General features: G+C 40.9%; 1 long non-coding RNA gene and 1 pseudogene across 1 annotated transcript, besides 2 other annotated features; one reads left to right on the top strand and one right to left on the bottom strand.

Moving 5' to 3' along the window:
* The first annotated feature begins 487 nt into the window (after nucleotides 1-487).
* LOC101927468 (uncharacterized) lies at nucleotides 488-39,466 on the top strand. The gene is made up of 5 exons (NR_120331.1): nucleotides 488-930; nucleotides 19,490-19,571; nucleotides 20,938-21,065; nucleotides 30,429-30,622; nucleotides 38,905-39,466. It is a non-coding gene; the product is annotated as an uncharacterized LOC101927468 (long non-coding RNA).
* Nucleotides 9,107-9,608: an enhancer, noted in NCBI's record as "NANOG hESC enhancer chr1:147710223-147710724 (GRCh37/hg19 assembly coordinates)". NCBI's record gives its function as "activates a minimal SCP1, AML or CMV promoter by ChIP-STARR-seq in naive H9 embryonic stem cells {active_cell/tissue: H9 hESC(naive)}" and the evidence as "EXISTENCE:reporter gene assay evidence [ECO:0000049][PMID:30033119]".
* Nucleotides 27,920-28,421: an enhancer, noted in NCBI's record as "NANOG hESC enhancer chr1:147691416-147691917 (GRCh37/hg19 assembly coordinates)". NCBI's record gives its function as "activates a minimal SCP1, AML or CMV promoter by ChIP-STARR-seq in primed H9 embryonic stem cells {active_cell/tissue: H9 hESC(primed)}" and the evidence as "EXISTENCE:reporter gene assay evidence [ECO:0000049][PMID:30033119]".
* On the bottom strand, nucleotides 53,721-53,843 carry RNA5SP57 (RNA, 5S ribosomal pseudogene 57; annotated as a pseudogene).

The following is a 56,413-nucleotide window of genomic DNA, read 5'->3' as shown; positions in this document are numbered from 1 at the left end:
GCCACTGTGCTCCAGCCTGAGAGACAGAATGAGACCCTGTCATAAAAACTAAAAATAAAAATTAAAAAGCCTGTAATGTAGCAGTGGCACCTCTAGTTCTCTACACTATAGAAATATCAGTGGTCAAAGATATATGTACAAGAATGATGGTTTCAAGATTCTTTGTAGTCCTAAAATCATGAAGCCAATCTCTTCAAACACATTTTGAAAAGGGTTAAGTAAATCATGTACCAACTGAGGGGGGAAATGCTGTTTTCAAAAATGATGGAGAGGATTATTATGATGATCAATGATTCCACTGGTCGCATTATTGATTGAGCAATCACTAAATCCAGGCCCATCCTGGGGATAGGACACCTCTCTAGGCCTCCTATTAAAAATGAAAAAAATGGAAGCTGGTCTATAATCCATCCAAGCCTATAAGGGGCAGGCATGAGGATTTTATCGCACCAGAAGTGACTTGTTTGGTCTCTGATTCTTGCACTCAGGCACAAGACAACCTGACATTTCAGGAGATGGTCTGTCAGAATTGGATCTCTGAGTGGGGTGGCTCTTGATAGGGATCCCTGTTAACTGTGACTAGAATCCTGAGAAGAGAAAAACCTTCCTGAAATGGGCATATCCCTGGCTGGCCTGGAACCAACCTTTCGGACTTAGGACTATGGGAAGAATAGGGGGAGATTCTCTAGTGATGATAATACATGAATGCTTTAAAAGCTAGAACAGGCGTCCCTGGGTGGTCTTGAACTACTCACCGTTCGGTTAATAGCCGAACGCTCTGACCGATTGCGCCACAGAGACAGGTACTAGCGATTCCACTGGGCGCTATAGGCAGGGCGCACTCACCGAACTCCCCAATCCCTTCCAGCCTCAGAGCCCGCCTGGCAGGACTACTGAGCAAGGCCTTGGAAAATCGGAGCGATTAGAGCGGTGAGTCGCGCTGGTCACACTGCACACCTGCGGGTTGGGAGATTCTGGAGCCAGAAGGAGAGCCGAATGGCCTTCGCCCGCCCTGCCCCTCGTCCGCTTCAGAAATCCCCGGAAACGCCCCGGTCCGCGATCCGGGCCCGAGCAGCCAGGGGGCCCAAGGGAAGCTGAACGCCGGGTGAGCTACCCGGATGGCTCTTCCGGTTCTTTGTGCGGCCTTCACCCAGTGAGGGAGCCTGTGCCCCCTGCCCAGTCGCTTTCGGGGCGCTGAGGAGCTTCCGCTGCCATCTTCGGATGCTGTGTCCCGCACGGAGGGTCCACCAGGGCAGGGATAGTGGTGAGGGTCGCTCGTGGATCCCCTCGCGGGGAGCAGGGTCTGGCACACACCAGGGCGCAGGATTAGGACTTGTTGAATGAATCCATCGTGGCCTTTATCTTTTAGTCCTCTGAAGAGCGTTGAGAATGGAAATCATAAGATATTTTTTCCATTAGGAAGTTCTTTTTACAAGGCGTTTATTCAGGTTGACTTCTCGGCACCCCGCGGGGCGGGCAACGGGCAGGGCCTCCAGTGCACCTTCTGCGCAGTGGAGCCGCGGGGGCCCAGCTGGGCGGTGGTCGGGTCGTGAGGCGGGAGGGCGGGAGCGGGGGAAGGGAAAAGCAAAAGCGGGGAAAGAAGCCGGGGAGCGGTGGACCAGACATTCAGACCTCCTGAAAGGCTCGTGCGGAGGCAGAGGCGGGATCTTCCGGAGGTGAGAATTGTTTTGTTATTGTAGCAGAATGGGGAGGAATTGAGGGGAAAATGGAGATAGAACCTGAAAGAGCCCCAAACGCGAGAACGTGTAGCTCCCCAAGTGTAAGATCTCACAGAAGAACTAGACTGAAAACTAGGCGTCTGGGAAGCCTGAAATCCTTGGAGGAGTGGCATCATCATGACCCTCTGTGTTCTCACTTATAAGTGGGAGCTGAATGATGAGAATACATGGACAGATAGAGTGGGGGTGGGGACAACACACACTCGAGCCTGCCAGAGGGTAGGGCTGGGAAGAGGGAGAGCATCAGAAAGAGGAGCTAATGGATGCTGGGATTAGTACCTGGGTGGTGGGATGATCTGTGCAGCAAACCACCATGGCACAGGTTTATCTATGGAACAAACCTGCACATCCTGCACGTGTACCCCTGAAATTAAAGTAAAAATTGGAAATAAAACATTTAAAAAGAAAAGAAAACAAACAACAACAACAAAAAAGAGTGGTGCAAATCTGTACCAGGCTTATTGTAAACAAAAGAATGAGAATGAAAACATGGATATCAGACAAAGGGAAATGGCAAAAGAACGCTTTACATTAGCTAGAGGAGTAATATCCTAGCATCTAACTAGAATAGAATGGAATCGAATGGAATTGTTTTTCCCTGAACTGGCCTCCTTGGGTGGCCGACGAGGGCGAGGTGAAGGGAAGACATCTTGGAGTGAAATGTCCGTTTCTTCGCTCTTGTTTTGGTCTCTGTAAGGCATAAGAAGTTAAAAGCAAGATCTGATCCCTGGCATTTTCCAGGAATTTGAAATAGGTACATGAGGAGAGAAGCTCAATTATTACCCAGGTCTCTGGGACTATCCCAGGCACAATCCCAAGAGTCCAGCTTTCCAAACCAGGGTCCCTGGGTTCTGAAGGCCTTTTTGGGGAAAGTACTGATGTTCGTGTCAAGGTTGGGAGGAAGGGTTTGGAAGGCCCCAGGCGATGGGAAGGCAAAGAGAAGGTATCAAGAAGCAAGGCAAGAACTTTCCACAGGTTCACGTTGGATACAGCACCGGAGACAAGAAACTGAGTGAATTTCTGGTGTTTTCTTACAGAGGTTTGTTATCCAGTTGTACAGAGTCTATTTCAGAATAAGTCTTTTTCAAATCAGCTCTTTTAATGTGAAGCCATAACTTTCTGGTGTTGCCTGATGCAAATCTCTAATGTGAGCCTTTGCCCTGGGTGTCCTTTTTGTTAATTACATGTTCCAAAGAGAACACGGTAAAAATCTTGACTCCTCTTCCCATCTCCCGATCTTACCTTTTTCCATGTAAAGGCCGCAGTTTTTGCTAGCAGGAGGCGTCAGTGGTTTTAGTGGTGGAATTCCTGCCTCCCATGCACGAGATCCGTGTTCAACTCCTGGTTGGTGCAGCGTGCAGTTTCCGCACAATGCGGTTTTTACATTTATTTACCATAACTGTGTATACTCAGGCAGGTCACAGCCGCAATAATAAACAGAAGGAAAAGGGAACTACTGTATAGCTTTCCAGTTCCTTCTGGAGTGGAATTTCTCTAAGCAAGGACTTCGCAGAGACTGTCTTTGAAGCAGCTAGTGTGTCTGGTTGGTCTCTGCGTTTGCATATTTGGCCCTAAAACCGACGGGACGTTTATTGTCTCTTCTGGCGGATCCCTGAAATACACAGTCACCTGGACACTGATTTCACTGACTGGACCTTGGACAGACCACGTATCGCGGTGGAGTGAGGCTCAAGAAAGGAGAGAAGCTGTGGGGTCGGACAGACACACGCAGTGGGGAAGGGGCAGTGGGTACGGGGGCCCAGGGACAGGGGAGGCGTGTGGGAAGGAACCCGCACGCAGATGAGGGGAGCTGCAGAGAGGGACCTCGGATCTTCCTGTCGAGGAAGGCCCAGTCTTTGGTGGTATCGGCAAAATGAAGGATGGGCCCCAAGTGGAGAGCAGCACGTCCCCAAAACTCATTTCGATTACCCCTGTTTTATACTCCACCAAGCAAATCTTCTATCTAGGGGATTCTTTGTAATACGTCTCTTTAAGCATCGTGCTGGAGAGGCCATGACAATCATTACCTCTGGAGATTTGCGGAGGAAAGCTGGAAAAGGAAAGCCCCGGGATCATCTGGTTTGTCCTCCCCTGTTTTCATCTACTCTTTTCCTCAGGGAAGCTTATATTGTGTCCAGGAGTCGCATCGCAGCTGCGTCACTGGTGGATTAAGATCCGCTGATGGCGGGGCGTGGTGGATCACCCCTGTAATCCCAGCACTTTGGGAGGCCGAGGCGGGCGGATCGCAAGGTCAGGAGATCCAGACCATCCTGGTCAACATGGTGAAACCCCATCCCTACCAAAAATACAAAAAATTAGCTGGGCGTGGTGGTGCGCGCCTGTAGTCCCAGCTACTCGGGAGGCTGAGGAAGGAGAATCGCTGGAACCCGGGAGGCGGAGGTTGCAGTGAGCCGAGATCGCACCACTGCACTCCAGCCTGGCCACAGAGCGACACTCCGTCTCAAAAAATAAACAGCCGCTGACAAATCTCTTTCGTGAAGGGGTAAGAGCCGCAGTTGGCCCATAGCAAGGGAGTCAGAAGCAAGAGCAGAACCGAAAATACTTTTCTCTATGTCGTTCTCTCTCTCCTACCTGTGAACATCAACCTTCCACACACACCGGTTCAAAACCGCCTTGGTCTCTAAGGGAGATTTACCATTTTTCACAGGTCCCGTAAGCCATGTTTCCTTCTTGCTTCTACAGTTTTTCCAGGGCTGAGTTTCAGGAGCTGGTCAGCAGTGCAGGCTACTTCAATATCCTGGTTCAAAACCATTTGTCTGGTTTTGCTAGTAAAGTGCCTCCTAGACCAGAGATAAGACGTGTTCCTTCGGCTTCCATTTTCTAGAGATAATTGGTATCATTTCTTCATTAAATGTTTGGTAGTAAAACCATCTAGACCTGGTGCTTTGTTCTGGAAGGTTGTTAATCATTGATTCAATTTCATTAATAAATAGAGATCTATTTAGGTTATATATTTCTCCTTGTGTGAGTTTTGGTAGACTGTGTCTTTCAAGAACTTGGTCCAATTCATCAAGTTATCAAATATGTGAGCGGAGAATTGTTGATAATCTTCATCTGTTATCCTTTTAATATCCATGAGATCAGTAGTGAGGACCTTCTTTTCTTTTTGTTATTTGTAATTTGTATCTTCTCTCATTGTTTCTTGGTTCACCAGCTGGATGTTTATCAGTTTTATTGATTATTTTAAAGAACTACATTTTCTTTTTGTTGATTTTTCTCTATTGATTTCTGGTTTTCAATTTCCTTGATTTCTCCTCTAATTTTTATTGTCTCTTGCTTTCCACTTACTTTGGATTTAATTTTTTCTTGTTTTTTGAGTTTCCTAAAGTGTAAGTTCAGATTATTGATTGTAGATCCTTTTTCTTTGCTACCATATGCATTGAATACTATGAATTTCTTTCTAAGCACCAATTTTCCTGCACCCAGAAATTTTTTATAAGTTGTATGTTTATTTTCATTTAGCTCAAAATATGTAATTTGCCCTGAGACTTTTTCTTGACCCATGTGTTACTGGAAATGTATTGTCTGATCTCCAGTTTTGGGATTTTGCAGCTATCTGTTGTTGATTTCTACTTCAGTTCCATAATTTGAATGGAGGGCATATTTGGTATGATTTCTATCCCATTAAATATGTTGAAGTGTGTTTTATGGGCCAGAATGTGGTGGATCTTGGTGAACACTCCATGTGACCCTAAAAAGAATATGTATTCTGCTCTTGTTGGATGAAGTAATCTAAAAAGTCGGTTGGATCCAGGTGACTGATGGTGGTGTCCAGTTTCACTACATCTTTATTGATTTCCTGCCTTCTGATCTGTCAGTTACTGATCCTGAAGCCTCCCACTGTAATAGTGAATCTGTCTATTTGTCCTTGAAGTTCTATCAGCTTTTGCCCCTGATATTTAGATGCTTTAGGTGCATATCATTTAAGGATTGTCATATCTTCTTGGAGAAGTGACCTCTTTATATTATATAAAGACTCTCTTTATCCCCATGATTTTCCTCCCTCTGAAGTCAGCTCTGTCTCAAATTAATGTGGCTACTGTAGTTTTTTTGTTTTTTTGTTGGTTTGTTTGCTTTTGTTTTTGTTTTGTTTTTTGTTTTGACTGAGTTTCGCTCTTGTTGCCCAGGCTGGAGTACAATGGCGCAATCTCAGCTCACTGCAACATCCGTCTCCCAGGTTCAAGCGATTCTCCTGCCTCAGCCTCCCAAGTAGCTGGCATTAAAGGCATGCGCCACCATGACCGGCTAATTTTGTATTTTTAGAAGAGATGGAGTTTCACCATGTTGGTCAGGCTGGTCTTGAACTTCTGACCTCAAGTGATCCACCTGCCTCGGCTTCCCAAAGTGCTGGGATTACAAGTGTGAGCCACAGTGCCCAGCTGCTACTCCAATTTTCTTTTGATTACGATGGGTATGATATATCTTTCTCCATCTCTTCACTTCTAATATCTCTGTGTCTTCTTATTTAAAGTAGGTTCGTTGTAGATGACATATAATTGGACCTCATTTTCCATTCTGCCAGTCTCTGTCTTTTAGTTGGTGTACTTGGACCATTCACATTTAAAGTGACTATTGATATCATTGGATTAATATGTACCATATGTGTAACTGTTTCTATTTTTTGACTTTCTTCATTGTTTCCTTTTGTGTCTTTTACTCTTTTTCTACCTTCTCTGGCTATAATTGAACATGTTATATGATCCCATTTTTTTCTTCTCTCTTACAATACAAATTCCATTTCTTAAAAGAAAAATTGTGTTTTTGTTTTCACCCTATTGCTTGCCATATATACTTACAAATAATCTAAGTCAACTTAAAGTAATGTTATGATGCTTCATGGGTCATGCAGGTACCTTAAAAACAAAATTCCTAATTCCTTTCTTACCACCTTTTAAAACATTACTCTCATTCATTTGATGTATTAATAACATATAATCATCCAATCAATTATTGCTGTTTTTCTTATTTTGACAGACGGTTATATGAATTAAGAATAAACATAATAAAATATTTTATTTTTAACTTCATTTATTCCTCCTCTAACTTGCTTCCTTCATGTAGATATGTCTTTAAACTTTGTGGTTTTTTTCTTCTTTCTGAAGAACTTCTTTTAACCTTTCATGGAAGACAAAATTACTGGTGACAAATTCCCTCAATTTTTGTTTGTCAAGAAAGTCTTTTATTTCTCCTTCACGTTTGAAGGGTAATTCTAAAGAATTCTAGGTTAACAGAGTTCTTTTTCCTCCAATACTAAATATGTCAGCTGCATGCTGTTCTTGCTTGCATGGTTTATGAAGAGAAGTCTAATGTAGTACTCATCCTTGTTCTTCTAAGGTAAGGTGTTTTCTTTCTCCAGCTTCTCTCAAGATGTTCTTTTGTCTTTGATTTTCTACACTTTCAATATTATATGTTGGATGCTTAATTGCATGTGTAAATTTGGCTGGGCCATGGTGCCCAGATATTTGGTCAAATATTATTCTGACGTTTCTGTGAAAGTGTTTTTTGATGAAATGAGACATTGAAATCAGCCGACTTTGAGTAAAGCAGATGACACTCCATAGTGTGAGTTGGCCTCATCTAGTCAGGTGAAGGCCTTAATAGTATAAAACCTGACCTCCCCCTAACAAGGAGGAATTCTGCCAGCAGATTCCCTTTAGACTTGAACTGCAACTCTCTCCCGAGTCTCCAGCCTACTCGCCTACCTCATCAGATTTGGTCTCACCAAGCTTCCACAATTATATGAGCCAATTCCTTAAAATCAGTCTCAATCTCTCTCTCTCTCTCTGTCTCTCTTCTCTCTCTCTCTCTCCTCTCCATCTTCATCTCTATCTTCTATTATGAGAAGTGGCAGGTAAAGAAGATAGGAAAAAGAAAACAAATCATGTAATTGTCATATGGAAATATTTGATGTTGAAAATTATAATTTAGGCCAGGGGCGATGGCTCACGCCTGTAATCCAGCACTTTGGGAGGCCGTGGCAGGCAGATCACGAGGTCAGGAGATCCAGACCATGGTGAAACCCCGTCTCTACTAAAAATACAAAAAATTAGCCGTGTGCGGTGGCTGGCGCCTGTAGTCACAGCTACTCTGGAGGCTTAGGCAGAATGGCGTGAACCTGGGAGGCGGAGCTTGCAGTGAGCCGAGATCACACCACTGCACTCCAGCCTGGGCCACAGAGCGAGACTCCATCTCAAAAAAAAAAGAAAAAGAAAAAAGAAAATTATAATTTAAAACGTATAAACCAAATATTAGAAGTGTGTCCAGTTCAAAGGGGAAAAAACTATCAAGAACATTTTAGTGCAATATTAAACTTGACCTATACAACCCTTCCTAAATGCCAAAGGCATACACAGACAAACACACACACTATCAGAGAATACAAATAACTAGAACAAAGAAATGTAGTAAATACAATCTACAACATATGGTAAACATAGCCTACAATGTGGAAGTGTTTAGAAAATAAACTCGGAAATAAAAATGTTTTTATTAATTCGTATCATTACCTGCCAAAACCAATCAACATAATAAAAGATTATAACACTGAATGTAAAAAAACAATTCACCAGTCCAAAGTGATAGACAAAAAATTTTAGTTGTATGGATTAAAGTTAACTGTGGACAAAAATTAAAACCCAGGCAGGAAATTTTTTTTTCAACAACAGAAACTAGCAAAAACAAGGATATAGTAAAAACTGAAATAGAAAATTTCCAGTGTAGAGATATGAATATAATAATAGACACAGGCAGGGATGATTAATAAATGATAAAATGTTTAGAGGATGATCATTAGAATACAGGACATTTATACTCTTGAAAACCACTTTCCCAAATACTTCATTATAAGTAAGGTGTCTCTAAAAGGGACAGGTCTTCTAGATTCCTCCTTAACCAAGTGACAGTCCTAGTATCACGATAATGGTGATGGACAAACTGGACCTTCTCTGCCTGCAGATGGGCTGAGGTAGGAAACTCTCAGTAGTGACTCTGCAGTGTTCCTGGCAAAACGTTTAGGCTGAATTTAATCATGAGGACATTTTCAGACAACTTCAGAATGTAGAACATTGAGCCAGACAGCTGACCTGTCCTCTACAAACAAGTCCATGTCACCACCATCCATGACAACAACAAAAAGATGAGGAGATACTTTCGGTTCAAAATAACTAAAGAAATGTAGCTACATTATGTTTTTACTTTTTTTGAACCCAAAATGTCTCTTCTCCTTTTTGTTGTGTGATTCATGGTGACATGGACTGTGTGAAGGAGACAGGTCAGTTGTCCTGCTCAGTGTTCTACATTCTGCAGTTGTCTGGTGATTACCTCCTATGAAACTCAGGCTAAGCATTTTTAGCAAGAACATGGCATTGTTCATATTCTGCACCGGCAAATTCCCTGTTGTCTACAGGATGGAAGTGAGAGGAGCAGGGCTAAAGCCTCTCAATGCTGTTTGTCCATCTGGCTTTGGTCTTCCTAAGTGTTGATATCAAGTGGAGGCTGAAGGACTGTGGCTTCTCTAACCAAAATTGTGGGTTAACAATTGTCAAGAGCAGTCAGTGGTTCTGAAATACAATCCTCAGCCATGGATCCCTCCTGTGTTGTGTTGAGCTTTCAATTGCTTTGCTCTTTTAGTTTTTTTCATCAAACGAAAATGCTTTTTGTGATATCCTTTCTTTCTTTTCATTGTTCCAGCAGCATTTAGTATCTGTAGGAGACAGAGAAGGAAAGATCAAATGGGCATCTTTGTCAGGTCCTGCTGATGGCTGAGTCTAGAGGGACTGCTAAGTGGTGATAGCCCAGGGGCAAACTGAGCTCCTGCTAGGAGGATGAGCTGAAGGCTGAGCCGAAGGCTGAGTGAAGAGGCAAGTGCCATCCACAAGTGAAAAGTAAATGCCCCTGAACTTCCAGTCAGCTGAGGTGAAGGATATAGGGACCCTAGCTCTGCCCAACCAGCAGCCAGTGACATCAGCCCCTTTCCTCCTGATTCCTTCTGTCTGGAGCAGAGTGATGGCTTTTCACACCCCTCAGTGAGGATGTTCTCAGCATCAACCATGAAAGCTCAGAAACAGAGGGCTGCAGAAGGAAAGGACCTTTTACAGAGAAACCCACTCCCTTACAGCTCCATGTCCCCGTCTCTTAGGGAAGGGTGTGCAGGGCCATGGGAAGAACCCTGGAGGTGAGATACAGGAAGGACCTCAGACCACATCCACATCCAGTTCTGCCTTTTACAACAGAGGAGCAGTGATGCCACAGGGCTGACTTAACTAAAGCCACGTGACTTGCTATTGACAACCCTGAAACTAGAACCCACGCACGAAGTCCCTTTCAATAAGTTGGAGAGAAGAGAGAGTCAATTCTCCAATCTGGAGTTCTTGACAGTCACTAGAGGTTGCTGGGTCACCTTGGCTAGGATAGGAATGAGCTTTTACAAAGAAATATGATGTCACTGCTACTTGTTTTGTCGGTAAAATTAAAAATGAGAAAAGACAAAAGAAATATTATGTGTTCTTCCAAAAAGGATCAGAAAAAAAGGAAAAGGAAAGAGTCAAATGGAATTACAAAGGAAGGGTGGTGATTGTAACCATGGCCCAACTTATTATCCCTAATTCCCTGAAGTTGATTCCATACCTGGTTACACCTTAAGGCATTTCTAGAAATATTCTCAATATCTGATCGACAAAACTCTGAAGTAGAAAGTGAAAAGGATTAGTTTGTGTTTTATTACATTCTCCTCTCCCTGTTATATTTTTCCCAAAGTGGTTTGTTGGGAAAGATTTCTTTTTAGTATTTTATGCCAGCGTCAAGGGTAGCATAAAAAAGTATTCATATATCATCTCTTCCTGAGTTTCAGTTTTATTATTATTATTATTATTATTTCTTTTTTTTTTTAGATAGAGTCTTGCTCTGTCACCCAGGCTGGAGTGTAGTGGTGCGATCTCAGCTCACTGTAACCTCTGTCTTCCAGGCTCAAGCGATTCTCCTGCCTCAGCTTCCCAAGTAGCTGGGATTACAGGCACGTGCCATCACGCCCGGCTAATTTTTGTATTTTTAGTGGAGACAGGGTTTCGCCATGTTGGTCAGACTGGTCTCGAACTCCTGACCTCAGATGATCCACCCTCCTTGGCCTCCCAAAGTGTTGGAATTAAGAGGCATGAGCCACCATGCCCGGCCGAGTTTCAGTTTTTACTTATTATTATATTCTCTCTAGTTGAGTGAGAACTACGAGTTCTCTTTGAGGATTTGGCTGAATGAAAAGAATTGAGCAAAGCAGAATTTTTACACTGCAGTGCTGAACCCATTCATGGGCTCTGGAATCAGTGTGTGGAAATGTAAACTGCAGGATTTATTTTAAAATTGAAAAGAAAGCTGGGCATGACGGCTCATGCCTAAATCCCAGATCTTTGGGAAGCCAAGGTGGATGGATCACTTGAGGCCAGGAGTTTGAAATCAGCCTTCCCAACATGGTGAAACCATGCCTCTACTAAAAAAATACAAAAATTAGCCAAGTGTGGTGGCATGCACCTGTAATCCCAGCTACTCAGGAGGCTGAGGCATGAGAATTGTTGAAGCAGCGAGACGGAGGTTGCAGTGAGCCGAGACTGCGCCACTGCACTCCAGCCTGGGTGACAGAGAGAGACTCTGTCTTAAAAATAAAATAAAATAAAACAAAACATAAAATACAATAAAATAAAATTGAACAGAAAATGCTAAATTTGAATATGTGTAATATACGAGGTATTGTTTTCTGTATACTGGGTTTCAATATAATGACTATTTCTTATTTTACTTGTATTTAAAATTAAGCAAGTGTGCTTTAAGTAGAGAGACTATAGGTCTAATCCACCTATTTTCTTGTTTTTCTTTTTTATTTTTTTCTACATTCTACAAATACTACTGTTGAGAGGTGAATACAGATCCCATCAATGTCTGATGGATGCTCAGCCTTTTGTGTGGAGTAGCCACACAAGTGGTCATCTCCATGTTGAAAACCTGAGGTCAGAGTAGACCAGTGGTCCTTGTCATCTTCGGTTGTATATTAGAATATCATGGAAGTTTTTTAAAGGTACTGATGCTCACATCACACCCCAGACCATTTAAGTGAGAATCTCAAGATGTCAGTTCAAGGCATTCATGTTTATTGAAATCTCACCAGGTGCTTATTACATGGTAGCAGGATTTAGAGACAATGAATGAACCAACCTGATTTCCCATCATTTTCTTTCCTATCCTCATTTCTCTCATGATTGCCTTCATTCTCTGTGGCTCTATGGATTTTAGTCTTTCTTCTGACAATTTCGGTTAAATCTCTCACTTGGGCTGGTCTGAGGCAAAGTCTGTCCTGTAGATAGGTTCTTGTCTATCATCTTATGTAGACATAAAGCTGACCCCTGGACTCACTTTTCTCAAAGTTAATTCATTAAATGCTCTCGTATTTCTCTGTCCTCAAGATTCACCTGAGTTGTGTTTTAGATTCTAACTGAGCTTGTAGAAGTAGATATGTGAATAAAAAGGAGAGAGGTGAGAATGTACCTCGTGGTCTATGCAGGTTCAAAGTCCTGCCCTGCCCTCTGCATCTACCTTCGGCTGAGGTTCCTTTGGAATGTCATAAATGTTCTCCAGTTAATGTCAGCTAAGTGACTCCATGAGGAGCAGGCACAGTCCCTGGAAACTTCATCCACGTTGGCATAAGGTTGCCCATCTGGAGCTGAAGACACACCTGACTCCAGGCTAGTAGGGAACTCTCTTCTGTGACCCAGGTTCTAATTTAGTTTTTGATTTGGGGTTCTTAGTGCTCATTTTTAACACTTCTCATTCCCATGTACAAGGTGAGGGTTAAAGTTTGACTTAGTTGGGTTGCTCAAAAGCTGTCCCAAGAGAAAAATCTGTGTATAAATGACGTATTAAAGCAATGCTCCCAGCAGAAAGGGGCAATGGAGTTTGGGATGCAGGAAGGAAAGGCAAATTACTCAAGCCGTGCAATTCCAGGCAAAGAACTCTGTGTTTAGCAGCTCACACCATGCACTTGGAGGGAGACAAGGAGGCTGGGCTCTCCTGCAGCTGTGAGAAGGACTCTCAGGACAGCAGCAGTGGGAACAGAGCAGAGTTCAGAGAGCAAACAGGTGATGAGGACCAGAAGGGCCTGGCAGGGTGGCAGCCCATGGGACACAGAGGTTAGACCAGACAGACATGACAGCAGCTGCTGGAGAGAACAAATACAGAAGAAAAAAGCAGTGGGAGAAGGAGCTGTCATCACAGACAGAGAGAAATAAGGAGTGAGTGCAGCTAAGAGCCATAGATGTGATTACCTTCGTACTCTAAGCTTGCAGGCCAGGGAATCTGCAGGCCAGTCTCCACTTGCTGAATGGGAGCTTTCTTTTGGTCATCTTCGGTTTTAGGACACTTGAGGCATGAATGTGGCCAGTGACTTGATGCCCATGTGTGTTGTCAGCTGAGCCTTCAATAGCATCACCTTCCAGCTGGTGAGGGTTCTTCATTCCAAGGGAAGTCTCTAAACCCAGCTCTGAAAATGAAACCACACCCAACAGCATTCACTGTCATCCATGATCTTACTGTGACTTTCTCTTCCACCCAAGAGGATCATCAGAGAAGGAAAGCGGCCTTGAACAAGAAAATCCAAGGGGTAAAGGGAAGCCAAGAAAGACATTTGGGTACTTTCTGTATTGTTGATTTTTCATGCATCACCCAGTAATGACAAGATTGCCAGGAGGAAAAGGTGATCCCAACTGGCAAACATATTCAAAAAATTTAGGATTAATAAACCCAAATAGCTTCCAAGTAGATAAGGCAAAGGCAAGGAAATCACACTGGATACAGGCTGTGTTTTGGGAGGGAGGAGATTCTAAAAATCAAGCAAAATCAACGTTAAATGAACATATGAGAGAAAAGAATTGGGAAGACTAAACATGGGATATTGATGAAATGATCATACAGATAGGTACATTGCATATATCTACATTTTATTAAAAATACATGCAAATATGCATAACGTATATAACAGTGACATAAATGCATATATTTATATATAAAAATCTATTGGAAGAAATTATTACATAGGGATGTGGAAGGTGTTGAATTAACATTATAATCACTAACATTACAATCTAGCCCATTGAAATTGGAAAAAATTTTGGAAAAATAAGACTATTGAGAGAGAGAAGACATGGTGAGAAACAAATGCCCTAGTAGACAGCAGGGAGAAGTCACTAGAGAATGAAACAAAAGGCATTCATTCTTTCCTCCTGCCTGGAGCCTGGTTAGTGCTCTGGACTCCTGGGAAAGCCAGCAGGTGAGAGCGTTGGAGCCAGGTGGGTGAGTCCTGACTGGGGATGTGGGAATCCATGGAGAAGCAAAAGAGACATCAGTGGGAAGAAATCAGTTTAAATACTCGAAGTTATCAGGGCACGTGTCAGGGACTACGCATCCCCCGACACTCACTGAGCGTCTTCCATGTGTCCTCTCCACGGACCCAGAAAGTGCTCGTTACCTCAAGTGACCCTCCTTCCTCCTGAGGACATGGGTCCCTTATTCCTCAGCTGGGGGCATCGCCTGACAGATAAGCACCTGGCAGCCCCAGGGGCTCCAGGAGGAGATATTGAGTGGGACAGAGAGTAAGAATGAACACGACCCAGTAGAGATGGGGTTTCACCATGTTGGCCAGGTTGGTCTTGAACACCTGACCTCAAGTGATCTGCCTGCCTTGGCCTCCCACTGTGCCCAGCTGCAGCTAATTTTTTGTATTTTTAGTAGAGACAGGGTTTCCCTGTGTTGGCCATGATGGTCTTGAACTCCTGGCCTCAAGTGATCTGCTCACCTGGGCCTCCCAGAGTGCTGGGATTACAGGCGTGAGCCACCACACCTGGCCAAGAAACAACCATCTTATTTTGTGCTTTTGTTTGGTCCACCAGATCTATGTTTCTTTTTCTCACCTTTCTTGCCTTTCTTTTGAAATGATTATTTTTTCTTACCATCTATTTTTTTCCTTTTCTGTTGATATGAAAATAATGTACTCTTTTTCTATTCTTTGAGCAGTGGCTCTCTGGCTCTAGAAATCACACAATAGTCACCCTTTCCTTAGCAAAGTCTTTTTTTTCTTTTTAATTTAAAGACAGGGTCTCACTTTGTGGCCCAGACTGGGGTGCAGTGATGCAGTCACAGCTCACTACATCCTCAACTTCCCCAGCTTAAACGATCCTCCTACCTCAGCCTCCCCAGTAGCTGCGACTACAGGCACATACCACCACACCTGGCTAGTTTTGTTTGTTTATTTTTTGTAGCAACGAGGTCTCGCTATATTGCCCAGGCTGGTCTCAGACTTCTAGGCTCAAGCAATCCTCCTGAACCCTGGCCTCCCAAAGTGCTGGGTTTACAGGTGTGAGCTACCATGCCTGGCCTAAAGTCTAATGTTAATCAGTACATTTACTGTCCTTCTGGAATGAGTATAAGGACCTTAGAATAATTTTTTTTTTTTTTTTTTTTTTTTTGTGATGGAGATTTGCTCTTATCCCCCAGGCTGGAGTGCAATGGTGCTATCTCGGCTCATGGCAACCTCCACCTACTAGGTTCAAGCGATTCTCCTGCCTCAGCTTCCCGAGTAGCTGGGATTACAGGTGTGCACCACCACACCCAGCTAATTTTTGTATTTTTAGTAGAGATGGGGGTGAGGTGGGTGGATTACCTGAAGTCAAGAGGTCAGGACCTTAGAATAATTTAACAAAACTTCCCTTTCTCCCTAGTTTCTAGCTGGCAACATGGAGTTGCTATACATTTTAATTCTGTATATTTTAACACTCTGTAAGACATGCATATTACAGCTTTTAAGGTCAATATTTATGTTTACCCATATATTTACCATTTTTAAAATTCTTAATCCTTTCTGTGTCTCTGACCCTTTAGCCTAAGTCAGTTGGTTGTGAATTCTCTCAATTCTTGTTTGTCTGAAAATGCCTGTATTTTACTTTCATGGTTGAAGAATATTTTGCTGGCTATAAAGTTCTATAATAGTTTTTATTTTCTATAAGAACATGGAGAATATATTCCCATTTTTCCTTTGGTTTTTATTTTTGTGCTTTAGAAACTTAAATTAAAATTTTTTTTTCTGGACGCTATAAAGATTTTTTCACTTTTTCTTTTGTTTTCTGCAATATCTCAGGGTGAATCTTGGTGTAGATTTCTTTTTTCTTTATCCTGCATGGAATTCTTAAGTTCTATGAGTCAGTCCTCCAAAATTCTCAGTCATTTAACCATAAAAATTTAAATATTGCCTTTGCTCCATTTCTCTCTCTTGTAAAACTGCAATTAAATATATGTTAGACTTTTTCAAGATGTCCTCCCTCTCTCTTATCCTCTCTGCTATATTTTCTGTTTTTGTCTCTTTGTGCTGTAATATGGAAAGTTTATTCTGACTTATTTTTCTGTTCAATAATTCTTTCTTCAGCTATGTCTAATATGCCCTTAAACTCACTCAATTAATTCATAATTTGTCATTATATTTCCCCTTTTCAAAATTATGTCACTTTTCCCCCTCAGTGTCTTTCTGAAATTTTGAAGCTTTTCTTTTCTTTCTTTCTTTTCCTTTTTTTTTTTCTTTTTTAAGGCTTGGTAGGCATAGTTGTTTTATAGTTGGTATCTAATAATCCCAATATATGACAAACAGTCTTTGTTGGTCTGTTTCTACTATCTTCTTGTTTTAACTGGTTCTTGCTCATGGTACCTTGTTTCCTATGCATTTTGTTTTCTTTGTGTGCTATTCAATGTATTTTAGGAATACTTTGAGACATAAGATGATAGTGCCTCTTACAAGAGAGTATTTTAATTTGTTTCTGCCATGATTCTAGAGATGCTACTAATGCAGGACTATCTTAATCTAAGTTCGAGGCTTCAGGTTCCCTAAAAGAGCCAAATGATGAGAAGCTAGGCTGCAAGTCTTTTGAAGGACTGGTTTAATTCTGGTTTACCCTTACCCTGAAGTGATAACCTTGCTAGGTTCTACCTTACAGTGGCAGGTGGTTTATCTGAGTCTTAAGCTAAGGTGGACCCTGAGCTTTAAGTCTTGTTTCCTCTGCCCTGAAAGACCCCCACCTGCCCTAAGCAAATGCAGTTTCACAGTTATTTCTTCGAGATAAGCAAATCTCATTAGGGCCAAACAGATTTTAATATAGGGGCTTCATTTTTTCTAGCTTTTGACTGGGCAGTTTCTTATTCGATTAACTATTTGGTGCTTTTGGAAGGTGTGGGTTTTCAAAAAATATATTTCCCAATTTCATTTTACTTTTTCTCAGCAGAGGGGTTACTCTGAGATAACTAGTCTACCACTATAGGAAATAATATATATCTATTTTTGTATTTCAGTCTTTAGCACAGTTTTGGTCATTCAATCTTTGTTAAAGAATGATGATATGTGTGGCCATGGGCATTGGAATCAAGTTGTAGAAGCTATGGTTTCTTTCTTCAAGGAACTTATCATTTAATAAGTGAAGAAAAAAATCACAAATAAAACTTAAATAATGACTATATTTTCTTTGTAGAAGTGTAAATTAATATACCTTTTTGGAGAAAAATTTGGCATTGCTTATCAAAATTAAATATACTCTTTGGCTAAATTCCACATCTAATAATTTATCTGATGTATACTCCACACATACTTGGACAGGTGCTTAAAGATGTGTATATGAGTACTTTTTATTGATAACAGCATGTTTGTAATACAAAAGACAAAAAGGTCTAAATATCTATTGAGATGGGACTGATGAAATAAATTGTAATATAATGTAATGAAATAATGTGCGGCCATTAAAAAGAATGAGAGAAGATTAACATGTATTGATAAGGAATAATTTGCATGATATATTCAAGTGAAAACAAAGAAATAAACAAGAAGCTTGATAGGACAGTTGACCCTTGAACAATTGGTCGTTAGGGGCACCTACCCCCTCAACACAGTTGCAAATTTGCATATGACTTTTGACTCCCTCAGAACTTAAAAATCAATAGCCTACTGTGGATTGGAAGCCTTACTGATAACATACACGGTCAATTAACACATACATATTTTGTGTGTTATATGTGTTATATACAATATTCTTAAAGTAAGTTAACATGTTATTAAGAAACCATAACGAAGAGAAAATACATTTACTATTCATTAAGTGGAAGTGGATCATCATAAAGGTTTTCATCCTCATCATCTTTACATTGAATAGGCTGAGGAGGAGGAGGAAGAGGAGGGGTTGGTCTTGTTGTCTTGTGGGTGGCAGAGGTGGAAAAGAATCCATGTATAGGTGGACCCACATAGTTCAAACCCATGTTGTTCAAGGGTCAACTGTATATATAATATGCTGCACACATGCATGCACACATATATACACTTGCTTAGAAGTTCATAGAGCATCTCTGAAAGACTATCAGAGGAACTGCTGACAGTAGTTATAGGCTGGGCACAGTGGCTCACAGGTATAATCCCAGCACTTCGGGAGGCCGAAGTGGGTAGATCACTTGAGCCCAGGAGTTCAAGACCAGCCTGGGCAACATGGTGAAATCCTGTCTCTACAAAAATATACAAAAAATTAGCTGGGCATAGTGGTGCACACCTGTACTCCCAACTATGCAGGAGGCTGACCTGGGAGGATCGCTTGAGTCCAGGAAGTTGAGGCTGCAGTGAGCCACGATCACACCACTGCACTCCAGCCTAGGCAACAGAGTGAAACTCGTCTCAAAAACCAAAACCAAAACAAAACAAAAAGCACAGTGGTCATATCTGAGGAGCACAGTGGTCATATCTGAGGAGAGTAACTGGGACTTGGAGTACAAGAATAGGAAGTAAACTCTTCTCTGGGAGCTTTTGTGTTCTATATTATAGTTTATATTTATTTTTCCCATGTGCATTTTAAAACCATTACGTTAAAATACAAAAAGTGCGAGGACAGTAGTGTATTAGAAGGCATACTATACTGATGGTCAGTTGACCTGAGCTGTAGTTTGTTTTTGTTACGAAGTCCCGTGATCTTTCCAGAACTCAGTGTCCTCTTCTATGAAATGTGGACACTGACCTAGCTGGTCTCAAAGGCCTCTTTCAATTTTAACATTCCCCCATTCCATTGACTAACACAGAGATACTTTTATTGCAGAAGTGCTTCGGTCAGGCAGTATCTTTGAAAATAATTTGGCCAATGAAAGCCCTGGCATTGGATGAAAGTGCTAGCTGCTGGGAATGCTACCCCTCCTTTTGGTTCTCTTTCAAGTCCTTCAGGTATTACACTGTGCTTTCCCTGAGACAATAAACTGAAACAACTGATTTCTTTAGCTTCACAGTTTGAAACTGTGGCTTTTAATATAACCTCACATTTGAAATATTTTAGGCCTGTTTTTCTTTAGGATCGGGTAGGTTTAAATCTCTGACAGATTGACCGAATCTCATTACCCCCTATTATACTATACAATGAAAGCTTATTTCCTAAGTGTTTCCACATTTTATGCTCACATTCACATAGATCTAAGTGGCCGAAACATTTAACTAAATGGACTATTCATACAATCTTATTTCCGGGCTGGTCATCTATGTCAATGATAACAGTAGCATTCATCGCATGGCTATGAATCTGAATCTTTAAAAAAAAAAAGAGAGAGAAAGAATAATTATTTAAATCTAAACTATGCTCAGACTAGTGATTTAAAAGCTTTTTTAATTAAAAAGTAATTTAAGTTCATTTTCAAAGGTTCAAACAATACAGAAGTGTATAAAGTAAGAATTGAAAGTCTCTTCGCTGCTCTAATCTCACTCCTCAGAGGTGATCACTGGTAAGTATGGTATATATCTTTTCAGGTACACATACACACACACACACACACACAAACTTCACTTTTATAATAATGAGATTCTACTGAACATGCTGTTTTACAATTTGTTTTTGTACTCAGCAATATGTTGTTCTTGGGGTACACAGAGCTGTACCTCACTCTTTTTTTTTTTTTTTTTTTTGAGACGGAGTCTCACTTTGTCACCCAGGCTGGAGTGCAGTGGCACAATCTTGGCTCACTGCAAGCTCTGCCTCCCAGGTTCACGCCATTCTCCTGCCTCACCTCAGCCTCACAAGTAGCTGGGACTACAGACGCCCTCCACCACACCCGGCTAATTTTTTCTATTTTTTAGTAGAGACAGGGTTTCACCGTGTTAGCCAGGATGGTCTCAATCTCCTGACCTCATGATCCGCCCGCCTCGGCCTCACAAAGTGTTGGGATTACAGGCGTGAGCCACCGCGCCCAGCCTACCTCATTCTTTAAAGGGCTATAAACTATTCAATCACGCTGATGAACTAGCATTTATTTGCATATTTTCTCAGTGTTGGACCTCTAGAGTTAGTTTCCATTTATATGTTGTGAGAAACCATGTTGTATTGAACTTAGACATTTGGCTAGAAGTTTTATAGAATGTTTTCCTTGAATTAGGGTTCTAGGCACTTCCTATATGCTAGGCACCAGTGTAAACACTTTACAAATATCAACTTTTAAAATTCCCATGACAACCCCATGAGTTATAGATACTATTATTATCTCAGTTTTGCAGATGATAAACTTAGGCTCAGAGAGGTTAAGCAACTTGTTTGAGATCTCATGGTTCTAATTGGTAGAGCCAGGATTGGAATCCAGGATCTCTGAATCCAGAGTCTGTCCTTAACTCATATGCATTCTGCTTCCTCATAGGATAGGTATATTTGGAATCTTGATAGATACTGCCAAGTTGTCCCTGAAAAAGGTTCTATCAATTTATATTTCCACAAACTGTATTTGAGTGTTCACCCATTTTCCTATTTCATTACCAAACCCTATGTTCTCACTTTTAAATTTTTTTGCCAATTTGTGGTTGGAAAAATAGTATCAAATTATTGTTTTAACTTACAATTAATGCACCATTAACATTTATAATACTTAGCTTTTATTAGACCTGTACTACAATAAAATACATAAAAGAATTCTTCATCATTTCCAGATTATCATCCCAGAGCCCTCCCTGAAGCCCACACACAGCTTCTTCAGGAAATGCTGACAGCATGGTATACACATGGCTTCCATGTTTGTCATGGTTCCAAAGTTTGCTTTTGAAAGAGTTTAATTTCTTTCTTTCTTTCTTTCTTTCTTTCCTTTATTGGCTAAACTCCCCCCACAGGACCTGAGTGAGCAGAAGGCTTTTCAGAATTACAGCCTGAACTATTTCTTGAGCAATTTGGGAACTCATTTCTAAAGCAGTCCTCAGATTCACACAACGTAGTTTGTGACGGAGTATGCCCAGAGCAGGTAGGAAAGGCAAAACAGCATTTTGACACTGAGGGATTTAGCAGAAAGATCTGACCCAACAAGTAAAAACTCTTTTAAAGGTTCAGTCAAATTTATTCTCATCACACTCCTCTGGAATGCCCAACAGGCACATGTTTTGTCAATGAAAATTGTTTTCAATCTCATTGATGTTTTGTTTGGCAAGAACCATTTCTTTCAACAATTTCTTATTAATCATCTATAATTTTTCACTTCTGACAGTGTTATCACCAGTGCTTTCAGTAACTGCATACTTATAAAACAGCCAAACTTCAACCTGTGTTCAGTTTTTATCTGTTTCTTGGGAATGTAATTTGGACAAAAAAGTTACCAATGTATTTACAACCAAATTTCAGATCTTCAACATTACAGAGGGTAAGAAATGTGAACACAATGGAATTCTTCTATCATCCTTATTTTGTGAGATCTAATTAGTGTATACTCACCTTCCCAGTAATGTCATGTTAGCTTTCTCCCTGTCTTTGTGGCTTGTAGATTTCTGTCTCCAGGGGCATGGTTTGCATTGTGGTGATCCAGATATGGATAAGGCAACATCCAGTGTCTTAATAGGGTCCTGCCTTCCAAACAAATAATTCACTGTGGCTCTAAGATTGTGTCTTTCTGCATATGCCAACTGAAGCTGTTTTAGCCAAACTACCTTCTACATAGGCCTAGTGAAAATACCTTCAGGGCTAGATGAAGGTGTTTGGCATGCTTTTTCTTCCATGGTGGGGGCAACATTGGGCAGTGCTGCCTTCCTGGCTGTGAGCAGCTTGTGGGTCCCCAGGGACCATTTCACTGGACTTCAGCTTAAACATTGTTTATACATGGCCATCGATTTCCTTTACCAAGAGCTGCCAATCCAATGGCATTAGCCACACCTGCCATGCACTTCCACCCCTCCTCAACCAGGTGGTAAGCACAGGAGACGAACTGGTGTTAGGAGAAAAAGCCATACCGATGGTCCAGTGCAGTGGGATAGCCAGGAAACTTGTTAGAAATTCAATTCCCTGGCCCCACCCTACATCTCTGGGTGATTTGGATATAGGCCATAACATTTGAGAACTGCTGCTCTGGCTTAATACATCAGAATCTTCCACTTTATTATTTTATTTCCATATTTGTATATTCCTCTCTTCCCCTTTGACATTTTCTGTCATGGTTTTGCTTTCTAAATGTCTTTAAGCTGTCTTGTTGATGGGGGTGCACCCTGACGAATGGTGTGCTGGCAAAGATTTAACAAAAGGCTCCAGAGGAGGGCAGACTTGAAGTGGAGCCTTCAGTGGGCAGTGTGAAGGGTGCTGATTTCAAACAACTCATCTGGTATGACTGAACATGAAGTTGGGAAGAGATGTGCATAATTGAAGTGGGTGAGAGCCAGTCCAGCACCCTGCAGAGAGGTAACAATAATTTTGTAGGTACTTCCTCAAATTTAACTCAATGGAGGTTTAGATTGGGTTTAGATTGAGTCATTAGTTGCAGGTCATTTGTTGAATCATTGAATACTTTTGGTTGTTAAGGTGACTGAAATACTCAGTTGATGTCCTTTAAGATCACTGAAAATATTTAAAATCAGCTTACATATGGTATTTTGGAAATGCCACATACGTAATGGATTAAAACCCACAACTATATTTGCTGCCTTTCCTATGCATGTCCTGTCAAAATTATTTTTTGGTGGACTATAAGCCCTAAAACAACATGGACCTTGTTTTCCTCTCCATTATATTCTCATTACTTATACTCAGCATTGTTTAAAAAAAAGTTTGTTGATGTAATAAATGTGCAGTTGATATAATAATGTAATAAATGTATACTGCCATAACAAACTACGACAGACTAGGTGGCTTAAACAACATTTATTTCCTCACAACTTTGGAGGCTAGAAGTCCAAGATCAAGGTGTCTGCAGGTTTGGTTTCCTCTGGGGCATTTCCCCTTGGCTTGTGGATGGCCATCTTCCACCTGGGTCTTCACAGTCTTCCCTTTGTACATGTTTGTGTCCAAATTTCCTCTTCTTATAAGGACATCAGTTGTATTAGTCTGTTCTCACACTGCTAATAACGACATACCTGAGACTGGGTAATTTATAAAGGAAAGAGGTTCAATGGACTCACAGTTCCACATGGCTGGGGAGGCCTCAAATCATGTCAGAGCGCAAGGAAGAGCAAAGTCATGTCTTACATGGATGGCAGCAGGCAAGAGAAGATAATGAGAGCCAAGCAAAAGGGGTTTCCCCTTATAAAACTATCAAATCCTGTGAGACTTATTCACTACCACAAGAACAGTATGAGGGCCAGGCATGGTGGTTCATGCCTATAATCCCAACATTTTGGGAGGTAGAGACGTGTGGATCACTTGAGGTCAGGAGTTCAAGACCAGCCTGGCCAACATAGTGGAACTCCATCTCTACAAAAACACAAAAATTACCTGGGTGTGGTGGCACGTGCATGTAATCCCTGCTACTTGGGAGGCTGAGGCAGGAGAATTGCTTGAACCCGGGAGGTGGAGGTTGCAGCCAGCTAAGATTGCACCACTGCAGTCCAGCCTGGGAGGCAGAGTGAGACTCCATCTCAAAAAAACAAAACAAAACAAAAAAGAATGGTATGAGGTAAACCACCTCCATAATTCAATTATCTCTCACCAGGTCCCTCCCACAACATGTGGGAATTATGGGAGCTACAATTCAAGATGAGATTTGGGTGGATATACAGCCAAACCATATCACCAGTCATATTGGATTAGGGCCCACCTGAATAACCTCCTCTTAATTTATTACTTCTTTAAAGACTTTATCTCCTCATACAGTTATATTCTCAGGCACTGGGCGTTAGGACTTCAACATATGAATCTAGGGGAGAGGGGAGATATAATTCAGCCCATTACAGTAATGATCAAAACTTCTATATTTTAAGGTTCTAATTGCATAAGGAAAAAACAAAACATCAATTGTGAATTACAAGTATATTACACATATACATTTATGTTTACCTCGATATTATAACTTGTATTGATACAGCCTTATCTAAGAAGTGACAAACTAATATTTTATAAATTGCAAAAGTATCTCTCCCACCTCTCCCCTCATCTCATACTGCCTTATTTTTGTTGCATGAGGTTTTTTTCCTGCCAAATGAGTTAGAAGAGTGGAAGAGATGGAAATGTAGTTTGCATATACAGAAAAATTAGGTATTGAAACGTATGTACACATACTATATATATAACATATACGTATCTTGTGCTGTAAGAATAAAGTGTGGGCAATTTATCCTAGCACATACTTTCACTGTAAGGAAAATATCATTGGGGAGATTCAACTGCAAAAGTCTGATCTCACATTTCTGAGATTATTTTTTGATCTGATGACTATGAGAACAACACAAAAGTTCAAAGTGTGGAAAGTTTATAGAGCCTTTGGGGTGTCATTTTCTTGGGAAGGAGTAGGCTCCAAAGAAGCTAGAACTTTCTGGGTTGAGACATAACTCCTCTGTAGTCTTCACGCTGACCAACTATGAAGAGGGCATCACGACACCTGACTTCTGGCCAGCTTCTTGTTTTTTCCTTATTAACACTCTGTCATCTTAAATCCTGTGGTGACGTAAGTGAATCATTACACAACACTTTGATTTTGATTTTACACTACAGGTTTTTTGTTTGTTTGTTTTTAGGGTAGGTGTAATTTTTTTGTTTCTTGTTGGGATTACTATCAGATTTTTAAAAATTATTTATTTTATAGCTTTTTAAGTTGGGGTTCTCTTTTGATCAGTCAGCTTTCCTTTAGAGATCCCCAGAATAATTTCAACATGCCTTGAGGGCATATGTTCTTATAATATAATAGCATGACTAAGTGGTTATTGGCCACCAACCTAGCACAGTGAGGCATGCTGTTATTACACAATTACACACATCCTGGTGTGTGTCTTATTATGTAATTGTAATTCAAAGATGCTGCTGAAAGCAATTACATAAGTCCTGTTCATTTCACAGAGAATCGAAAGGGCAGAAGTAAAGCAGAGTCAAGCTCCTAGGCATTGAGGGCAGTCATTCTTTCTTTACTTATTTTTGAGACAGGGTCTCACTCTGTCACCCAGGCTAAAGTGCAATGGTGCAATCTCAGGTCACTGCAACCTCCACCCTTGGGGCTCAGGTGATCCTCCCACCTCAGCCTCCCAAGTAGCTGGGGCCACAGGCACGCACCACCATGCCCAGCTTTTTTTTTTTTTTTGTATTGTTGGTAAAGATGGGGTTTTACCATGTTGCCCAGTCTGGTCTTGAACTCCTGAGTTCAAGGAATCTGCCTGCCTCAGCCTTCCAAAGTCCTGGGATTACAGATGTGACCAACTGCACCTGGCTGGGCAGCCGTTCTTTAGATGGTATGTCACATCTCTTGATAGAAGATTAGGTGACCATTCTCAGGGCATTGAATTGGCACATTTTGACCTTCTTATCCAACATTTCTTTTTTTCCCAGACAGCAAGCAACAATAGCAGCACCGTAATTTGTCGTTTTATATTTACTTTTAAGGTTTTCAATAAAGTAAAATGGAGTGATACAGTGATGATATTCTCTGCCTCTCTAGTCGGACTTTGAATTTTTATTCTGTGTGTCCAGGGGTATGACACATCTTGAATTCCAGGAGGACTTTGAATTTTTATTCTGTGTGTCCAGGGGTGTGACATATCTTGAGCAAATAAAATAAAGCTTACCTACTCCAAGTATAATAGAAACCTAGAAGACAGGGCAAGGAGAGTTGCTTCTATTACTCAGTGTAGCTCTCGGAGTCAGATAGCAAGGACCACTGGTTATACACATTGGGATTCCCTACTGTCAGACTATCCCTTAAGGTTCTCTTCTGATGAAGGTTTTTGCATAGGTGTGCACTTCTGCAGAGGGGCTGGAAACTCCGCCAGGTAGAGTAGGAATTTTTCAACCTGCTCTATGGTTGTCCAGTTGAGGATGTGTTTGTGTGGTTTCTAAAACACATCGAGGAGCCATATAACAGGAGCCAATACTCATTTTTTTTTTGAATGAATGACTTGAGAAAGCAAGCTGCTTCCTCTTTTCTCTTTTTCCAATTTCTCCTCAAATCCCAAAGGATCTTTGAATATCACTGAGTTACTTGACAGGTTAGTGTCCAGTGAATTTACAAGAATTTGGTTTGGAAAGAGCAGGCTGTCTTCCTATGTGATAAGGAGTCCCTAGATAGCAGTGCCTTCTCTTGAGAATGCAGCTAAGCACACTCACAATTGTGCCTCTGTGCAGGGGATATCCCAAGTGGCCAAAAAGAGAAAGCAAAGCATGGAACCAGCTATTGAGTCTGTAATTTTATTGTGAAAACTTGGTACCAGTGTGATGGTAGATCATAAGTTTCTTGAGGACAAGGAGTGTGTCATTAATTTTGTGTCTCCAAGGCCAAGCCCAGGATTTGATGTATAGGAGATCTTTAAAACATGGTCCCTGCAATGGTTAATTTTATGTGCGACTTGGCTAGGCCCTGGTACCCAGATATTTGGTCAAAGATGTCTGGATATTGCTGCAAAGGTATTTTTTAGAAGAGATTAACATTTAAATCATAGACTGAGTAAAGCAGCTTAGCCTCTGTGATGGTTAATTTTATGTGCCATAATGTGAATGGACCTCATCCAATCAGTTGAAGGTCATAAGGAAAAGGCTGATCTCCACTGAGGAAGAGGAAATTCTGCCAGCAGACTGCCTTTGGACTCAAACTGCAACATCAGCTCTTCCCTGAGTCTCCAGCCTGCCCACCTAACCTGCAGATTTTGGACTTACCAGCCTCCATGATTGCATGAGCCAATTCTTTATGAATGAATGAATGAATGAATGTCTTCAACATCTTTGCTTTACTCTGATGCTCTCCCCTACCCCCACAATTCCAGTGAAGTGAGGAAAACTATTTTGCCAAGCCAAAACTTTGGATCTTTGCCCTAAAATCCCAGAGTCTTCCCTTTAAATAGAGAGTGAAAGCCCTGATACTGACAAGGATAAGACAGGGGAAAGATAATTTGGTGGGGGGGTGTTGAGGGAGGAGAAGAATTCACCAACTCCCCTCAAAATCTCTGATTTCATATTTACTGTTAATATCCAATGTAAAAACAGTTGGCTTGATTTAAATGTCTTTGTTGGTTTCCCAAGCCCCATCACCACCACCACCACCGGCTCACCCTGCCAAGGCCTGAGATGCTGAAGACCACTTTTCAGCCTGATGTAATTTCTAACAGCTGAGATACTAAACACTGAAAAATGGGGTTTATAATGGAAATGCTGACAGACTATTAACTATAGCAGCACTGCTCTAATAAGTGGAATGGCCTATCTTAATCTCTAGTTCATAAATATGCAAATACAAGACTGGAGATTTGCTCCAAAAAATGTCTCTATAATTTTAACTGACCTTTACTGATACCAAATGAGCCTGTTGCTTCAGTTTTTGTACGCTGGATATAAAGTACAGGAGATCCAGACGCCTGTCGGCCTAAAGTATATAAAGTTTAAACTGCCAGCTACTAAACTCTGGGCTCAGATTCCATTTCTCTTCACATTCACAGTCTTTATTGACATTTTCATTTTTTTTTCCCCAGGGGGTGTAAGCCGAGTCGGGGCGGGGCGGGGGGAACAAACCTTGTTCATCCCCCTTCCCCCACGACATTACTTCCACATTCACAGCGCCTGCCCAGCCAAAATTCATGGATCGCCTCAAGGACAAACAGGCCATCTACACTGAATTATAAATTTGAGTTTTATCCAGTTTTCTGCCTTTGGACCAAATGGGCAGCAAATCCAGTGACTTCATATTTAATAACCTAGATGTCATTTGTACTGTGTCTTTCAGCACAGAGTAAAGAATTGGATGGCTAGCAGTTTTGCAGATTTTTCCCCCTAATTATTTGAAGCTGTTCAGCCTGGTATTCGAACTATTGATGCAGAGCCAAATTGCCAGCAGGGGAGAGATCTGTCCAACCCAGGAGCTAAATGAGTCACTGAGAGTCAATCTGTTTTTCCCTTGCTGCTGGGGTTTCCTCTGGCCCTGGCCTCTCTGTCTCTCTGCTCCAGTCAGACACAGAGCTGCGGGCTCAGCCCTCATTGGCTCCTATCGCCTCCCATTCCCCTCCTCAGCCCTGCTTGCTGCAGCTGTTGATGGGGTCTGACTGGCTGGCTGCGGAGATTCAGGGCCTCAATGACACCATAGTTGAGGCCTTGCTTTGACAGAAAATGAAGACATCTTTGCCTTGTTGCATTTGCTTCTCCAGTAATACATCAGGTATCTGGAGAGTAAGGCCCACAAGCAGAGTGTGTTGTTGGGGTGCGATGCCAGTTCATCAATTCCCGACGTCCAGTTTTCAGAGTGCTCTTCTACTTTTCCTAAGTCCAAATGGAGTCCTTGGTGCCAGAATCCTGCATGTGGTCATAAAATAACAAAAATAAAGGTCTGTGGATGTGCTGGAGGTAGTGGCAGGGCAGAATGCCACCAACATAAGCCAGGCTTGCTGGAGTGGTCACTCTTCAAGCATTGGAGAAAAATTCACAGTGCTTCTAATAACATATTTTTTTTTCCAGTAGAAACATTTTATTTCTAACAACATTTACTTAAAAACAAAATTCTTGTATTCTTCATGTAGGGTCAGTATTCAATTGCACAAAAATATGCAGCCAACTTAAGAACTATATATAAGATTAAGACACCTGGTATTTCATGGTAAATGATTAAATTAACTAACACAGTTATATCCTGAACTTTGCCATTAGGAATGACAATTTTGTTCGATATGCATTGAGGATTGTGGGTAATCTAAACTGGTATGAGCTTTTTCTCTTTGAAACTCAAACAGAATTAAGGAACAGCATTCTCTGCAAACAGAATATGGAGTTTGAGAACAGCCACAAAAAATTCTCTTGTAGTAAGCTGAACTGCCCTAGGAGTACTCAGGAATTAGACAACTCAGGAATTAGAGAATTAGAGAACTGGAGAAATGAGGGGGCGTGGATAGTAGGGAGAGAAAAATTGATTAATTGATTTACTATATTTTTCAAATAGAAGTATCTGGGAAAATAAGACAAAACAAGCAGAGTTGTTTCTTTTTCACAGTGAAGCCCCAGAGGGGTGAAAGCTTTGTTCTCCCTGGGTAGCAAGCTCTTTTTTCACATTTCCGACTGCATATTCCATATTTATGATGATTTTTGGTCTCTCTGTTCCTGGCTTGCTAGGTGGCAAGGGCAGTTAGAGAAAAAAGGCAGATTTATGAAACACAGAAAAATTTCTGACTGAAATCAGGCTTGGATTTGTGAATCACTGTTTTTTCCCCCTGTGGTCACTCCTGTGATGAGGTCAACTGCTTCAATCCTTTAGGTTTTGTAGACAGGTTTCCGGATTCCAGGAGTCCCAGAAGGTCCAGGGAGCGCTCCCCACATTTTAGCCAGAAGTAATTAACTAAAACATAAAGGCCCCACTTTCTCTTTTCACACTTTGAGCCACAGATCATCTAATTCCTAGCTTGAGACATCAGATTTCAGATCATTAGTGCAAAGCATCTTCCACAGGAGGCAATAAAATGTCACTTTATGTAACTCAGCTACAGTTACACTGCCTTCAGAAAGCAGGAATCTCCCTGAAAACAAATTTACATGAAAACAGTCCCATTGTTTGAGAATTTATGCAAATGTTGCACAAAGGGGTTTGATAGTGATTTTAAAAACTTAAATCTTTATCACTGCCTCAAAGATATCCTGAGAAACTTGGTTACCTCTAAAGAATTCCATTGCACTTATTTTTTAAAATGCCTATAATATAGAGTTGTTTTAAAAATTTTCCCTAAACTCTAAACTTCTTTCTCAGCTTCAAAGCCTTCCGTAATGAATATCCTAAAGAGAGCCTAGTGCATATTGGTTTAACACTTACTAGGATCACTCATTACTAGTTAAGAAAATTGAAGATAACAACCATAGCACCAAGTATTTTGAACAACATAAAATGTTTCTCCCGTGGGTGTAGCTCTTAGGGACCGCATGGGGATACACACCCCTCAGTGCTCAATCAGCAAAAGATGAAGCTGTAAGTGTCTCAATCCATGTTGATTGACTCTGAACTCCCCAGTGTTAGGAATCTGGATGTGTCCATTACTGCATGTTCAAACAATGAACTGCCTGCACCAGAAATCTGATTTCTGTAGAAAGACATTAAGGGGCTGGGTGAGGAATAGGGTGTCAACCAAACGTTGTGATATTTTCCTTTGATTTTCACTTTCTTTAAATTCTTTTCCATTTACTACCTAGTGACTGTCTGGCATTGGTACCCTCAGTTTCTTTTCTTCTGCTTTTCCTCCTAATTCAGTGTGGAAGATGATCAAAGTATGACATTTCTTCTACCCCAGAGGCTGGCATTTCTGCAGGCACAAATGAGCTTGGTTTTCAAGCACTGCTCTTTGAACACAAGGAATTCCTTTAATGATCACGCCGGACTATATAGACTTTGGAATCAGACTCTTTGAATTCCAGCTCTGCCATTTACCAACTTTGACACTTTGGGTAAGTCCTTTTAACCTCTTTAAGCCTCAGTTTCCTTTTCTGCAAACAGGAATAATGATAACTAACAATAATAATAATAATCCTTTCTCATTGATTAAAAATAAACTGAGCTGCAACTGCTATTCGTATGCTCTCAACATATGTGTGTGTGAGTATATATTTATTTTATATAGGTACCAATATACTATATACAGTATGATGTAAATAATAAAATGCAAAAAAGTAAACTAAATAATAAGGTTACAAAATAAACAAAAACAAATAATTTAATATTTTCTTTTTATCCTGCACAAATACTGGGAGCATTACTTCCACTTTCAATAACCTTAATGCATGTAGTGTGTTTAGCAGGCTGCATAGCACAAAGTAGTACTCAGGATATGTTAGGTTATTACTTATGTTCATGCCTAAGGAAAAGTTTAATTGGCGAAACTTCAGTCATTCCTGCAATGGAGAACATTCTGTTTCCTTTGGCTTCTTTTTTGACGTGACTTTGCTCTTATATAAGCAGCAGAGAATGGCTGAGTTGTAAGTCAAACTCTTCCAACATGGAAGAAACTTATTGCACAGTTCTGGTCAGCATTTTTTTTCTGCTCAGGTGTGCTCTACATTCACAATTATTTTCCACAAGGTTTCCTGTTTGAAGGAGGATTGGTGACTTCCCTTCCTTCAGACAAGCAATGATAACACAGTTGTGTTCCCTTGTGTGAGTCTGGGGTGACGTTGGCTCCTTGAGAAATGAAAACTTTATCATAAGAATCTGTGAAAATGGGGAAAATGGGAAAAGGAGGACAGATTCAAAATTGGAGGAAAACAGGAAAATCTCTCTTCATCTTTTCTAATTGTTCTTTTAATGAAATCAGTACTGCCCTTTGGCATTAATGATCGTATGCGAAAGGTAAGACACATTGATTTTGGATTTTATTGTTGTAGCATGGAGTATAAGTCTAGATATTTGTATAAATATTCTTGGTAGTGATGCTTCTAATTTCACACTCATTTATTTGTTATTCCTAAGCATTGGTATATATGCTTAGCATTTACATCTATGTCAGGCCCTGTGCTACTTTGAGTGTGAATTTATCTTCTGAACAAAGAGAAGCAAACCAAGGGAAATCCGGAAGCAAATCTAGCAAATCAGAAGCAAATCTTGCAAATGAGGAACACAAGATTTGCTAGAAAATTTAATGTGAACCAAGTAGTGATTGACCTTACATTTAAAAATTAGTATCAACCTTTCTTCTTGGAAGATCATTTCTTTTTTCTTTTCTTTTCTTTTCTTTTTTTTTTTTTTTTTGGACAGGGTCTTGCCCTATTGCCCAAGCTGGAGTGCAGTGGTGCCATCATAGCTCACAGCAGCCTCAACCACCTGGGCTCAAGTGACCTTCCCACCTCAGCCTCCTGAGTAGCTGGTACTACAGGCACATGCCACTATGCCCTCCTAATTTTTAAATTTTATTATCTTCTGTAGAGATGGGATCTCACTATGTTGCCCAAGCTGGTCTTGAACTCTTGGGCTCAAGTGATCCTCTCATCTTGGCCTCTCAAAGTGTTGGGATTACAGGCATGAGCCACCATACCAGGCCTTGGAAATTCTTTTATAACCTAAAATGTAAAAGCTTGGCAAAAATCTTAAAATATTTTTAAAAATCAAGGAATTAAAGGCAGAATAGAAATTTGCATTAATCTTGAGAAAAGTACTCAGTAAGTGCTCAGTAAGTATTTTAATTATGTTTTGGTTATTCTGGATCCACCGGGTGTCCAGGCTTAGAGATTTCCTTTATGTTCAGCCTTTTCTGTTGGCTTCACTCTTCTTGAAGCATAAAATCTTAATGTAGGCAATGGTGATGTGAGTGTGTTTGCATACTTTTTTTGTTCTTCTCTTGTTTCTGCACACAGAAAAGACCACATTTCCTGGTACTTAGGGGACTTGTGACTTGCACTAGCTAATGGGCTATAAACTGAAGTGGGACAATGTACATTCTGGGCCTAGGCATAGAAGAATGCTATGAGGTCCTCTTTGTCTTCTACAGTAGGGACATGACCAGATGGTGTAATCACCTTCAGCCTGGGTCCCTGAGGAACTACCTGGAGTTGCTCCTGGTGCCTGAGTAGCCCTAGGAGCAGAGCATCTCACTAACTTGTGATGAGCATGTAGTGAAACAAAATAGAAACCTTTGTTTTGATGATCCACTGGGATTTTAGGGTTAATTTGTTACCTCAGCATAATCCGGTCTATCCTGAGAGTTGCGGGGTTTTTAGTTTTTATGTTTTTATTTTTCCTAGAAAAAGCAGAGATGTCTAGATCTTTCTCTAAAAATGTTCTACTCTGAGAAATTGTGAGCAAAGTACCACGATTTAAAGCCATCAGGGGACTGAAGTGAGACCAACTTATGAAAAGATCAAGCAAAAGGACTCAAATATTTGAAATAAACATACACGTCCTGCTGGTCAAGTGTGCACATTGGAGAGTCAGCACTGTGTAGTGATTCTTTAAGGGATTCATCTAGGGAATTTGAATTGTGACAAGACTTTAACTTCATGAAAGATGAGGAAGAGTGCCCATTCAGGCTTTTAAAAGTGAGAAATAAAGGGTGACTTTTTAGTATGAGGTTTTCAGAACTTGAAAATAAAGAATTTGTACCACAAATATCTCTAGGAATGATGATCACTTAGGTCTCTGAGAAAAAGATCCACAAGAGTGAACCACAATTGGAAGCAAACAGAACTTATCAACACAGGAAAGTCCAGAGGGAAAATAACATTTTGGGTAAGAGCTCTCAAGTGTGTATCGAAGAGCTCCTAGTGTAACATTTTTCGTCATTGAGCTAATCTGGCATTATATAGGATGAAATCATTTTCTTAAATTGCTAACTAAGAGATGTCATGGAATAAAGCCCCTATGAGTAGAGTGGATATAATCAATATTCTAAGTTTGAAAGATAGTGACATTTCTGATTCCCCTAGCAGCCTGGAAGTGGTGGTTGCATGGCAGGCTCTAAGGCTGACTTGTTGACCTGTGAGGCTCTTTAAAATGTACTTTTAAGGCTGCTTTCTCCCTAATCTTAAACACTTGACCTTTGAGTCTGATATTCTTCAGTATTATTAGATTAGATGATTAGTTATTAAATATACTGTCTCCAGCAAATAGGTAATTGTGTAATGCAATGGCCCTCAGCCTTTCCAGGCCATGTTCCCAAGACATTTAGAGTTAGAACACTGAGTCCTTTTGTAGTAGGAATCTTTAACCCTTTCTGTGGGTCGAAGAACGTACAGGGGTTTCCCTAGGTCTCAAAATCAGCTGACTGACGAAGGGCAGTAAAAAATGTAGAGTGTCACATGTTTTTGAGAGCCATAAAATTCAAAGATCACAGAACTTTTATCACATTTATGCCCACATAAGACTGAGTAATACATACACCAAGATTTTCCCTGTGACAAGCTGGGTGTGATGAACAAATCTAGGTCCTTCCCAGGCTTTATGTTGGGAGTTTGAGAAAAGCTTAAGCACTGTTTTGCAACCAAAAGCATGCAGGTGTTAAAGTTTTAAATGTCTCTATTGCTTCTTGCCAAATTTTGCCTGGCATGAAGGGTTGGGGATGGAGAGGGGACGAAGAATAGAGGGAGGGACAGGATCTAGCATATTTTGATTCCTTAATATATGCAAAGCACAGTGCTAGGCATTTTACATATACAGATTCATTTAATCGTCCCCTAAATAGAAATAAAGTTTGTGTTATTAGTCCTCATTTTGCATTTAAGGAGCCTGAGGCTCAGAAAAGATAAAGTTGCCTAAGTCCAAACAGCCAGTAATTGAATTAGAATTTGAACTTGAGTTTGAAGTTCTTATTCTTTCCAATGTCTCACAATGTCTTTATTTTATTAAGTGCCTACTACATATAGATAAGGTGTTACTCATGTTGGCAGAAAAGGTAAGATGGTCAGGAAAATCTAGGAATGAATTATCCATGTCCTGTTTTTTAATTCAGTGTTTTTGGTAGCACAGTGTAAGGAACACAAAAGTACTGAGACACAATGATCTCTCCTTAAATTCGAAGCCGTAACCTATTTGAGAAGGCAAAGCATCATGTATCAAAGAATTCCTAAATTGGATGCTATGAATAAGTCCAAAAGTTCCCAGAGGTAGAGTAGAATACCTCTGATCTTGTAAAATAGCCAAGATTTGGATAGAAAGGGCATTTCAGGTACACGGCATGGGAAGCCATGAACTGAGGAGTGATGGTTTTGCAGAAAGACCAGCCTGGCTGGGGAGGAGGAGCTGACTGCTCTGATTACCTTCCCCTGCCCTGGTCTAGACTGGTCCTCTGTGCTCCTCTCTCATTGCCTTTATCACACCCAGATAATTAACCACATGTGATGTATGTGCATCCATCTTCCCCTGTGAACTCCTTGGGAATAGGGGCTGCCACCTATTCACCTTCTTATTCTCAGTGCTTAAAGCAGTCCATAAAGCCCATTAGGTGCTCCATAAATAATTGTGAAGTAGATGGATGGAAAGATGGATTTAGATGAAAGGATGAATAGTGGATGATACATTTAGAACAAAAAAGGGAACCAAATTGACACAGAGGCAGGAAAAATGTTGAGCCAGATATGACAGTAAAAAGTTCTTGACTGAGTGTGTAAACAAATACAAATAGTATTTATGAGTGGGTTAGAATGATGAAAGACTAGGAGAACTGAGGTGATTAGAGCATGCATCAGTGAAAGTGAGAATGAGGAAGAATGAGGAATTGAAGTCAGAGAGTAGGGAGCAACCATGGGCTTTGGTTAGAGCTCTGATGGAAGGGAGAGGAGAGAATGGGCATCCTCTAGGAAGAAATGTGGGGTGCAGGGAAAAGGATATTGTTTTAGGAAATAATGAGGACACTTCTAGACACATTGAAAAATTGTAAAATGAGCTTAAATGATGATACTGAGCATTAAGTGCTAAGAGGGGCATTCAGGGTGACTTTAAGTATTTTGGAAAATATATGGAAAGAGGCTGGGAGTAGAGATGTGGATGGCTGGACAGAGTCAAGATTCTACCTGTTGCAGTCAGAGTCCAGATGTGTCTAGGGGTGAATGATTGCCTCACCAACTCCTGGAGATTATGGATTCTCCCTGGAAGCCACAGGAAGTTTGAGGTATGAAATGATCCATGTGACTTAATTCACCATGAGATTTCCTAAGGCCTTGGTGTGGGATTTCAATCTCCCATTAATCAAATTAAATTAATTTTTGAAGCCTCTTGACTGATGGTGAGTGAATCCCAGACAAAGGCATCCCAGTGGGCTACCAGTGCCTCAGATTTCTACCCTGCTTGACTTGACCGCGTGTGCGTGCACACACACACACACACAATTAAGGTTAGGGTTGGAACAAAGAGAAAGGCACACACAACACATACATTTCTAGCCATTCTGAATTTCTAGCAGTTCTAGATGGTCTTAGGTCAGCAAAGGATTCTTGCACTCAACATTCAGCCAAAACAAGGCTAGTGTTCTTATCATAGCACACCCCACCCGCATAGAGACAAGAAACATTAGCTAAAGGATGTTCAACTCTCCTAAAACCACGAGCCAAGCCCAAATCATGACTCAGAAATCCAGACCTCAGTCATTTCTCCTGCTCATGAAGGCATTCCTTTTTTGAACTGGAAACAAACTCATAAATAAACATCTCCTTCCTCAGTGCCCCCAAACAACTTGATGGACAGAGAACTCTGCATTTTATAGGAAATGTTTGCAGATTTTTATGGTAAGTTTCCAAAAATAAAAGCACAAACATTTCTCCTCACATATATTTGTTAAGATAGTTACTGGTCCAAGTAGGAATACATATCATCCTGAAGGTAGAGAATGCACCAGGATCAGATCTTACCCATTTTCATAAACACCATGGAGCATAGTTAGCTCAGAATCCTACAGAGTCCACTTGGCTCAGACCCACACTGGTGCTTCAGGATAGTTTAACGTTTGGGGAACAGGTTCCCTTACTGACACATAGCATAATTAGGCATAATGTCTTAAGCGAACATATTAGCTCGGGCTTTTAACAGTGTGCAAGCCTCAGCTTCCGCAATAACAACCTAATCTTGTGTGGGAGCCATCTCAGGCTTCACTTGAACACAGGCACTGTTGTCCACCCACAGATAAAGCTTGGAATGGTTTTATTTATATCGTCCTTGTTAGTCATGCAATCTGTGCGCAAACAAAACAACATTATTCTTATCTCTTTGGAAAGTTTAATTCATTAGCAATTAAAAACTGGTGCAGAAGAATGGCCAGGCACCTGGAAAAGGCTCTTCCTAGCACAGCACACCCCGAAAGAGCAGTTTGTGGGAGCAACTTTCACCAATAACAACACAGTGACATTTGCTGAATTGTTGCACAGCCTTGTTTTTGATAAATAGTTTAGCCATGTAAGGATTATGCCACGGTAATTAAATAAGATAATGTAGCCAACAATCTCTTCAAAAGTACCTCGTTGAAACTTGCTGTTCTCAGGCCCTCGCCAGAGCCTGTTCCTGCTGTCTGCTCCCTGCCCACTCTCTTGTCTGGCTTGTTTTTAGGGGAGGTTGCGTCTGGGTCAGGTTCCTGTTGTTGTGACAAAGGCTTCTTAGTAGGAGGAATGCCTTGGCCCTAGAAGCTGGTTAAGGTCTACAGATTGAGTGAGTCCTATTTGGAACAGGGATGGGCCTTACAGTATTCTTTGCCATCTTAAGGTCAGGGAACTTAAGAATAGCAAACCTGGACTACTCTGTCAAAAGGTCATGCTCAGTCGGGCCTGACGGGGTGCTCCTGTAGTCCCAGCTACTCCGTAGGCTGTGGTGGGTGGATCAGTCGAGCCCAGGAGTTCAAGTCCAGGTTGTGCAACATAGCAAGACCTTGTCTCAAAAAAAAAAAAAAAAAAAAAAAAGAGTCATGTTCAATGCAAGATGTTAATAATAGAGGAAACTGTGGGAGTAGGGGTAGGGTAGGAAGAGGGTATATGGGAACTCTTCATACTTTCTGCCTAACTTTCCTGTAAACCTAAAACAACTCTAAAAGGTAGTCTATTATTAAAAACAAAAGCAAGTCAGGCTCGCCCATGGCTCTGAGATGTGAGGGTCCAAGATTTATTTTTAAAAGACTTTTCTTCTTCTCCATAAGAAGTTCAACAAGCAAGCACTGATATTTGGAGGGCTACACCCAGGACAGGGAATTTGAAACAAAACAGTCCCCTGGCTGCCTTCATTGGTGGCAATCCATTCATGTGGAAAGTGAGACTTGACCCAAATGAGGGGACCTCTAGGTTTAGCACCACTTGACCTTCGTCTGACCCTGGAATAAACAATACATCTACTCTTTAGTTTGGCATTGCATGGGTCAACTTGTTACTTAAATATTTTACTTTCAGCTGCTTAACTTTATATAGGTCAGCCTCAGTGTTGTTAAAAAAATGTTGCTAAAAATAATAAACAGTTTTGGAAATAGAGTACATCTAAAACAAATAAAGTTAACGTAGAATAATACATCTTAGGGCTAGTAGGGACTTCAGTTATCATTTGCTGCAAATTTTGCCTGCTCTTAAATAGGCATGAAAGAGTTAAATAATGCAGCCCCAGCAGGGCAGGTAGTAGAAGTTTTTTAATCCCAAATGCTGCCCCCGGGGGTAAGAGGAAGAGATATTTGATAATCCAAAGCAGAAAGTAAATATGGAATAAATTACTTCCACGTAACTGGGGAGATTATTTCAAGTAGATTGCAACTTGGAAATGGATCGCTTCTTTTCAAAACCTAGGGTGACCTGCAAATTTCCCATCCTGGTTTCAAGGTGGCACCAAGGGAAGGAGCAAGTCCTGGCTTTCAAGGGCACCTATAGCTGATATATTTTGTAAAGTCAAAGCTAACATCTTTAATATTTGCATTATTCAGATCCGTGCAGTAGTTAATAGGAACAGAAATAGAAAGAGACAGAGAAATGTGGCCAACAGAAAGACACTACCTTAAATGTTTGAGCTGTAACCTTTGGTAGATGGCAAACAGAAAACTCTTTGCAATTAATATAATTGCCCTTGTTCAAGGAAATAGTCAATTTGATTTGAAATGGGGTTGAAAAGCCTGGGAAGGGATCTGTGTGAGACACCTAAAAGAATTACTGTACATTTTTCCACGTAACGGGCCAATTTTCCCATTCTTTGGTTTTAGTGCTCCCTTTTATAGTCAGTATGACTATGCACCAATCCTATTTCCAAGTGGTAGTCTTTCTAATATTTGTCTTCTCCTCTTTTTTTTCAGACAACGTCTCATTCTGTCACCCAGGCTGGAGTGCAGTGGCACAATTATAGCTCACTGCAGCCTCAAACACCTGGGCTCAAGCAATCCTTCCACCTCTGCCTCCTGAGTAATTGGGACTACAGGCATGTGCCACCACACCCAGCTAATTTTTAATTTTTAATTTTTTTGTAGAGATGGCGGTCTTGCTATGTCACCCAGGCTGGTCTTGAACACCTGGCCTCAAGTGATCCTCCGGCCTTGGTCTCTCAAAGCTCTGGGATTACAGACATGAGCCACTGCACCCGGCTCTATCTCCCCTTCCTATGTGTGTTAGCTCTAGAACAAGAGAAGCCTTGTTGAGATTCCTGGCTGCCCACCCCCCATCACCTCTCTGACTTTGGGCAAGTTGCCTGGCCTCTCTCAGCCTTTATTTTCTTTTTGTGAAATGGGGATAATAATAGTACTTGCCTCATAGGCAAAATGTTGTGAGAACTAAACGAGAAAATGCATGTAAAGCACTTGGCACTTAGTTCTTTTTATGATTATAATGATAATCAGACACAATAAATTATGTCTCACATCACATGCTGTTTAGCCTATTCACTGTTCTATTTTTCCTGAAGTCAGTTCAGTGTGTAGCATCCAGAATTGAACAAAACACCCCCGATGTGACCTGATAGTGCAAAGTAAACTATCATCTCCTTCATTCTAGGTATTATGTTTCTATTAATGCAGTCTAAAGGTAGGATATGAGTTGTTTTGTTTATGTATCTTTTTTTTTTTTTTTTCAGGGATGGGGAATGACTATCTCCAATTAAACTTCTCAGTAAAATCTCTCCTCTTGTGTGTTGTGCTTTAGTATTTAGTTTTGGATACTAGTGCAGGATCTTAAATTTATCCCATTACATGTGATTTCTTTAGTGTTAGTTCCTTTTCAAATCTGTATAAGCCATTCATTCATTCATTCATTCATTCATTTTAGAAAGTCAAACATATATTTATCATGAGCCAGCACAGTGCCAGTTATTTGCCATATTCTAAGATTTTAAACATTCATTGGCATTTTAATTGTGCATGATTTCTATACCTTCATCTGAATTGTTGTGTAACATATTTGGATAATACAGAGCTAAGGGCACAGGCAAAGAAATATCTTTAGAAACTTTCCTCTAGGCTCACCAGCACCCTTAGGGCACTGTCATTTAAATATTATGAATTAATCTTGTGTGGTATCATTTGGTACAAATTATTTTCCAGCTTGACCAGCAAGAAATCTTGAGACTTTCTCAGAATTCTTGTTCAAGTCAAGATTCCCTATATCTTTCTAGTCACCTAACTCAATATTCCTATCAAAATAAGATGAATCTGATGAGATTTTTTTTAAAAAGTGAAGTTAGGCTGGCTTGTTTCCTAATGGGCTGAGAGGACATATTCCCATTCCAGAATTTTGAAGAATCTAAGTGCACACAACACAGTGCCTAAAGCATGTCAGCTGTCTGTTTCGGATGCTCGTCCTACCACGTGTAGCATGGCGAAGACAGGAGTCAGAGGTTGGGAAGTTTAGCTAGGTGAAAAAGTCTGCCCTAGGGCATGCCCTTCCCACTACTGGAGAGCAGTTGCTTTACATTTTATTTTACCTAGCTTTTTGTAAATATTTCTCCCTTTCTGGGTTACTTGTGATCAAGGGGCATGGACTTACTCATCTCTTATAATTCCAATCAGTGCATGACACATCATAGCTGATCCTCAATTATGTTTTAAGTTAATGTACTCAAGGTTTATTTGTCAATTGAATGCCTAACCTATTACAATTAAGGAGAGAGAATACTATCCCCTTTCAGTCCAGGTGTATGGCAAATGGAGATGTCTGTAGGTATTAGGACATCCCTAGAAACTTTCAGAAAGGCATTGGAGGAATGCCTCCTTAAACAGTATGAAACTCCAGTGATTAGCAATGGAGTCTAATGAATGAGAAGCAGTATAATGGCTTTCTCAAAATATTGGGAAATTCATGATCTTTTTCTCTCCTTTATCATTCCTAGGGTTTTGGAAATCTGGATTGTAGCAGGGCATTGTAAGTTAAAAAATCATCTTCCCATTCTGTTCTTTGCAAAGATATTTCTGTTCCTTAAATTTGTTGAGGGTAAGAGATTGCAGATTGCTTCTGTGGACTTCTTGAAGGTAAGTATTATTTCTTGATATTTGTATCTCCAGTGTCTGGCACAATGCTTGGGGGTGAGGAAGAACTCAATAAATGTTTGTTGGATGAATAAGTAATATTTGTGAAAGTGTTTTGTAGACTATGAAACTGCACAAACGAAAGATCACAAGGATGATTGCTTATGAAGCCCAGAAATTGAAGTGGAACTCCTTTCTTAATGTAACACACACATACATATTACACACATTTTTTTCCTTGAATAGTGGCTGCATTTTTTTTAATGGAACACTGGGCTACTTTTAAATATTGAAATCAAAATGTACATGCCCACTTTTTATTAGCAGTTGCTCCATTTGCTCCTCCAGCTTTGGCTGGAAAACATCTATTTGTATACTTAGTATCTCTGTCCTTGGTTACCCCCATCCCTGCCTTCTCACCCATCTTTAGTCTGCCTTATGGTCTTGCATAGATTTTCAACTGTTAGACTGTCAGGCTTGCAAGGATGCATTTTAAGAAATCAGTTTCTTTGAAAGCACTTGAACCAAAAGTCAAATGGCATGATGTAAACCAATAGTCTTTCAATGAAGATATGAAAACCCTCAATAATTACAAATAAGGAATCTAACCTATTGACACCAATTTGATTACACTGTATTGATTTCTACAAAAATATTATGAGAGAGCAGGCTACTTATACTCTACTGATCAGATTACAAGTATACTTAGTAAAGACAGAAATAGTATAGCCATAAAAGAGTTTACCTTAAAATGTCACCTGATGTTAGTTGTCCCTCACTGATTCAAGTAATTTCCTTTATTGAGGTGGATCTGCCTGTTGGTGGAGAACCCTAGACTGCATGCAGCCATGCACATGATCTGGAGACACAGCAGGTGAGTCCAGCATGTCAAGAGCAGATGACAATGAATGGAAAAAGCTGGTCTTGCTACTTTCTCAGTAACAGTGACTAGCAGTGTGTATGAAGAGATCAAAATTCTAAAGGTTCCCACAAATTTCTCAGTTTCCTATTTAGGGCTTTAGGTCTTTGGAGATATCTTCCAGATACGGTATTTGTCTGTTTTCCTTATTCTTCTGTGAACTGGTATAAATGAAGGTGGGTAGGGTGGGGTGAGTGGGGCTTTGAGGCCTTCCATTTCATCTGAGCTCGATGTGCCAGGAGGAGGCCCCTGAGAAGCTCAGGCAGTTCCACATAAGCCAGCTCCCACACAGCTCAGCAGGACTTGACAATGATTGCACTGTGAGGCTTTCATCCTTCTGGGCAATTGGCAAATCCAAAATTTCTAGGTAGAGGGGTTTAGGGTGGCACCCTGGAGAGGAGGAAGGATCAAGGGCATTGTCTTGAAGCGGCTTTGTCTAACAAGCACCAATTTTTTACTTAGCTTGAATGCTTATTTTGACATATCTCGGAGTTAAGTAAATGGAAATTTTTGAGAGGAACCTTAAGGAAACTCCAAGTCACCCCTGGATATTGCCAATAGAACCCAAGTATGGTAAACACTTCAAAGCCTCCATAGTGTTGTATGAAGCATGGAATCCCTCTTCTGAGGGTTTGAATTCACTCACCAGGGAAATGTTTTTCAAAGTATTGTCCTACTGAACCATGCAATCAAGAGTAGTGATGGGGAGGGCTTCTAGTGAAGGAGAGCCTTCATCTGTAATAAGCATCTTGGACAGAACTAATGCACAGTGAAGTCTAAAACCACTGTCCACTGAAAGAACCTCAAGAGCTCTTGTCCTTCTGATGTATGGAATTTCTTAATTTTTTATTCCTCTGTATCTCCCAGTGGTATTTTGGAATATGAATACCTCCACTGGATTACTTTCCCCATTGTGACTAGGAAGTCTGTATCTTTTTGAGCGAATCAAATTATCAAAGGGCATCCCTCAGAATCTTTCATGCTGCATCTAATGAGGAGCTCACTTACATTTATAGCACACGGTATTGACCATCACATTGGGCAAAATGAAAACATGACAATAATATTAATACCACATGTTTAAATAAGAGTCTACAATTCACAGTTACATAAATTAAACTGCATGGTTAAATTCATAGCACATTTATAGTTAAATCATATCTCATCAATTTTTACAATATGCTGTCAGGGTAAGGCCATATTCTTTCTATTTTACAGATGAGGAGCTTGAGACTCAGAGAAGGCAATGACACACCTTAGGTCAGCTGACTAGTGTACACAGAGAAATTGGCTCTCAAGTCAGATCTTCCAACCCTAGTCCACCAATGCTAACTCATGTCATCAGATGACATCCCAAGGGGCTTTCAGGAAGATTCATTGATGTCAGATCACCTGGGTTCTGACATTTGTAGTCCCTTTGGGAAAATCTCCACTTAGATTGCCATGGACATCCTCTTGATGAGTGACAGTTTTCTCCAGGGAAAGATGCTTCTTAGTTGGTCTTGCTCCACCTGTACCGGTCAGCTTTACCGTAGGCCTCACATTCTTGATACAGAGCACATCCTCTCCTGCCTTGCTGGCCACTGTATTGCTCACGTCAGGGAGGGTGTGACTCTAACATTTCACAAAACTCCTTTTTCTCATATCTGATTATGCCGTGTTTGTAGACACACTGTAGACGTGTGATCATATTTTCTACTTCTTTGTTTTAATCATCTTGATTTAATCCCTGTGAGCTCATATTCCTTCATTAATGTCATCAAATTAAAAGAGGAAAAGGGATTTTGGAGGCTTATGCTGGATTTCCCCAAAGACAGGCACGATAGTGGTCCACTCAGCCTCTGCTGTGCCCTTCCTGTGGCAGGGACACACTATCAGGGAATGCAGCCTGTAATAACTAGACCCCCCTCATTATCACATAGGCCTTCCTTTTGTTCAGCTGAAAATTTCAGCTTTTACCTTCCACACATTGGTCCTTGTCTTGTCCCTTTTTCATGTGAAAGTTTTTCAAATATATGAGCCAGTCATCACGTAGCATTGAAGTTATATAACTGGAAGTTGTTATGTTCTGAACCATGTCTCTCCAGATTCATATGTTGAATTCCCAGCCCCCAGTGCCTCAGAATGTGACTGTATTTGGGAACAGGGTCTGCATTAGTTTGTTTTCACACTGCTATAAAGACATACCTGAGGCTGGATAATATATGAAGAAAAGAGGTTTAATTGATTCACAGTTCTGCAGGCTGTACAGGAAACATGGCTGGGGAGGCTTTAGAAAACTTACAATCATGGTGGAAGGTGAAGAAGCAGACACATCTTCACATGGCTGGCAGGAAAGAGAGAGAGAGCAAAGGGGGAGGCGCTACACACTTTCTAACAACCAGACCTTGCGAGAACTCTATCAGGAGAACAGCAAGGGGAAAGTCAACCCCCAGGATTCAGTCACCTCCCACCAGGCCCCTCCCCCAACTCTAGGAATTACAGTTAGACATGAGATTTGGGTGGGAACACACAGCCAAACCATTTTATTCTGCCCCAGCCCCTCCCAAATCTCATGTCCTTCTTACATTTCAAAACACAATTATGCCTTCCCAACAGTTCCCCAAAGTCTTAATTCATTCCAGCATTAACTCAAAAGTCCATGTCCAAATTTTCTTCTGAGACAAGGTTAAGTCCCTTCCAAATATGAGCCTGTAAAATCAAAAACAAGTTAGTTACTTCCCAGATACAATGGGGGGTACAGGCATTGGGTAAATGCTCCCATTCCAAAATATAGAGGATACAGGCCCTATGCAAGTCGGAAACCCAGCAAGGCAGTCATTAAGTCTTAAAGCTCCAAAATAATGGAGCTTAAAGTTGTTGGTGGATTTACCATTCTGAGTCTGGAGGATGGTGGCCCTCTCTTCAAAGCTCCATTAGGCAATTCCCAAGTGGGAACTTTGTGTGGAGGTTCCAAGACCATATTTCCCCTCCATACTGCACCAGTAGAGGTTCTCCCTGAAGGCTCTGCCCCTACAGCAGTCTTCTGCCTGGACATTCAGGCATTTCCATACATCTTCTGAAATCTAGGTGGAGGCTCCCAAGCCTCAACTCTTGCCCTCTGTGTACCCACAGGCTTAACACTACATGGAAGCCATGAGGCTTGCAACTTTCACCCTCTGGAGCAGCAGCCTAAGACATATCTGGGGCCCTTTGAACCATGGCTAGAGCTGGAGCAGCCGGGATGCAGGGAACCATGTCCTGAGGCTGCGCAGAGTAGCAGGGCCCTGGGCCTGACCCATGAAACCATATAACCCTCCTATGCTTCCAGACCTGTGATGGGAGGGGCGGCTGCAAAGGTCTCGGAAATGCCTCCGAGGCATCTCTGAAATGCCTCGGAGGCATTTCCCCATGGTCTTGGCTATTGCTATTAGCATGTGGCTCCTCTTTACTTATGCAAATTTCTGCAGCTGGCTTAAATTTCTCCCCAGAAAATGGGTTTTTCTTTTCTACCACATGGCCAGGGTATAAATTTTCCAAACTTTTATGCTCTGCTTCCCTTTTAAGTGTAATTTCCAGTATCAAATTATCTCCTTGTGCATGCATATTAGTTTATGCTGTTAGATGCAGCCAGGCCACATCATGAATGCTTTGCTGCTTAGAAATTTCTTTTGCCAGATACCCTAAATAATCTCTTTCAAGTTCAAAGTTCCACAGATCTCTAGCACAGGGCCACAATGCCACTAGTCTCTTTACTAAAGTATAGCAAGAGTGACCTTTACTTCAGTTCCCAGTAAGTCCCTCATCTCCATCTGAGACCAGCTTGGCTATCTCTGTCCATATTACTGTCAGCATTTTTGTCAAAATCATTCAACAAGTCTCTAGGAAGTTCCAAACCTTCCCTCATCTTCCTATCTTCTTCTGAACCCTCCAAACTGCTCCAACCTTTGTACATTACTCAGTTCCAAAGCTGCTTCCACATTTTCAGGTTTCATTATAGCAATGCCTCACTATTTGGTACAAATTTTCTGTATTAGTCCCTTCTCACACTGCTATAAAGACATACCTGAGACTGGGTAATTTATGAAGAAAAGATGTTTAATCGACTCACCATTCTGCAGGTTGTACCAGAAGCAGGGCTGAGGAGGCCTTAGGAAACTTAAAATCATGGCGGAAGGCAAAGGGGAAACAGGTACATTTTCTCATGGCCAGCAGAACAGAGCGAGAGCAAAGTGGGAGGTGCTACACACTTTCAAACAACCAGATCTGGTGAGAACTCTATCACAAGAACGGGAAGGTGGAAGTCCGCCCCCCCGTGATTCAATCACCTCCTACCAGGCCCCTCCTTCAACACTGGGAATTACAATTCAACATGAGATTTGGATGGGGAAACAGAGCCAAACCATATTAGGGTCTTTAAGAGGTAATAAGTTAAAATGGAGTTATTAGGGTGGCCCATAATTCTACAGAACTGATGTCCTTGTAAGAAGGGGAAGAGACACCAGAAGTGCCAGCACAGAGGAAAGGTCCTGTAAGGACACAGGCTAAAGACAGCCATCTACAAGCCAGGGAGAGAGGCCCCAGAAGAAACCAAAGCCACAAATACCTTCTCTTGGACTTTCAGCCTCCAAAGCTGTGAGAAAATACATTTCTGTTGTTTAAGCCACCCAAGTCAGTCTGTGGTACTTTGTTATGGCTGCCCTAGCAGATGAATTCAGAAGTCAAATGTATATGGCTTTGAAGCCACAGAGGAAGGTGAGATTATCTGACCAGAGATCCAAGGTGAAAGGGGTGGAGAGCTATGGGGTAAATCACTTTACAGAGTGGGTATAGGAAGAAGAGCCTGTGAAAAACACAGAGAAGAATCAAGATAGAGCAGAGTTAAAGATGACAAGGGAAGACAGAGTTCTTTGCTTTCTTTTATTTTGGGTTCACATCTCTTAATTTCGTGTTCACTTTTGTTAAGGTCATCCTCAGCATTTATACTCTCTCTCCTTTTGTGCCCCCATGGACCAAGTTAAGAAGGTGTAGGCTTCAAATCTTAAGATCGGTCACCACAAAATTCAAAAGTAAGTGAAAGTGTTTATATTAGTGTCACTGAATCAAGAGCCAATCTCAAAATTTACTTGGGGAATTTTTCAAAGTGCACATTTATTTGACATACACTGCGAAATTTTATTTTAGTATAGATTTGTGGTGGGATACTACCATATATTTTGAAAACAAACAAACAAGCAAACAAAAAAATGTTCCCCAAACCCACAGAATCCCCAGGTACTTTTGATGTACACACTGATGGAGACAAACTAATCCAGATGAAAAGACAAATGAATTTTTTTCTACATGCCTGGAAATAATGCCAGATGATTATAGATTTCAAACTTCATAGAAAATTGAAATTTCCCCCTTTTGTAGGGGGAATGTTTTGTTAATCTAGCATACACAGCCTATGTTTTCTATTCTTATTACTTTTAATAATAATTTTTTTCTTTTCTTTTTTTTCAGAGACAAGGTCTTTGTCTGTTGCTCAGGATGGAGTGTAGTGGTGCCATAGCACACTGTAATCTTGAATTTCTGGACTACTGGCATACACCACCATGCTTAGGTAATTGTTTCTTATTTTTTGTAGTGACAGGGTCTTACTATGTTGCCCAGGCTGGTCTCAAACTCCTGACCTCAGGTGATCCTCCCACCTTAGCCTCCCAAAATGCTAGGATTATAGGCATGAGCCACCATGCCCAGCCTACTTTTTTTTTTTTTTTTTTTTTTGAGATAGAGTCTTGCTCTGCAGCCCAGGCTGGAGCGCAGTGGCTTCATCTCAGTTTACTGCAGCCTCCCGGGTTCAAGCGATTCTCCTGCGTCAACCCCCAGTTAACTGGGTCTACAGGCACCTACCACCACACTCAGCTAATTATTGTGGGTTTTTTTTTGTTTTTTTTTGTTGTTGTTGTTTGTTTGTTTTTTGTTTTGAGACGGAGTCTCACTCTGTCGCCCAGGCTGGAGTGCAATGGCACAATCTTGGCTCACTGCTACCTCTGTTTCCTGGGCTCAAACAATTCTCCTGCCTCAGCCTCCTGAGTAGCTGGGACCACAGGCACCAGCCACCACATCTGGCTAACTTTTGTATTTCGAGTAGAGATGGGGTTTCACCATGTTGGCCAGGCTGGTCTCGAACTCCTGACCTTGTAATACGACCGCCTCGGCTTCCCAAAGTGCTGGAATTACTGGCATGAGCCACCGTGCCCGGCCCACCAGCCTACTTTTAATGGTAATTTTGAAAATGACAGTTGACCTGGTAGCCTTTGGGGATGTTTGTGTTCCTCCTCCCAGCAAATCGCCTTCCATGGGCAACAGGCACTGCTCCTCTCTCATGTGTCAGAAAATCAGTCTGAAACTAGCTATCAAAGCGTACAATAGTCTATCACGTTGACCATCACATTATTTGTTGTGACTTCGGAGAACTCCCCTGTTTTCTCAAATCCCTGTCTGCTAAGAATTAGGAACCATTTCTATATAATAAAAAACTATTGCTCACCAGAAAATATATTCTACTTTCCTGTGGAAGAAAACTTATGACATTGAACTTGATAAAAAGCCATTTTCACAAGCTCAAATAAAACCAGTCTTCTCCATCTCCCCTCCCACCTCTATTGGCTCAAGTATGAGCAACTGAAGGATACCACGCTGCAAAAGAGATGTTGGGCTTTAGGCTGAAGCAAATCTGGGCCAACCAGAGTTAATCAAATTCTTTATTAAAAAAAATGAATTGTGCCACTCTAACTTAGAAGTTTTGGAGAAACACTAACACATTTTTTTTTTTTTTGCTGATTTCTTGAATTAAAAAAAAAAAAAACAAAACTACTGCTCCTTTCCTTTTGGGTAAGTGAGGAGGCAATAGGGTCTTGAGAATCACCAGGACAGCCAGACTCTGTTAGTTTACTTTCATGTGAATACATTAGGTTCTGAGTAGATAGGCAGAGCTACAATACACTGTGCCTAAAACATCACAGTGGAAAGGTGTGTGTGTGTTTGTTGGGGGTGGAGGTGCCTGGTCCTGAGATTTATCAAGCCTACCTTATGGGTACTGACTTGACTGGTTCGTCTACTTTAGGTAAGATGAGAATATACTCCCCTGCCCCAAATTATATTTTATCCAGGTGCCCTGGTGTCTGACATTCCATCTGTAATCTTTCTTTCCTGCTTTTAAAATGAACATTCTCTTGGTTTGTGCAAAACACTAAACTACTTTATGAAGGCAGATACACTAATGTAGGAAACTGCTTTGTTTTCCATTGGTTGAAAAGGACTAGTGGAGCTGTAGGAAGCTTGGAAGTTCATCAGTGGGAATGGAGGGAGGCGGCCAAGAAGGTGAGGGGAAGGGGAGGGGCCACAGACAGATTTTGTCTACTTGGGAATTTTGAATGGGATTGACCCTGTCCACTCAGTAATAGTTAAAAATGAAACAAAACAAAAAACAAGGTTTTTGAGTGTTGTTTGAATCCAAGTGCACTATTTCAGTAGTGGAACTGGGCAAGACTTATAAAGCTGCCGTAGGGAAGGGTGATTAGGATTGCAACCATAAGCATGAGTTGTAAATCATGACATTTATTTGGGCACAGAAACCAGATCATTAATATTTGAGGAGCACCTTTCAAAACTCAAATTTAGAGGGCAGAAAACAGTGTTGGCTTTTTACACTATTTCTCTCTTTTTGAGGTAAGTCAGAGAGTTGAGTTATGAAGCATTAAAAGATCATTTTATTCCCATATTCAATTTTCTTCTTTTCACTTGGAGAAAACCTCTTAGGCTAAAGACCATTGGAAGTGGCCTCCATGTTTAACTCACTGGCCCCTAATTTCTGCTGGACCTTCATTTCAATCGACTGTGTTTCAGGAGGGAAGCGATTCTGGTGACCTCACTGTAGGGAGACAGGAGCCTCTGGCAAGTTACCAAACTGCCAGCCTATTCTACATGAGCAGAGCTCTTTGCTTTGGCAGAGGAAAGCAATGCTGTTGTAGGTCAACAGTCAAATGTGTCCCGGAAGTTGTTAAGTGTGTGGGGCATTCTAGCCACTGCTGCTGGTGGAGAGACCTGGCCATTGCCTGCATCTCACCTTCAGAATATGGCCCTGATTAAGCTCTGCAGGTAGAGTCCTGGTTTCTGAGAAGGGTACAGGGCCTGAGGACATGCTGGTATTTCTTCCTCACACTGCTGCTGAGGACACAGAGAAGGGTATTCTGGCCAAATTAGCCAGTTATTGGTTCCCCAGATAACTTTGGTTTTAGACACCTGACTTGACTCTGAGTGAGTGGGAGGCTGTTTTCTCTGACTGTTTTTGCATCTTGGCTTTCATGTCACTACATGAACATTCAGCCCACAAATTTCTGTTATCTAATCAGGTGCATCAGTCCGTGGTGGAGATGAGAGGGGAGGAACACCCCTCTGACTCAGATTTTGCACAAACAAAATTCAGTCTTGTTAGCAATGGCAGGAAGAGCACCCAGAGCTGCTCAGATCAGATCTTTCCCTGACAATCTGCAGGGCAGTGAAAGTGAGTGAGGAGTTTTTATGGCAAGATAAGCAATGCAAGGGCCCCAATTTGGTTACTAAATAAAATAAAATGTCAATATTTACACATGACCTTCAAGGCTCTTACACTCTTGCTTCCTTAATATTCAGTACAGACTACATTTTCTTTAGTCCGTTACCAACAGCTTGGAAATTCAGTTAGAGGACATAACCCAAGTGTTCTCCAAATGTTGCTTCCAAATGGTCATCTTGAAAAGTGCCATTTTAAGGCATGCAGTCTTTCTACACTGAGAGAGGGCTGTCACTCTGCCTACCCAACTGCAGGGGAATTATCCAAAGATTAAAACCACTGATGATAAAGATAGTGCCATGCAGCATATTTTAATTTGTTGATAATGAAAGCACAAGAGGCCTTTTTACAGGCTTCTTGAAGCCTTACTATTGTGTATTGCACATACAACCCCGGCTTGCGCGCTGACACAAACAAACGTGATCGTAACGGTTGAAATATAGTTAGAAACACAACTAAGAACATCTGTATTGTAAGCAGAAATAAATTAGAAATGCTGAAGTGTTTTGTAGCTGTGAAAATGAAGGAATTAAAAAAACCCACAGTACCTGGATTAAGCGGTTATAAATAACGCATAAAGCAAAAATCTCATTACCCCCAGTGTAAACTCCCCCAAATGAAATACATTTTATGAATGTAGTAACACTGTAATAACCAAAGCATTTGTTTTTCCCCACAAATTTTCCATTTCATAACTGTGAGATTGTTTGGATTTACAGGTTCGGGCCACAACATCCGTGACTTTACCGGTTTTGGTCTCTTCCTTGTAACTTTCGGCTCCAGGATGCTGCGCAGCTCCTCTCTGCACTATCTATCAGAACGTTGCTCTGCGTGCTTGAAAGTTTCGCCAAACAGAAGTACACAAAAACAAACAGAGGCGAAACACAAATCCCCTCAGCCCTGGAGGAAAAGGCCTTGAAGCTCTTCCAGTGCAGAGGCCACGCAGAGGACATGCTCCTACCTGTGCACATCGGCCACGCCTGGGGTGCCTCCTGGAGTCCAGGCTGCTGGCGATGGAATCCATCATGTTGCTGATGTCACTGTAAGTCGCAGCCCGCAGGCTGAGCTATGGGGCAGTTTGAGGGGCCAGAAGTTTTCTCCTGGATGTCATCTTCAGCATACCCAGGAACCAGAGAAAATGTAATTCTTCCCATGCCCATCTCACTCCTGCAGACTGGGGTCCCTCTTCAGTTTCTTTTTTTTTTTTTAATCATAAGCACATAGGCTCTGGGACATCATGGAACCCAGAAGCATGCTGAAAGGTGAAGCACAAGTCTAAAGTCTTGTTAGTTATGAAATCCAGCTCTCCTGGATTAGGCAAGGGGAAAACCACATATTTAAGATATACTAGGGCAAGAAGTAAAGCGGAGAGAGCTGACTCAATGAAATTTTGTGTATAATAGGAGCCATCCTATGTCTAATTGTCTCCTGTCTCAGAGACCTCATGATTATTTCTGAGCTTTAACCAATGAATTAATGTAGGTTCTGTCTGGCTCTTCTAACATCTTTGGAATGGTTCCTCAGTGAACCACAGCTATCCATAGAGATAACAACCTGAATCCAAGCCCAGTGCCCAATCAGGTGCTACTCTTACTTGCATGACTTGGTTCTATTCTTGCCCAGTCCCATTGGGATAACAGCGGTAGCTAAGCAGCTAAGCAGAGTGACCTCATTAGATTATCTTCTAGCATAAAATCACATGTTAACTCATTTTTGGACTCATAGTCAGAAACTTGTAATTTTTCTTCATTTTGCTATGCAGCTATTGCACAGTGGGGGAAATATGACTGGATAATGAGTCAAAAAGACTTGCTCTTACATTCCATCTTCCCCTTCATTGCCTGGGTGTCTTCGGACCAGTCAATCTTTGAGCCTCAGTTATCTAGAAAATGGGGACACTACTACTTTATATTTTTTCTTTTAGTGGGACCTAGATAAGGTAATGTTAATAAAGGGGCTTTATTTATATATTGAATGGCATGATGTTACGATTACTAAAAGGAAATAGCTATTCTACTTACATTACAATGTGGTTTGAGAATCAAATTCAATGAAATATGTGAAGAGGACTTTGAAAAGTAGAAAGAGCTGAGCAATGCAAAATACATCACTGCACTTGAATGTAATGGCTGGTGTCATGTCAGCTGGATTAACTGTGGTCACCAGTTCTCATATACCCATTTGCTAGAGTAGCTCAGTCCTCTGGACTATGAAAGAGGGCACAGAAGCTACAGACACGAGATCTGGTACTATCTTTACCACTACATTTTTATTGTGAGCACCTCAATCATTTTGAGATATTTGTCTCATTTCTTTTACTTTGAATATGGAAAAACAACAGTCACCTCCTAATATGGCTGTTGGGAAAACATAACTGAAATGGATTCAGAAAATAGCCTTTAAGGACAAAGTTATGTGAAGGACATAAATTGTGCATGAACTCTTTCAGTAATGAATAGGCACATCTCCACATACCCCAGGATCTTAAGCTGATAATGTAACAACAAGAACCTATTGAATCAGGACAAGGTGATGGTTCTGCTCCTGTGGCAATCTAGGTCTCAGAATCTGGTATGCAGGCAGGGTGTAAAGAGCAGATTGCATTTTCAAGAGAAAGGTTAAGCTTGAATGTTTTGGACAGGAGGTGATTAGATGCATTTTTAAAAAGTCCTTGAATTTACCTGATGATTTTTATGTCCTTGTGATGGTTGTAGCCCATTCCAGGATACGAATAAATTTAGCAACACAAAGAAGTTCATTTAAAAATCTTTCCCTCAGATGCTCCACTTCCTCTTCCTTCTAGCTTTCTCTTCTTCACTAATTTGCAACCCGCGAGGCTGCCCTTTTGATCACTGGCAGTCTAAGAATAGTGATAAGTGGCTTTTGAAAATGTTTTAAAACTTTTATAGGAGAGTGGTGGAAAGATGGAGGTTTCTAGAAAACCCTTAATAGAAGAGACCCATTTCATTTATTTATTTTTGGTTTTAAAGCATTATTTTATTTTGAATGAATTTTAGACTTTAAGAAATTGCAAAAACACTAGAAAGTGTTCCTTTAATCCCTTACCCTGCTTCCACTTATGTTGAATCTCTCTCATCATTTTAATTATCAAGAATAGGAAATTGACATTGGTACAATATTATTAACTAAGCTACAGACTTCATCTGATCTTTACCAGTTTTCCTGCAAATATCATTTTTCTCCCATCCAAGTACTAACAGGCCTAACCCTGCTTAGCTTCTAAGATCAGACAAGATTGGGTGCATTCAGGGTGGTATGGCCATAGACCCAAATATCATTTTTCTGCCTCAGGAGCCTATCCGGGACCCCGCATTGTATTGAGTTGTATTTCTCCCTAGTTGACTCCAATCTGTGACAGTTCCCTAGTCTTTCCTTATCCTTCATAACTTTGGCACTCTTTGAAGGATACTGATTTTTACCAGTGGAAGGTATCCGAGTTACTGGTGGCAAATCCATACAGGTCTGCAGCAACCTCAGTTCTTGCCCCCTCAGAAGAAAGAATTTGACTGAGGGGCATAAGGCAGAAAAAGAGATCAAGGCAACTTTCAGAGTAGGAGTGGGAGTTTATTTAAAAAGGCTTTAGAACAGGAAAGAAAGGAAAGTATGCTTGGAAGAGACCCAAGTGGGCATGTGAAGGTCAAGAGTAGTGTTTAACCTTGATCCTAAGACTTTATAGGCTGGCCTCTTTCCCATGATTCTTCCCTTAAAGTAGGCTGCCCTCATGCACAGAGCCCTCCTTACCCTTGGGAGATGAGCATGTGCACTGTGTTTAGGAAGTTGTATGCATGCCCATTAGAGGCTTTCTTCCCTTTTCTCATGGCGTGCCCTTGGAAGGTCATACCCTGCCATTTTATCTCCTAATACGCATGTCTAGGAAGTTGTGTTTCCCTGGCACCTATACTCAGTTCACTCTTTAGTGCAACAGGTGTGGACCATCAGGAAAAGGCCTCTCCCTGGTGCTGGCTGCCAATTTATCACTTTTAGAGAGGCAATGTGATAACTGCCAAACCATCACCTGACATTTTTAGTGGGTGGGGGAAAAGCCCACTCCTGCCCTGCTTATGCCTGTCTACCTATAAATACACTGATTAGTAATTTGGTAGAATGTCCTTCACTTTAGGTTTGTCTAATGTTTTGTCATGATTAGAGTGAAGTCATGCCATTTTGGCAAGAATACCGCAGAAATGATACTGTATCCCTTTTCAGCACATCATGCCAAGGGATTCATGATGCTGATATATGCCTTATTAATGGTGTTATTTATTTTGAGCACTCCATTAGGTTAGTGTCTGCTGTTTTCTCCATTATGAAACCACCTTTGCAAAAACTATAACAGTGAGAAAATTATGACAGTGAAAGGGATCTGATCTAACCAACCCCCATCTTGCTTTTAACCTCCAAAATGCCTTACTCATTTCTGGGCTTATGCCAAGTTAACTTTGGGAGAAATTTAGTTTATAGTTTAAAAGATTGTATCTGTTCCTCAAAACTAAACCACCTTTGTGTAAAGCTGATGAAAGATCACCAGGTTAGGAGGATGAGAGGAACCTGAATTCTGTTAACATGTAGATATAAATAATTACCAACCATTATTCCAGAGGTCACAAGATTTGCAACTTCCCAGTTGTTCCTGCAGATAACATGACTGTTGTAGAACTTAAGATTGGCCTTTTGAGATGCCTTTTCAGATTTTTGCGTTTCTGAAAATGGATGGCTCCACCCAGACCCACAAACTGGTCCTGCGGCTCCACCCAGAAGTGGACTTAGCAGCTCATGAAGACCATTTTCCACACCCCTATGATTGCACCCCCAATCAATCAGCAGCACCCATTCCCTAGCCACCCCCCTTTCCTAAACTATCTTTAAAAAACCATAGTCTCCAAATTTTCAGGGCGGTTGATTTGCGTAATAATAAAACTCTAGTCTCCTGTTTAGCCAGTTCTATATGTGTAAAACTTTCTCTATTGCAATTGCCCTGTCTTGATAAATTGGCTCTCTCTGGGGAGCAGGCTGGAAGAACCCATTGGGTGGTTACAACTATACAGTTATTGTATTTCTCTTTGTAGCTGATAAGTGTTTTGAGGTAGATACTTTGAGTTTATTCAAATCCTGTTTATTGTTCTTGATTTTTTTTTTCCATAAAGGATCAGATACCTGTGTGTTTTCTTATATCTGATTTCTTACACAAGGAATCACATAACTCAAAATCACATCTTTTGGGTTTGGGTTTTGTTGTTGTTTTTCCCTTACTTAATATGTCATGGAAAGCACCCCATATCCACTCTAGAGACTTTCCTCACTCTTTTATACGTTTGTATAGTACTCCATGTTATTGTTCCAGCTTATTCAAGCACTCTTCTGTGTATGGGCATTTAAGTTGTTTCCAGTGTTTTGCAATTATAAATGATAATTGCAAGTTTATTCATATACATTTTTGTATTGTCAGAGATACATACCCTAGAAGTGGGATTGCTAGGTGAAAAGGGAAATGTATGTGCACTTTGGTTAGATATTGCCTAATATCCCTCCAAAAGTGTTGTACCAATTTGCATTTCTAAGAGGGAAAGTGCCCATTTCCCCATAGCTTCACCAACAAGCCTTATCAACAGAATGTATTCTCATATTTGTTTTATTTTTGCCAATTCAATAAATGAGAAGGGGATTTCCTTAATTATCAGTGAGTTTAAGCATTTTCTGCATATTTAAAAGCCATTTTGAAACTTTTCCTTTTTTTTTCAAATGAATTATTTGTTTATGCCTTTTCCTCATTTTCATCTCAGGATTTTGTCCTTCAATTTTTAAGGTTTTTTAATGTATAAGGAATATTAGCCCTT

This window comes from Homo sapiens, chromosome 1 (genome assembly GCF_000001405.40).
Source record: "Homo sapiens chromosome 1, GRCh38.p14 Primary Assembly".
Lineage (NCBI taxonomy): Eukaryota > Metazoa > Chordata > Mammalia > Primates > Hominidae > Homo > Homo sapiens.
Note: the sequence above shows the minus strand (reverse complement) of the source record. Positions and strands in the feature narration are given on the sequence as shown.